Source organism: Camelina sativa, chromosome 12 (assembly GCF_030686135.1).
Source record: "Camelina sativa cultivar CO46 ecotype springtype chromosome 12, ASM3068613v1".
Classification (NCBI taxonomy): domain Eukaryota; kingdom Viridiplantae; phylum Streptophyta; class Magnoliopsida; order Brassicales; family Brassicaceae; genus Camelina; species Camelina sativa.
Window position 1 is genome coordinate 17,755,444 of NC_141891.1, and position 68,999 is coordinate 17,824,442.

General features: G+C 35.7%; 10 protein-coding genes, 1 long non-coding RNA gene, 1 other non-coding gene and 3 pseudogenes across 16 annotated transcripts in view; 6 read left to right on the forward strand and 9 right to left on the reverse strand.

Moving 5' to 3' along the window:
- LOC104732093 (CASP-like protein 1E2) overlaps window positions 1–1,238 on the reverse strand; it is a 1,858-nt gene extending 620 nt beyond the window's left edge. Inside the window, exon 1 of the mRNA XM_010451616.3 lies at window positions 461–1,238. Within this exon, the coding sequence (XP_010449918.2) occupies window positions 461–705 (245 nt within the window). The 5' untranslated portion in view covers window positions 706–1,238. The remainder of the gene's footprint in view (window positions 1–460) is intronic.
- A 7,028-nt stretch (window positions 1,239–8,266) lies between these two features.
- LOC104732094 (CASP-like protein 1D1) lies at window positions 8,267–10,245 on the reverse strand. Its single transcript, XM_010451617.3, has 3 exons — window positions 9,783–10,245; window positions 8,912–9,041; window positions 8,267–8,689 (listed from the first exon to the last, which is right to left on the reverse strand). Exons 1-3 carry the CDS (start codon window positions 10,016–10,018, stop codon window positions 8,468–8,470), a joined length of 588 nt encoding a protein of 195 aa, XP_010449919.1. The 5' UTR covers window positions 10,019–10,245; the 3' UTR covers window positions 8,267–8,467.
- A 1,617-nt stretch (window positions 10,246–11,862) lies between these two features.
- Window positions 11,863–13,738, reverse strand: LOC104732095 (putative splicing factor 3A subunit 1). The gene is made up of 3 exons (XM_010451618.3): window positions 13,630–13,738; window positions 12,411–13,458; window positions 11,863–12,309 (listed from the first exon to the last, which is right to left on the reverse strand). The coding sequence occupies exons 2-3, from the start codon at window positions 13,434–13,436 to the stop codon at window positions 12,067–12,069; spliced, it is 1,269 nt and encodes a 422-aa protein (XP_010449920.2). The 5' UTR covers window positions 13,437–13,458; window positions 13,630–13,738; the 3' UTR covers window positions 11,863–12,066.
- A 217-nt stretch (window positions 13,739–13,955) lies between these two features.
- LOC104732097 (uncharacterized) lies at window positions 13,956–16,254 on the reverse strand. 2 transcript variants are annotated; one of them, XM_010451621.3, is made up of 5 exons: window positions 15,661–16,254; window positions 15,084–15,195; window positions 14,818–14,968; window positions 14,606–14,704; window positions 13,956–14,470 (listed from the first exon to the last, which is right to left on the reverse strand). In XM_010451621.3, the coding sequence occupies exons 3-5, from the start codon at window positions 14,932–14,934 to the stop codon at window positions 14,159–14,161; spliced, it is 528 nt and encodes a 175-aa protein (XP_010449923.2). In that variant the 5' UTR covers window positions 14,935–14,968; window positions 15,084–15,195; window positions 15,661–16,254; the 3' UTR covers window positions 13,956–14,158. The 2 variants fall into 2 exon arrangements, with proteins under 2 accessions (XP_010449923.2, XP_087334401.1); XM_087478275.1 differs by having other exon boundaries at window positions 14,818–14,973; window positions 15,661–16,177.
- Window positions 16,235–17,082, forward strand: LOC104732098 (small ribosomal subunit protein uS9x). Its single transcript, XM_010451622.3, has one exon. The coding sequence runs from the start codon at window positions 16,480–16,482 to the stop codon at window positions 16,918–16,920; it is 441 nt and encodes a 146-aa protein (XP_010449924.1). The 5' UTR covers window positions 16,235–16,479; the 3' UTR covers window positions 16,921–17,082.
- Window positions 17,083–18,231: 1,149 nt separating this feature from the next.
- Window positions 18,232–21,350, forward strand: LOC104733625 (putative splicing factor 3A subunit 1; annotated as a pseudogene).
- Window positions 21,351–21,666: 316 nt separating this feature from the next.
- Window positions 21,667–28,000, reverse strand: LOC104732099 (putative helicase MAGATAMA 3). Of its 4 annotated transcripts, none has more exons than XM_010451624.3 (21): window positions 27,898–28,000; window positions 27,487–27,645; window positions 27,244–27,388; window positions 26,876–27,009; window positions 26,534–26,755; window positions 26,089–26,280; window positions 25,960–25,995; window positions 25,481–25,566; window positions 25,314–25,364; window positions 24,959–25,070; window positions 24,759–24,864; window positions 24,581–24,678; window positions 24,253–24,354; window positions 24,072–24,164; window positions 23,590–23,643; window positions 23,298–23,356; window positions 23,101–23,185; window positions 22,552–22,923; window positions 22,266–22,388; window positions 22,067–22,153; window positions 21,667–21,983 (listed from the first exon to the last, which is right to left on the reverse strand). In XM_010451624.3, exons 2-21 carry the CDS (start codon window positions 27,592–27,594, stop codon window positions 21,798–21,800), a joined length of 2,451 nt encoding a protein of 816 aa, XP_010449926.3. In that variant the 5' UTR covers window positions 27,595–27,645; window positions 27,898–28,000; the 3' UTR covers window positions 21,667–21,797. The 4 variants fall into 4 exon arrangements, with proteins under 4 accessions (XP_010449926.3, XP_087334402.1, XP_087334403.1 ...); XM_087478276.1 differs by having other exon boundaries at window positions 27,487–27,642; window positions 27,898–27,992; XM_087478277.1 differs by having other exon boundaries at window positions 25,481–25,556; window positions 27,898–27,992.
- Window positions 28,001–28,062: 62 nt separating this feature from the next.
- On the reverse strand, window positions 28,063–30,175 carry LOC104732100 (uncharacterized). Its single transcript, XM_010451625.3, has 4 exons — window positions 29,597–30,175; window positions 29,327–29,506; window positions 28,580–28,828; window positions 28,063–28,491 (listed from the first exon to the last, which is right to left on the reverse strand). The coding sequence occupies exons 1-4, from the start codon at window positions 29,666–29,668 to the stop codon at window positions 28,216–28,218; spliced, it is 777 nt and encodes a 258-aa protein (XP_010449927.2). The 5' UTR covers window positions 29,669–30,175; the 3' UTR covers window positions 28,063–28,215.
- On the reverse strand, window positions 30,153–30,224 carry TRNAP-AGG (transfer RNA proline (anticodon AGG)). Its single transcript has one exon. It is a non-coding gene; the product is annotated as a tRNA-Pro (tRNA).
- Window positions 30,225–31,347: 1,123 nt separating this feature from the next.
- LOC147930664 (uncharacterized) lies at window positions 31,348–32,130 on the reverse strand. Its single transcript, XR_015574080.1, has 3 exons — window positions 31,995–32,130; window positions 31,710–31,851; window positions 31,348–31,621 (listed from the first exon to the last, which is right to left on the reverse strand). It is a non-coding gene; the product is annotated as an uncharacterized LOC147930664 (long non-coding RNA).
- Window positions 32,131–39,056: 6,926 nt separating this feature from the next.
- LOC147930665 (uncharacterized) lies at window positions 39,057–39,970 on the forward strand (annotated as a pseudogene).
- Window positions 39,971–41,462: 1,492 nt separating this feature from the next.
- LOC147930666 (uncharacterized) lies at window positions 41,463–42,625 on the forward strand (annotated as a pseudogene).
- A 44-nt stretch (window positions 42,626–42,669) lies between these two features.
- Window positions 42,670–43,182, forward strand: LOC147930667 (uncharacterized). Its single transcript, XM_087478279.1, has one exon. The coding sequence runs from the start codon at window positions 42,670–42,672 to the stop codon at window positions 43,180–43,182; it is 513 nt and encodes a 170-aa protein (XP_087334405.1).
- A 9,071-nt stretch (window positions 43,183–52,253) lies between these two features.
- On the forward strand, window positions 52,254–53,240 carry LOC109126396 (heavy metal-associated isoprenylated plant protein 19-like). Its single transcript, XM_019229922.2, has 3 exons — window positions 52,254–52,495; window positions 52,576–52,652; window positions 52,740–53,240. The coding sequence occupies exons 1-3, from the start codon at window positions 52,449–52,451 to the stop codon at window positions 53,003–53,005; spliced, it is 390 nt and encodes a 129-aa protein (XP_019085467.1). The 5' UTR covers window positions 52,254–52,448; the 3' UTR covers window positions 53,006–53,240.
- Window positions 53,241–54,153: 913 nt separating this feature from the next.
- On the reverse strand, window positions 54,154–57,996 carry LOC104718467 (1-deoxy-D-xylulose-5-phosphate synthase, chloroplastic). Its single transcript, XM_010436226.3, has 9 exons — window positions 57,401–57,996; window positions 56,964–57,089; window positions 56,561–56,876; window positions 56,178–56,449; window positions 55,828–56,101; window positions 55,440–55,747; window positions 55,068–55,349; window positions 54,692–54,976; window positions 54,154–54,613 (listed from the first exon to the last, which is right to left on the reverse strand). The coding sequence occupies exons 1-9, from the start codon at window positions 57,554–57,556 to the stop codon at window positions 54,473–54,475; spliced, it is 2,160 nt and encodes a 719-aa protein (XP_010434528.1). The 5' UTR covers window positions 57,557–57,996; the 3' UTR covers window positions 54,154–54,472.
- Window positions 57,997–68,999: the final 11,003 nt, after the last annotated feature.

Below are 68,999 nucleotides of genomic sequence, written 5' to 3' on the forward strand. Positions count from 1 at the left end.
TTGGTCATGCCAGCTAGAACTGTTGGACACTAAATTTTAAAGTAAAATTAATTAACAGCTGGGGAAAGGCCAGGTAAAAATTGGCTATGGAGGGCCAACATTGACGTTGTATCACTGTTTTGGTAGTTGGACATTTATGATTAACTACAAAATTTACTATACACTAGTCAAATTTTCTATGATTAAGTATTATTAATATGCATTTAGGTGTAACATTTACTCTACGCACCCATAAATCTAAGAAGGTCAATTATGCAAAATATTAGTTCAGCAGTCCTACTACGCATGCAACCAACCGTAAGAGTCTAATCAAATTTATCATGTTTATCCGTGATTGACGTTTATTTCAACCATGTAGACGACGACATATAGAGCTAATGAGAACGTGCACTAAATAACCAAATTTGACATATTTATTTTTCTTTCTGAAAAATGGTAAAATAGTAAACAAGAGACTTACACAAAGGCAGACAAGTAAGTGGCTTTGGCGGTTGTAGTGATATCAAGAGGAGGTAAAGTGGGAATAAGCTTGAAAGACACAACCTTTGTTTGCTTTGCGACACCAAGTACTGTTGCAGCCGCCATTGTTAAGACCAATGCCAACACTCTCAAAGTCAACTCAACTCCTTTTCTCGATCCATTGATCTCCTTCCTTCCTTTCTCCATCTCCATCCCATTCATATTGTGCTTGCTCTCGTGTTCCATTTAGGGATCAGAAACAAGTGAAGATGATCAAAATGAGAAGAGAAAAAGTGAGAATAAATGATCTTCTAAGCTATTGATGCTCTCGATGTAAGAAGAGATGAGTATATATATTGAATACGTTTACTTGCATGATAAATAATAGAAATAAATTGTCACTTAATAATGTCTACGTGGCTTTATGTGGCTTTATGTGGCGCGACCGCGCGAGAGAGATTTGTAACTTAGAGAAAAAGGAAAAAAAAAAACAAACCTTATGGGATATACATGCATTTACGTAATTACATTACAACGTTGTGAAAACCGAAAAAATTGTTAAATTATTAGCTTTGAGGGGGTGTTCGTGTAGCTAGGTTAACAAAGAGGGTAATTAACAATGGTATCGTATGTCAGTCAATTACCAATGTTCGAATTACATCAGAATAAATTTAAGATATGGATATCAATACTTTTGGATTGGTAAAACACCAATACAAAGTATATTTGTTTCGTAATCCATATGTTTTAATGAATTTTGTTCTGTAAGGAAGAATGATATATGTGATATAGGGATCTAAAATATATATTTTCGGATTGCCCACATCCTCATTATCGGCTTTTGAGTGATTTGACTAGAATACAAAATTGATTCTAAGTTTGGCAAGTGTCTCTATTTTTAGCTATTGTGTGAAAATGATTGGTGGCAATAATATTGTTGTCGTTATATAAGATTCATAACGAAATGATGAGTACCAAAAACACATTATTAACCAAAAACAGTACATTATTTTATATTTATTTTTCTCAGTTCCATCAAACATCTTAATATTTTTATAGTTGTGAAAAATACTTTCAAACTCAAGTCTCTAAAAACTAATCTCATATAACTTAATCCAAATTTTGGAGAACCTATAATCAACCAGTTGAGAATCTCACATATGATCTAACCCATCATTGTAAACAATTCATTTAATAGAAAAAAATTCACAAATGTTAAATATTAGAAAAAATAATTAATTATAAAAAACTAAACATCAAATATTAGACTAATGCACAATAGTTCTACACATTTTCAAGATCATTTTCTTTTTGTTTACATACAAGGAAAATGAATTCCCAAAGCTTCAAATATATAATTATTCCTATATCGATCACGGAATGGAGAGCAACTCGACGAATTCTAAAGCAACTTGGTTTATAAAAAAGATTGGTAGTTTATGTGGGGACATCCATTGAAGGTCATGAAGAACTTAATGCAACAATGGCAGTTAGCAAGTGTGGTCACTGACAGCTCGCTTTGGAAATACTCAATTTAAGAGAGAAATCATTTACGGCGAGTCTTCTTCATACACCATACGATTATGTATAATACCAACTCGGATACGTGTCATTTCAAACAGTGACACGTACTAACTTATACAAGGATTATACGTAATAATAATTTATATCACATTACAAAAAAAAACTTAACTAGAAGTCTAGTACTATTACTCAAGACACATATTAACCTTTTTCACCATGCAAAAAGGCTCTTGCTCGCCACAACGAAATCGAATGACTCGAGCTGTATACTCTCTTCGCTAGTAAAATTCGACTAAACTAACCCTAGTAGAGATCTTAAAACTTGTATCTTTATATTGACCTGATGGAAGAACTCATATATTTTCCTAAAACACAAATAATTTGGAGTTATCTTTTATATATATATATATATATATATATATATATATATATATAGATTTTGTTTAAAATTTTACTTACCACGTTAGCTTAAGCTCCACAAACCTTTTTTTGTATTGTCCTCTTTAAATCCATGTGATGCACAAGCGCTTTGTTCCCACGGCAGCTATGCACCAGCTTATTATTCTTCTGCACCAACTCAGATTGCTTTAGTCTGAGTGATTAGTTTTTTTTTTTTAATCTAAACTTCAGTTTTAATAAATTAGTCTTACCAGATATACATTAAAAATGACTTTATATACACTTCTATTTTCCACTGGAATATATTTTTAGAATCAACCAATATACAGTATAACTAAAACTCAGGTTTGGACCATTTATTAAGAGAATTAAACTGACTTATCAAATTTTCCTCTCTTTTCCTTAAGAGAATTTTCAGACATTGTTTGTTCTAAGAATTCAATAATCATAAGAGATCATGTTACGAGAAAACGAAACAAAGATTTAAGAGGATAATATATTTTATAATACATGATCATTTTAGAATATGAATTTAATGTCCGTAGAGATGCGACCATATCACTCGGTGTTAGAATCATATATCTTTTTAATATCCACGAAGATCGTCTGAAAGAAAATTGGAAGTCAAAGGACCATCACTAGATTTGTGATTTTGTCAAGTTCCGCCGAAGAACAAATTTTGGATTTTAGTTAATGCGCAAATAAATTTACTCGAAGTTCCCAATGCCGTTGGTAGCGGCAAATAAGCGACACTACTTGATATTTTGGAACTCGGTGTTCACATTGTGAATTAATGAAACCCTATGTTTTATCCTAAACACTTTCTATTTTTTTGTGATTATGTCTTACCAAAATAAAGAGTTAAGGACTTCTTCCATATCAAGAAAGTTCACAATATCTCAGCCTTGAGTAAGCAAATTGCTTTCCACGAGATCGACCTTTGCCCAAAGAAAGTGATAAGCGTTTCTTTAATTGTGTTTTAGGTTATCTTTTGGTTGAGAAAAAAACGATAAGTCAGAAGTTGATTTAAAAGATTGATGGAGAGATATATAATACATATAAATTCATTTTATTTTTCCATGGTTTTTAAAAATTTCTCCATATACTCGCAAAATGAGTTTATAATGCACAACGTTCTTCTTTAAAAAATGATCAAACTGATAGTAGAAATTGGACTTTTTTATGTAAAAAATTATATAAAAAGGTTTGTATTTTAAATTTGTAAATGGTGATATAGACGATCAGTATCGTCGTAACATCTAAAACTTAGCAAAAACCCAAAATTGTTTGTCATCATTACACTTTCAGTGTATCCCAATAAAAATAGTAGAACTCATATATTTATTTTGAATTATTGTTTCTTCTATATTCATTATTTGAAACAGACGTATAACGGTATATATAGGCCGTATAAAGTCTTATAATGTCTCTGGGACAGGTAGTCATGGGACAATGAGCTCGTGTATCCGTTTTCTTCACATCTTTATTTATTTTCTGCGAGTATTAATCATTTGAATTACCAGATTCGTTCACAAGAAAATATTTCGTTTTCGTTATTTAATTTTTATGAGTTGTCAAAACAATTCCAAACTAATGGGATATTTAGGTGGTTGGATATTACATTCTATATTTATAAATATCTCACATTAGTTGGATAATGCGATTATAAATATCTCACATTCTATATTTGACAATTAGAGGTTTCTTACACGCAATCATAAGCTAAAATGTTATTACGATCTTGTTATTGGACATCTCGCATTCAGATTCAAAGATGCGTACATAAGTAGTTAAATTGTACTTAATAGATAATCTTAAATTATGTGTTCTCGTGGGGCTATACGCTGATAAACGAAAATTAAAATATCAAAACAATCGTGACAATACAAATACCAGCTGTTAACGGTCAGTGGCTACTATAACCAAATTATTAATCACAATCATTTTTGAACCGTTACCTTTTACTATATATATTACTAGATAAGGATCCGCCCGATGTGCGGGTTATAAAATTTTGTAAATAAAATTAAATTTAAAAAAATTATATTAAAATTTGTTGTATGTTATTTATAAATTTTTTTTGCTATAATACACTGATTTATATCTATTTACAAATTTTTTATGTATATTACCATTAAAAGTGTATTTTTTTATGCCTAAGTATATTTTATGTTACAAATATATTATTTGCCATCACCTAGGAAAATATCTATATAAACACATTAAGCCGAATATTATATGTCTATTTATTTTCACTTTTGCATAGTTTCTTTAATCACTAAAATTTTTAGTTCAAGAAACTTCTCGAATAAAAAATATATTACATAGTATACTAATCAATGATGTATCTTCACAATAGTATAAGACCAACCATGGAGAGAACCTCCGCTCTGCCCTCCTCCCTTACGTAGAGAACCTTACGTCCAACCTCTTCCACCATGAAGAGAACCTTTGCTCCGCCTTCCTCCCGTGGGGAGATAATATTGCATGCGTCCAACCTCTTCCACCGTGGAGAGAATCTTGGCTTTGCCCTCCTCATGTGTGATGAGAGAACATGTTCACGTCTTTTAACTATCTCAAAGTTGCATGCTTGGGCAACTAATGAAACTAAAAGTCATTTTCCAACGTCACAAAATCTTTTGATAATAACTAATGTTAAATTTCTCAATATATTCGTGGAAGTATCTTTAACACATCATGATGTAGCCTTTGTCTCCGAGCTTCCATGGATCTATCAAAAACGGTTTATGGTTTTCTAATTTATCTATCTATGTTTGTTGTAAGCTTGTTTTTGATTAGCCTATTTGATAAGGTTCTACTCTTTATCTCCCTATGGAATTGAATAAATGGTAACAATTATGTTTACATAAAAAAAAGGTTTATAACCAACCAATCAAGGTTAGAGAAATTAGAAGAAAATTAATTTGACCTAATTAAAGAAATAATATAAAATTATAAGCAAAACAATATATGAATCTTAAATCAAAGATTAGAATATAAATTAAATTAAACAATCTAAAAAATACTATAATAAATTTTAAAATATCATATTAGAAAAAAAGACGCATATATTAATTTACATTTTTTTTAGGTCAACATATTAATCTTAACTATTCCAAACTGAAAAAATGAGAAAGTAGGAGAAAGTTTTGGTTTAAAAAAATAAAGAAAATTTACTTTCCCATTAAAACTTTTTTACCAATAGAACAAAGTTTAAAGCAGTATTTTTGAATAAATTATTTTGTTAGATGAAAAATGTGAGACCATCTATGGTTATATAGAAGTGAGTATTTACATTTTTTAGAATTAATAATTAACTGTACATTTTACTTAATCCTTTTTATATTTTTTCATTGAATTAATAACTTAAAATTAAAAATAAGTAAATAATAGGGCAATTGTCATAAATACCACTAAAATAGGTTTTTGTTCCAAAAATACCACAATTTAGTTTTTTTCCAAAAATACCACTAAAATGTATTTTTTCCAAAAATACCACATAATTGAACTAAAGTTCTAATACTAAAAACTAATTCCTAAATTATAAATACTAAACCCTACCCCTAAAAACTAAATTTGTCAACCCAAACATAAAAAAAAATAATTCTACATCCTTAAAATTCAATTTTTTGTGTTTGTGGTAATTTTGGAAAAACAACTTTTGTGGTATTTTGAAAAAAAAAAAACTAAAATGTGGTATTTTTGGAAAAAAACTTTTTTAGTGGTATTTAAAGGAATTTCTCTAAATAATATTATAATTTCGAATCTTATGAAATATATAATATCCTTATAATTATTTTTTTTAACTCTTTAATTTTTGTAATTTTTATAATTATCTTTTTACATTATAAATATTGTTTAAACAATTTTTTTTGTTTTTTTTGTTATAATCTCAAATTCATCTTTTTAAATATTAACTTTTACACATGTCAAAATCTCAGATTAATAATTTGATACGTGTCAAAATCATGTTAATGGCTAACTTTGAAAACCCAACTTTATATAATAAGATTCCCTCTATATTCTTTTGTCAACCATTGGGCCACAACAGGCCGGCCCATTAGGCTAATCCCTACATTTGTAGGGAGGGGGACTCGATCCCGGGTGTGATGGTGTCTTGTGCAATAAGAACTTACATTTGGCCACTGCACTAAGTTCACTTCACATTCCCTCTATATTCTATAAATTCATTTTTAAAAATTTTCATACATATCAATCAAACATACAAGAATGTGATTATGATCAATGTATTTTTTTCTCTATTTCTTATAACTCTAAATCGATAGTACTGTTCAACAATTTTTTCTTAAAGTTTACATTCATCACCAATAACTAATAAATAACACATATATAAAAACTTTAAAATTTTATATCTTTGTGAAACAATTTTTTTTTCTAAAACATGGATTACTTAAGAATGGAATTAAGAAGTGCAATCTCTTACCCTTCAACCAGAAAACTTTTCTTTATGTCTGCCAAAGAATGTTTAGCCACAACTCCACCAATAAGATCGATAAAAAGACTGGTCATTAACGAATCATCAATTCAAACATAAAATAACATTCAAAAGATTCACTAGAAACCTCAGGTTACAAATAAACTAATCACACAATCATACAAAACCGAAGAAATACTACAACACTAATGAAATTAAACACACAAAAGTCAACTTCAACAGAGACCAAAGAAACAAGTACAAGATCGGGAAAACGAGCTATTTCCCCCCGAGAAGTATCATATCTAGCTAGATAGAGCCCGAACTTTGACCTCAATCTATATATCCACCAAATAAACGTTTTACATATATTTCTCCCCGAAACAAAAGTTTTATACTTAAATCTCCCCGAATTAATAGTTTGAGTTCTATTACCCCATAAATCTGGGTTTCATCGGTTTATTGTTCACTTAACCAATTACTAGACAAACAAAACCAATTAAAAAAAAAAAAAAAGCAGATTTATATTAGATTAGACCCGATTGACACCTAAAACCAAAACACATGATCGATGAAACAGTGAGCAAACCCATAATCGATGTTACTCTGTAACCTCACATAATAATTTGACCATATCTATTAAAATCTAGAGCAATTTTTTTGTTCTTAAAATAAAAACAATTTTTTTTTGTTCTTACAATAAAAACAAATTCCTGTTAATGGAAAAAATGAAGGAGAGCATATTCCATGACCACGACACTATAATCAAATTTGAATTTGAAGTCTTCTTAATTTTGTTGACGCCACCGTCGTTGGTGTGGGATGAAGACGCTGTCGGGGATCCTTAGGTTGTCGAAGAAGAAGACGAGTGAAGAGGAGGAGGAGGGGAGAGAGATGGACACAGCTTCATCATCGTCGCTCCATGGATTTGAGATCTGGTAAGTGAAGAGCTGTTCCAACCGAGTGGACTCAGCGAGGTGGAGAGTGGAGACGGTTGAGGAGAGAAAGAGGAGTCGAGGAAAAGCGAGTCTTCACAGGAGAGAGACATGTCGAGATGGTGGTGGTGGTCGGAGAAGGTGAAGGCGATCTGGGTAGTCCACCAAACAGCGCCATCGCAATAATCCATGGCTCTGTTCCTTCCTCCACCATCTCCGTCAGCTCTTGCGACGCGACTCTTGGCCATCACTTCCGCTCAGCTGTATCATAATCTTCCTATTCTAACAATTATGGTTAATGACAATCGAATTTAATTGCAATGAATTTATCCAATCAGTTTTTGTAATTGAAAATCAAATTTATCAATATCATTTGTTGCTGGAAGAATCGGGCCAAGAAGAGATATAAGATCAATTAATGGTTGGTCGGATTTTAATTCAGTTTACAATAAACTTTTAGTGGTTTAATATTTGGTTTAATTTGGGTTTGCAGTGTAAACCGATGTAACCGAAATTTGGGGAGATTTAAATATAAAATTTTTATTTCGGAGAGAAATACATGTAGAACGTTTCTTTGATGGATATATGAATTGAGATCAAAGTTCGGGCTCCATCTGACTAGATATGATAGTTCTCGTGGGGAAATAGCTTGTTTTCCCGTACAAGATCAATATTAATTGACTAAAACATAAACAAAGAACACAAAGAGAGTGACTCAACGGATTCTCTTGTAGAGGGAGATCACAGAGATGATGGAGAGGAGGAGGAGGAGGATCGAAGCTACCAATGAGACGCCTAGTGCGCCTGCGACATGACGGCAAAACTTATCGTAGGCATGACATATTTTGACCCATCTCACTTGTTTGTTTCCCTTCAGACCAAGGTAAGCTACTCCACCTCCCGCTCCCGTCGCTGAGGCCACTATCCCCACCATCACCTGCCCAAAAAATGATGTCGTACGTTGTATATTCAATAATAGAACAAAACATTTAGTTGTTTTACCATATCGTGATTTATGTCTTAATACAAAACCTCTAACACTAAAATTAATTGAAATGCTTTTAGTTGTTTTTTGTTTAATATATATTAAATAATTACCCCAAAAATACTTTTAGTCCAAGTTAATTTATAGTTTCATTTTTTACGGTTAGCTAATTACCGCATCCATAATGGCAAGGTTGAGCAAGAGAATCGCAGAGCAAGAGGAAGGCTTCTTGAAAGCAGATACGGTAGCAAGTGTAGATAGAATACTGTAAACGCAAGCCACCGATAGTGCGACCACAAAGTATCTACACATAAAACAAAAAAAAAAAAAAAAAAGATTCACTTATCAGATAGTCGTACTCCATGAATCAAACAAAAGAAGTATATAATTTTAAAATCTTATTTGAAGATGCTTTTATGATCATTATTGATCATTTAATATAATTTTGATTCTTTTTCGTTAAATAGCTTTCTCCAACTTACTTTTGACTTTCCAAAAACTTTGTTTCGAAATCTCAACTACTCCCACACGCAAAAGTATAGTAAAAAAATAAGCCATATACTATTGGGCAGTTGCACTTGCATGCAGTCATGCAGAGTATTTGTTATATGCTTAAACTTTTAAGCTAATGGCTTATGCTACAGTTATTTATGCATATATGTATGAGTATGACCAATCCCTACTGGTTTCTCAAAATTATATATTTTTCTGTGTTATAGAAAGGGAAAAAAAATACCATATGCTCTGACCAAATTTTTAATGGTCATTGTAATTTGTACATGACCGATCATCGTATTACACTATCCGTATTTGACATGACTTATTTCTACTTGAAATTAAGATATGGTCTACTAATTAAGAGCCGTGCTAGAAAAAAACAAGGTGTATTCCGAATGATGTACTTGACTTGACCATTACTTGACTTGACTGTGATATATACAAATCACATATGAGCTCTGAACCTTAGTCACATTTACTATGAGATAGTCTATCAACTTCGACGAACATACTAAGTTATATATAGTAGATTAGTTAATGAACTTACATAAGAGCCGGTGAGTTGGTGAACTTGGCAGTAGGAATACGTTTGAGAGTTCCAGGGATTAATATATTCGTGGTCTGTTTACTTGTAACCATTACCACAATCGATGTCAAAGTGGCTGCAAACAGAACTATTCTTAGCAAAACTTGAGTCATCCAACAACTCTTCGTCGTGGTGCCGCATCCTGGCACGGTCGACTTCTCGGTGTCCAACGTTGATTTGGTTTCATCAGAACCCATAACTCAATCTTGGAATTAACTTTAAGAAAGGTGATGTGAATTCTGTGTTATGGGGAGGTGGTGATATGTTTAGTACGTTGAGAGGGGGTTATATATTATTGTGGACTGATTGTGGGTTAAGTGTGTTTGAAAGAAGAAACATAATGTATTGCTATAATAATGTTTATTAATATTATAGTATAAAGTCGTGGGACTAATATGGGTGGGTGTTTCGAACACGCTAGAGCAATTTGAAAATTGTAATTACGAGTCACTATCTTCATATATATCCGTTAAGATCTCATCTTCTGGCAGTCTCATCTGTATAGGTCTTATGGTAGATTGGTAGTTGTTAATGTGGAACTACGCTAAAATATCGTGTGTGTGTGCAACTGCATGTTGCGTACATACCGATATTATACTAAGAAAAAGGGACGGTCGTAACCTTATACGTATACGATAGAGCGGAGTTGACATTTTAAAAAACAAAAGGTGCTGATTTTTGAAAAGAAATTAACTTTGAAAATTCCACGGTAACATGTATATGCTATTTTGAAAGAGTTTTTATGAAAAAAATTATTAGACGATGTGAACTCAATATATAAACCAATAAAACTAAATTTTAGTATAATCAGAAAGTTTGTTCAATACTACATTTTATTTGAATATCACATGATTAAATCTCTAAAATCTTTAACTCAATATCTCATGACTTGTACTGATTGTAAACAAGACTTTAAAAGTACCGAAATCAATGGACACACTTTAATAGAGTTTTGGAAATTCAAGATTGAATAACAATGAAGTCTTTGGACCAATAATTCTTTAATTTTTATCAAGAATCCACAAGTTGATATATTTTCCTATAATTTGGGTTTTTCGTTATTGCGTGTGGATATTAATTTGATATAATAACCTTGTAGTCTTAGCAAATTTATTAAGCTTAAGGTAAATGATAAAGTCATTTTTAACAGATACGTCGGCTAACTCGGTATAAAGAAACTAATTTGACCTAAGAATATATTACCAAGTAGTGCGTTTAGTCGTTGTTATAACTGATAAAGAAACTTATGATGCCATCTAATTTAAGAAATAAACAAGATTCAGTCATAGCTTATGGATATCCATAGTTATGACCGCTACTTTTTATTAGTATTTTACGTTGAATTGCAGAGCAATTTAATGAAACTAGTACTATAACTAAAGATGCAATCTCTTCTTCTTAAACAAAGATAAGCGAGCTAGCAATAATTGAGTAACACTTTTATATATGCATGAAAAAATATGGCAACTAAAAAGATACGTAAACAGTTTGGCTAAACAAATTGTGTCTCTATGACTATGTCAAAAGAAAAAATACAGATATGTATGGCAATTGCTATCTTATTTCAAAATTATGGGAAAAAGATTCACAAAAATAAAATAAAAAATATTAAAATAAATTAGGCAGCTGTCGTGAATAAACGAAGATCGTTGCCTTGGAAACTAAAAGTGTATATGATAAGGCAATGATCACGACAGCGACGATGATGATTGATTTATCATCTTGAACTAAATTTTGTCAAAAGTCTTTTGTCCTCCAAAAAAATCTATTGGAGTTGGAGATATGTGTTCTTTTCTCTTTACATACACGTATTTCTCTATTAACAATTGTCATTTTGTCAATATGTATATTAATGCGTATTTATACTTTTATACCGGTGAATCTTTAAATAAAATAACTAATTTTGATATTGAAAGGTGCAACATCTACTATCTAAAATGATACTACTCATTTATGAACAAGTATTCCAAGGTAAATCATGTTGGTTTTTACAGTTCAATGTGTTTAACTACGTAAAAACCTTGGAAGAGAAACCAGACTGTGCACCAATTAAAAAGAGATATATAAACCATGACCACGTACGAGTATGCCATCCCATATTATAGTCTATATAAAAGATCTCTTAAGATAAGAATCCAACACAAACGTAAGTCACTAGAGAGCTAGTTTTAAACATGAACTACTAAAGACAGTAGTCATTAAAAGAGCTAGTAGATTGAGAAGCATTTATTTCCCTACGATCCACTCATAAAGACAGAGTTAGGATATCTCCTGCTCCAACATTGTAATGCGCAAGAGACTTGTCGTTGTCCTCTAAAACCCTGGCTTTTCCACTAGTTAACTTGTGTGTGCTTGCTGGAATTTGGATCTCCCCAGCTATTTTCTCCTTCAAACTTGCCACGCTTTCCGATAACGACTGCACTGTGATCTCAATGACGACTTGCCCACCATCAGCATTGGGAACAGAAACCTTGATTGTAGACGAGCCCTGTAAAGGTGATGTAAAAAGTAATGGTTAGAATACACAACTCACATATATACGTAAAGAAGAAGAAAAGGACTGTATGTAATTAAGAAGGAGAACATCACCGGATGTTGAGCAAGAAACTGGTCTTCTGGAACAAGGGGCGCTGACTCGTCAAGCCTTTGCCTCTTTGGATTTGGTTCCTCAAGTAGTGGAGGAGGAGGCTGCTTTGGTAGCGGTGGTAAGTACTGGTCCTTGTTAGCAAAATCTTTGGCCACAGAAGCATGCCAATCCAACATAGCCTGCTCTCCTCTTTCAAGCCATTTATAATGCTGGACAGGATCCCACTGAACACGTTTGAGAAAAGCATCAACAATGGCTTTCAGATAAGCGGGACTATCACTCAGCTCTTGTCCCACATCAGTGGGCAGGGGAGTTAACACTTTGGTATACGCAACAACAAGATCAGTAAACTGACGAAAATTTCTATCAGTAGAGTTCATAAACCCAAGCTCAGGATGATCTCTCTCAGCCAAACCCAACCAAAACTCACTCCCATACCAAGCCGCAAAGTGAGCTGTGAGCTTCATCGTATCAAACTCCCTGAGACTCATCTCTGGAGGAAGACGCAACTGTAAACAATTAGGCAGAATTATGAACTGTTGCTTGGGTAAGGGCTGTTGTGGTGCAGCAGCAGCCTCATCATCAACAACAACAACAACAACTTCATCACCATCATCCTTTTGAGAACGGTACTCAGCAAGCTTCTTCTGGTAAAACGCGTGAAAAGGATCTGATCTTTTCATAAACTGGTATCTTTCAGTGTTAAAATTACGGTCCCTGATCATCTTCTCAGCCTTGTCACCTTCTTTGGAAACGTAATTCGCAGTGTGCTCGATAAGGGTTTTGATATTACCTGGAGGTGGCTCAACGATTTCGCCAGTAATGATGACAGGAGCAGCATCGTGAGTTCCGTTCCTGTATTCCATAAGCTTCCGCTGGTACAGTCCGTGATTAGGATCTGAGCTATCCACAAAGCTGTAACTTGGAAACGTTGCAATGAGCTCCTCCTCATACTCAACTCCGTTTTTGAAGATGAACACCGCCGCTATGTCGATCATCGTTTCCAGATCTGGATCGTTCTGCCACATTTTTTTCTTTCTTTCTTTCTTTCTACGAACAAACCACAAAAACAATAAAACGATCAGAGATTCTTCTTATCGACATTTTTGGTTTCTCTAATACTATCAATCAAATTTTACCGATTAGGTTGATTAAAGCTACGGACTAGTTAGGGTTTTTCTGGTTGAGAGAGAGAGAGAGAGAGAGAGAGAGACACCGTACCGTAACCTCAGCTGAGAGAGATCCGCCGTGACGTCGAGAGAAACAACGAACGACTTGGGAGGAGAGAAATCAGTAGAAGTTGAACGGTCACTACTACGACGAACAACAAGTTCCCAAATGTGTTCGTTTTCTAATGGGCCTTTTACTTCTGGGCCTTGATTGGTAGTCTAATTAAAACTTGAATTGATTAATCACTTTGTTTTTTTTTTTTTTTTGATTTAATTCAAACTTTTTTTGTTTTTGTTTTTTTTTGGTGAAAATGATTAAAATCAACCTGAATTAGTGTATGAACCGCATTATTCAAGTCACTAAACTAAATTAACAAGTATGGTAATTCGTAATCATGTAAAATAGGAGTGGTACTTCTTAATAAGAAGAAGAGCCACAATTATAATATTGACAACAAAAAGAAGTTTAGTGATATTAGAAGATTCTACCAAATAACAACATTGTGTAGTGTTTCAAACCAAGTGTCACGCACAAAAAGAAGAAATTTCGAATCAAGAACCTTTGTGAACAAGGAAGGATTTCACGATACCATCTTTGATGTCCAGTAATGTACGGCCTTGCGTGATTCTTGCACATCCGCGATATTATGTGCCTTTGGAATTCCAAAGATCAGTTTGGAAATCGACACACCAAGATCGATACTAATCATGTCGACTTGTTGTAGTCTTGCAGTCCACGCATCTGGCGCCGTATCGGTTGGAGGAACACTGACTACGAAAGCAGTCATTCGCGTGGCGAGAAGATTATGCTCATTTGCTAGAACAGACTCTACGATGGGGTTGAAGGCAGCATGGAGAAGGAACCAACGGTTGAAATCAACAACTTCCCGCATCTGCAAAAACATTTCATAAACAGTTTAAGCAATAGATGCTGATGCATATTAAACAGGTACAGGTTCAATATAAGATCAGTGTAATAAAAGAGGTCCATCACATACAAAGTTCATATATATATATATATATCAAACCTGATCAAAAGGAAGAATGAGGCGCTTGTGGAAACGCTGATAAAACTCTGGAGAAAACTGTTCATGAGCAGTTTGAACCTCGTCCAACAAACGAAATAGCTAAACATAAGATGTAGAAAACTTATTTTGAGAAACTGGATTCTTCCCAAGTTTAAACAATTACAAAAACCAAATAAGAAATGTTTAAGTAGTAACTGAACAATTAAGTTTACCATATATATTATGATAACCCGAGTGATTAGTATTATAATCACGAAGAAGATTGTATAGAATAGTGGTTCCTTGGAAAGGTCGTGTAGACCGGAATAATAACCACTTCTCAACCTCATGACACGATGCCGGGTAATGAGAACGTCTGAGGCACTGCACTTGGAGAAAACAAACAAAAATAAACAGACATTGAGCTCACATACCACACCACACCACAGAAGAACTTAACTAAAAAAAAAAACTGTTGCAATACTATTAATTATTGTACCTTTCCACAGGTTTTAAATTTGCAATTTCGACAGTTTAACTCCAACTCAAAGTCATTTTTTCCAAAGGGGATCATTTGACGACAGTGTGCGCATTGATAGATCATCTTCATTCTTCAAAACAAACAAACAAAACAAAAAAACCATTGAAAGATCTACAGATATACTAACACTACTAGCGTGGAAACAGAGAGATAAGTTTTTTTTTTTTAACCAGAGAAGACCATCATCTCATAACTAAGCAATTGCTAAGAACAATTTTGTCCTTAAATTTGCTAAACCAAGAAAATTCTTTAAAAATCTGGAAATAAAGAGATAAAGATTCTTAAGCAGAGTAGACCAATTCTAAGTATAAAGCAACCTAAGAACAATTTTAACAAATCTCCTTCCTTACGAAGATGATCGAATTAAAGAAGAAATTTAACAAATCTCCTCCGTAGTGGAGACGATCGAGTTATAAGAACAGTTGATGAAACTTTGGAGGAAGGAGATCTATATCTACCAAAATCAGCAAGATGTTATACAAAATTGGAGCTAGATTTAGCAAAATTGGAGGAAGATTTAGCAAAAATCGGAAACCTTATCACCGGAGATACTTGGGATGAAGAAGCTTAGCAGCGACGAGACGATCGACGGAAACGTAACTACCTCTCCAATACCTTTTTTTTTTTTGTAAGCACAGAATCGCCAAATGGTTTGATGATGGATGAACTACATATATATATATATATAGTCAAATGGGCTTAATAAGCTGAAAACATCAGCTTACTCGGATGGGCTTGTGATTAAATTTTGAAGAAACGTTCTTATAACCAGTACGAACTTGGAACAAATTTACAAGAATCGCCATCGGGTAAACTGATTTATATAAAAAAAAAAAGTTCAGGAACTGATAAAAGAGAGATTGAAATTGACGATTCTTGATATTAAAAATAAAAAGTCTAGTTGTGTGTTGATCGATACACACCAAATTGTTTTTTTGAAAAACCACAAAAATGATGAAGATGAGTAACAGAGCAAAGAGGAAGAAGATAGATTGTTCAGGTTTTTTGTTTTTTTTTTTTTTTATATATGTCAACATCTCTAATAAAATATCTAAATATTCTCCTAATTTCACGTAACGTCTCAATTTTCATTTATTGAGATATAAAATTGAATATAAAACTTTATATTAAATTTTGATATGAAGGTCCAAAGCAGACCCTTTATATAAAAAAAAAATGGGTTCTAACTATTTTATGGATCGGAGAAATAGAAGCCCAAATAAAAAACAGGCCCATTAGTAAAAAAACCTAAAAAACCACGAATTCGTTAACTTAGTATAAAAGCGTCTCCAGCATTATTAGGTTTACATTTCGTCGCGGCGGCAAGGAGAAAAAAAACCCTAAGTAACAAAAAATGGCGACTCAACCAGCTGTTGAATCTGTGCAATGCTTCGGAAGGAAGAAGACCGCGGTGGCAGTCACCCACTGCAAACGTGGATCTGGTTTGATCAAGCTCAATGGTTGCCCAATCGAGCTTTTCCAGCCTGAGATCCTCAGATTCAAGATCTTCGAGCCAGTGCTTCTCCTCGGAAAGCACCGTTTCGCTGGTGTTGACATGAGGATCCGTGTCAACGGTGGTGGTCACACTTCTCAGGTGTACGCCATACGTCAGAGCATCGCGAAGGCGCTTGTTGCGTTTTACCAGAAGTATGTGGATGAGCAGTCGAAGAAGGAGATTAAGGATATCTTGGTGAGGTATGATAGGACTCTTCTTGTTGCTGATCCGAGGAGGTGTGAGCCTAAGAAGTTTGGTGGTCGTGGTGCTCGTGCTCGTTTCCAGAAGAGTTACCGTTAAAAACAAAGCTGGTTTGTTCTTTTTTTTTTTGTATTTCTTATTGAGTATGGACTTGTGAGTGAGTGAGAGACTCTTTAGATTTATATTTTCATTCTCCTAAGAAAACTTATGTTTTGTTGTGATGTTTACTCGATTTTGGTATCTTAAAAGTTGTTATTTTTATTTGCCCATTTTGCATAGTTGGATCAGATGTTTAGGTTGATCAATTCTTATAATTTGGTTGCTTGATGTGGTTAGCAATATAGATAGACTAGACTAGAGTGGTGAAATGTTAGTGTAGTCAAGTCTTTACTCTTGAGTAGACTCTTAATAGAGAAGTTGTGTTCTCGATTGATGCTTAGGTTGATGCACATAGCATTTGATATTAAATAGTTGTTAGATTTCACAAAAATTGACAAAAGAAGCTAGAGTATTTTGGTTAACGAGGCTAAAATTGTAATCCTGTTTTGGCTTGGAGGTCCTCGATCGATTAACAATCAAAGAATATTTCATCAAATACGTGACTGATCCTAAAGTGGATAAACATGTTTTTGTTATTTAGACGACCTATAAACTGAAATCATAACTCTTGGATCGGTACAAATTGTCAACCTTGTAAACACGCCAATCAAAAAGTCAAGATATGTATTACAAGATCTGTGGCAACTTACATTTCATCATTGTCTTTGCGGTCTTGCCATTAGAAAACACCATGTGTTCCCAAGTTTTAGTGGCAAAGACGTCCGTTAAAGCTTTGGTCTATGTTGGCTAATATAGCTGGCGAGTCTTCTCAAAATTAGATAGTTGTCTTCGTAATCTGTTGCATTAGGAATCTCAAACATCCTCTCCCTCTCACTTTCATTGCCTCCAGATTCTCTCTAGTTCAATGGCTTTGTTACGCACAACAAGGATAGGTTCCAAAGTTTAAGAACAACAACCAGGACTGAACACAACAGTAATTTCTTAGACAACTTTCTCTTGCCTTCTCATCTTGACAGAAGCAAATTAAATCGACCGTACATAAATCCTACAAACGAGGAACCGGTAGTGTGTTCTTCTTTTGTCCTTAACCAAATCCCTCCGGCTCAATCTTGGTATTTGGGATATGGTTTCTTTCATTAAACCGGTTAATACCACTATTGATCCCAATATGTTTGCTCGAAAAAATTGTACTTTACTTTTTTTTTTTTATCTTCAGTTTTAATAAGGGAAAGGTAAGCGAACACAAAAAGTGCTTGTAAACCTAAAACCGTAGTCAATTTCTCCAAATCGCTCATTCGCGGCTTCTTCTCATACGTCACGACGACCCTCACGGCTGAGGTACGTACGCACGGTGTCTCTTATCTCTCTCCACAAGCCTAAGTAGCCTTTAATGTTTAAGAATCTGATGGTTTTGTAAACCAATCATTTAGGTCAAAAGTGAAACTCGAAGAATCTTGTTATGACTTTGATGTTTCTTATTGTAGAAGAAATGTCCAGTTCAACACAGAATGAATCGCAATCGGAACAAAACAATCAAGGTTCGAGGAGTATCGAAATCATCGAGCAACCTGAATATACCATAATTAGAACTATTATTGAAAACACAGCACGTGCGGTTTCCAAGAATGGGTCTGAGTTGGAGAGGAAGCTCATTGACACTAATCCGAATGATGCAAGATTGAACTTTTTGAGAAGCTCGTTAGATCCTTGTCACGCATATTACAAGCACAAGCTTGCTGATCACGTTACTCGGATTCAAAACGGAGCTACTGAAGAACCAGATATCAAAATCTTTCACGCACCTCCAGATGTCTCAGCTACAACTATCGTCGAGACAACGGCACGTTTGGTTTCCAAATTCGGGTCCGAGTTTGAGTCGATGGTCAGGGACCCTAATAAGGATGATGCAAGATTCAACTTCTTAAAGAGCTCTTCTGAAAAAGATCCTTGTCACGCATTGTACCAGCAGAAGCTTGCTGAATACCGTGAGAGATGAGAGGTAAACATTCTCTCCATAAAAATTGATCCATGATTCTGACACGAACTAGCGCTATCTATGCAATTATGTAGCTGGAGAAGGAAAAAAAAAGCAGGAAAATAAGAGAGACACACAGTATAGGGGCAGGGAGATCCAGGAAAAGAAGGAATATTACCAATACCGTGCCATCCACGAAACCAAACTTTGAATCTGTTTTTTTTTATAGGGTTTCTAGACCTGCCAAGCAAGCGCACCTGTCATGGCAAAGGTCGTATGCATTCCCTTCTTTTTCAGTTTGGAAGCCCAACCAAGAAAGTCAATCTATGGAGATAGATTCAAGTTCCTTCTTTCTAAAAACTCAACGAGGGACGTTGATTAGAATCAACAGAGTTGATGGTGAGAGGGTCAACGAGAGTTGATCAGATACTCCACTTATTACCCGTAGGCTCACATATTATTTAGGGTCTTAGACTTGCCAAGCAAGCGCACCTGTCATGGCAAAAGTCAAATACAACCCCAACCTTGCTTCTTTTATCAACAAGGGTTGATGGTGAGATCAACGAGAGTTGATTAGGATCAACGAATGTTGATGATGAGATCAAGAAGAGTACTTGATCGTGAGAGCATCAACGAGTATTGATTAAGATCAACGAGTGTTGATGATGAGATCAAGAAGAGTACTTGATCGTGAGAGGATCAACGAGTGTTGATGATGAGATCAACGAGATCAGTTGATCGTTAAAGCATCAATGATAGTTGATTAGGCTCAACGAGTGTTGATGATGAGATCAACGAGATCAGTTGATCGTTAAAGCATCAACGAGTATTGATGATGAGATCAAGAGTTGATCTCGTTAAAGCATCAACGAGAGTCGTTAATATCAGATGTTGTGTTTGTCCCAGCACAGTCATATATATTGATCCCTACAAGAATAGGAAACAGATTGAGTCAATTTTACAAGATATATATATATATATATGTATAAGCACAAGACCCGAGATATTTAGAAACATAGTAAGAATGAAACAGAGAAACCCTAGGCTACGCATGTAAGGAAAAATATAGACATAGAAGATAACGTATATACCTTGATGACAAGCCGAACCCTAACAAGAAGAACATCGACTTCTGGTTGTTAATCAACGAGGGTTGATCATGGAGATCAACGAGAGTTGACAACGAAGATCAACAACGAGAGTTGATTAGATATAGATCAACGAGGGTTGATAATGGAGATCAACGAGAGTTGACAACGAAGATCAACAACAAGAGTTAATTAGATATAGATCAACGAGGGTTGACACAGAGGATCAACGAGAGTTGATGATGAATTAGATGATGTTATTTGTCAAAATATATATAGAGAGAGCAAACCCCATATAATCCTAGTTGATTTAGGAAAGATCTTACGGTTGTTATTTATTATGAAACACAATGAGGAAAAGTCGGTAAGAAAGACATAACAAAAGTCGGTTAATATAATACAAATCTGTGCCCTGATATTGGTTCGGTTAACTTTGGTTAGACAGCATATTTCTTATCAATCCAGTTTGACCTCGATCACGAAAGAGGAAACACTAGCAATATTTCTCTTGCAGGTGAAGAAGATGATTACATTCACAAAGATCACAAGGTTTTCATTTTTTGGTACGACTTGAGAGAGTAACCAACACACATTAACTAAATATTGAGTTATATAGACATGAGAGATCGCCCAAAAAACCCCACACCACATGAAGAAATGATAGCAGATCACTCTTCAAAGATTGGTCCAAGATAGTCACCTTCCAAAACTAGCCAACGCCTGAAACTCTCTCTCTGCCTCCATCCACTTCGTCCCAAGCACCACGACCCTCACTGTAGCCTCAACCTGGATCCTAGACATCTTATCATTCATGAAGATCGGGTTCTCTCCTGAGATGTACTTGTAATCCGGCATCTTCGTGTATGAGAGGTAAACATTGTAGACTTCTTGAAGGGATGACGCTCAGGGAGCTTGATATAGTTAAGGTCACAACGCAGTTTGTAGCATGGTATGGGGATGATTTTTGTGGGCATCTGATGGAAAGAGTGATGGTGAAGCCAAAGGTTCAAATTCATGAAGCCAACTGATTACAGGTTCGCTGCTTTTTTTAACGAGTTTGTTGCTGCGTATTCGCAAGTATTACATCCTCCCAAAGATTTGAAAGGCAAGCTGAAAAAGAATGCCGCTTATATGGCCGCCATTCTCAAGGGTTTTTTCGAACGTATTCAGTGGGATCTCATCCAGGAGCGTGAATGGCTTGAGGGTGGGGAGAAGGCTATGATTAATTGGCATGCTTCTGTGTCCAGAGATTTTCAGGGACAAGAACAGGTCAGGTCACTTGCTTATTACAATGTGAGAGCAGGAGATATCCTAATACTGAACGTCGTGTGATATACTACAACTGACCACCACCGGAGGGATCAGATCTGAAACCGGGTTTTTAAAGAATGGGAGCAGAAGATATCTTTATGACAAACGCTCAGGGAAATTTGCTTTACAGTCTCTTAATTCTTATCTTCAATAAATGTTTAAAACTATCTCTAATGCTACTAGAATGATTATTACTTACTTAAGTTTGTTTTATCTTGGCAGCTACACGGCTTATGGTTCATGGTGAACAGTTTGGTTTTTCTTCTAATGTTTTCAAACTGTAGTGCTTTGACGTGTAAAATCGCACAATTCTATTCCAAATTTGATAACTGTTCTAGCAATACTCTTTTAATAAATTTTATCCTAAAGTTTTTGCGTGTGTTCTGAACCTAATGAGATCACTGTAGCACAAGTAAAACGACATTCTTATCTTATTATATGTAAACAAAAAAGAATCATACAAATAATCAAAACCAATATATCGTTAGATGTTCAAAGAAGTGTCATCTAACTTATAGTAATAACAAAAAGATTTTTGGTGTTTAGTCTTCTTCGGCCATGGGAGCATCGTCTTGATCACCATCTCCAAAGTCATCATCTCCACCATATGGTGCCACCGGAAGAGCTTCGTCTTCATACAACGGTGCATCAGGAATCTCCATGTCCTCTGTCACTTTCATTGTCTCCAGATTCTCCTCGCTAAAGAAATAGTTCAATGGCTTTGATACCTACAAAACAGCGAAAAATAGCATTTCTTTCTTGATCACAATACGTTGATACTTTTACCACAGATGAAAAGAAAGGTTTTTACCTTGAATAATCGGTTTCTTTGCTCAGCACTTTCGATAAGGTTTTTCCAGAGCGGATCGCTCTTCAATGTTGCAGCTGAACCAACGACCTGATAAGCAAGTTTTAGTGGAGAATGGATCAGTGAGATAGAACCAGAGAGAGGGTATATAAATAAAAGCCAGAGAATAGCTTTGTGTGCAAGGATTGGTTTTATGTCTTACCAATACTGAAGACTTAGCTCGTGTAATCCCAACATTCATCCGCCGAGAATTAGAGAGAAAACCAATTTGTCCTTTATCGTTAGCTCTGACGCATGAGAATATAGCAACATCCTTCTCCCTTCCCTTTTCATCAAGATGAGGAAAAAAAACAGAAAGAGAAATGGATGAAAACTTGGACTGTGGTTTGAGTTCTGAGATTAGCATAAAAGCAGAATCTACTGCATTTTAGTTTGTTTAAGCGCACAGTTGATGTTGAACAGTGAGAAAAAGAGAGTAGAGTATTGACCTGGAACCCATCAACAGTGTTGATATCAACCACCTTTTCTGCCTCCGCACCAAACATCTCCTTAAACCGATCTTTGAAAGTTTTTACTTGGTAGTTATACGGCGATATAATAGCTAGCTGAGAACTTGACTTCAGCTCTGGGTACATGGTCACAAGTCTGTGGTAGATGAGAAGAACAAATTCCACCTCATCTAGATTTACCCGAGAACCAGTTGCTCCTGGATGTTGAGACTCTTTCCCTTCATGTATATCGAAAAAGCAAAATGGACCAAAGCAACGGTATTTATGCCAGTCCCGGGTAGTCTGAGCTTCAATGTTAGATCCATCTTCCAGTGCTTCTTCATAGAATTGCTTTGATGGAAAGCTTCTTATCTGATTTTCAGTCAAAAATTGTTTCAGGGTAAAATGAGATGCAACCATTTGAAGTAAGAATTAAGCTAACTACAATCTTTTGAAGAATCTTGTGAAGTAGCTATCAACTGATGTTAATTCTTTAGAAATCTGATAGTATCTATCTTAAGTGGATACTAAATGAGAATTGCTGCATACCTCTGGATGCATCCGGTATTGGGTCTTCAACATTTTCACTGGATAGCCAGCCTTTTGAAGTCTCTCGAACATGCTTGTACCATACCTTCATTAAAGAGAGAATAAAAAAAATAGCAATCAGATAGTGTCAATACAATATTCATGAAAGACATAAACAGATAAAAGGTTGGACGAATTGAGTGGTTTAAAGCACTTACCCAGAATCCTGAGCAACAGTTGAGATTACAGTAGCTGGGAGTTGTTTTGGATCCCCTACCTGATAAAGATAGAAACATAATATTGATTAGTTGCCTTTAACTGATCATACTAATCATTAACTCATAAACTTATGGTCTTGTGCTTGCTGGTCAAACCTACAAGACACAGCTATATTGTTCAATTCCAAGAGGGGATGCTTCTAATGGTGTGTGTCGAATTATCTATCTATTGTTATGCATTTGGGAAATTACTGAAATTTTGATACTTAAATAAATGCTATGGGATTGTTACCAGAAACACTTGTTTGCACCTAGTGGCCAAAGGGATTAGAGTTGCTGGCTCAACCTGAGCAAGGAACACAAGTGTAAATATCATTAGCAACAAACTCTGAGAAGCAGATAAGCTTCTGACACTCGGGGAATATAAGCATGAACATTTTCTCTATATGCATAAACTTTTAATCAGTAAAAAGCTACTTTCATGTAAACAGCAAACAACAAATTTTGACATATATAAACATATTTTGGCCAAGAAACAAAACCAGGATTAAAATTATTCAGAAACTATAGGTTAGGGAGAAGGTATTAATCAACCCCATGTACCAACATGCCATGAACAGTACTACTATGACAAAAGTCTCATGCAACTTGAGTTTCAAAAATAAAGCATCCTATTTTTCTATCCACTTTCAAATAAGCCATCAGACATTTATAGGTTCATGTAAACCTTATCAACACATCCAAACATAAGTTCACATATTAGAAGGGGCTTACAGCTTGTGCAGCTTCATCTATAATAACGACATCGAAGCCACGGGTAGATTTAGCAAGAAGTGCTGAGCCACTGAAGCTAAGGGTAGCGAACACCTGAAAGTGCAAAGAAACAGAAGTGGATAATCAGGGAAGGATATAAAAAAAGCTTTGAGTAACATTAATACGAAAGTAATCCCCGTACAATTGCAGCCTCTTCCAAAATTGCAGTGCGGATACTATCTATATCAGTTCCTGTCGTTCCTTGTTTTGGTTTATCGATGGCAGAGCCACGCTTTTGTGTTACCTGCAAAACAGTGTTCTCAGAACGCAGTATCCAAACAAAAGATATGTCAACAAATTTTGTAATTTCGTTGTTTGTTCTCTACAAGTGTGATTCCTCCTTGATGAATATTCTTTATCTGATGACACTTAGACTCCCAGTAGAATATCCTTTAAGAAAGTTAAATCAAGCAACCAAAACTAAGCCAGGACAAACGACAATCAAAGTGTAAAAGCTACTAGATACATACAAGGTGATCCAGGGATACTGATGCAACGGAGTGATGTGCCTTGAGACCAATTCGAACTATTTTGGGTGTGTATGTCTGGGCGTTTTCGTCACGAAGACCTCAAAGTGCAAAAGTCATAATTTATAAGACCGTTACCAACTTTTCAACAATGAAACGATGTAGTGAATAAACCACATACCTGTAGTCAGAAGCCGCAACACAATCTCATCAAGTGCCGAGTTTGATGGAGCACAGACAAGTACTCGTAATCTGTACTTCCGACTAGCATTAACCACCTCTGGTTTCTGAAAACAAAAGAAAGATAAGTGGCGTTACTATATGATAAAATAAATAAATGCGGTGTTACCACTTGTCTCAGAATAAAATCTTACGACTTACCAATTCATTTCCTGAGGTTGGAAAAAAACCATCATCACCATCTTCAGGCATAATAGCATCTCGAGGGTTGACACCCAAAATCCAAGGAGAAGCTCGTCCCCAGTGATTGTATCTGCAGACAAAAGAAATGATGAGATAATAGGGAGGTATGACATGTTATATTTCAGACCAAACTATTGATGCAATGTAATATTATTCTAAATCCTCTTATTCGCAAGATTTCAAATGAAACACCATATGATTTAGATAATATCATAATACTAACAATTTCCAATCATTATGAACATATATCTGGGTATGCGAGAACTAAGTATCGGAATATGTAAAAGATCTTAAAATGGGAGCAAAACCATACTTCTCCTCCATGGTCATCTGAATTCCACGTTTCACTTCTTGCATTGTACCCCTATTATGGAAAAAAAAGAAGGAATATTAACGAGAATGCAAAGCATAGTTGTCATCCTAACTCGGAGCTGCACAATTTTAAGTGAGCATCAAGAGGATGGAATGTAAAAATCATACTTAGACTGGACTCTTGCTGGAGTGGCATGCATAATAGCTCCAAGAATGCTAAGAATTGTCTGTGTTTTCCCCGTACCTGGAGGACCCTAATGAAGGATAGATTCATTAGTATTAGAATCAAATTGTAGATGCAATTTGTTATAGCCATGTTGACTGTCAATGCAATTTTACAAAGAAGAATTTCATGTCCACATAGTTTACAAGATCGAAATATTGCCAACTTCGAAATATTTTGGTTTTCTGTTGTACGTATCATCCACATACTTTTTAAAGGCAATCTTGAGAGTCAAACAGAAATACATTGAGTGCTAGCTCAGTAAGCATGTTGGAGAATTTTAATTTCATGTCAATGGAGGGCATTCGTATCGTAAAAGATTGTGTGTTTTACATTCAGTGTATAAAGAAGTATGATATTTTAACATGAAAAAGCTTAGAATATGTCCTAAAAACAATGAAACGAGTTGAATAAAGAAGTCAACCTGTATTAACACGAAGGATTTCCTTGACAGACCAACCTGCAAAATAATATTTTGAGACAAAGAGCCCAAATCTATGTTAAGGGAAAGTTTAAAAGTCTGTAAGGAAAGAAGTGACAAGGCCAGACTTACATCAATTGCCTCCTTTTGGGATTTGTTAAGATTTTCGTTAAAATAATCATGCAGAGGTCCAGATATTTTCCACGCTTCATCTCCAGAACCACAAGATTTTTCTTCTGCAGTAAAGATTAAATCCTTGAAAGGGAGCGAACTGACCGATCGTAGTGCTATATATTCCCGAATAATGGTCGATAAACCACATAACTACAAAACAAACAAACCATACCATGAAAGAGTGAATGCAAGAGAGAACTATATTCTATCAAGAAAGGATATGCAACAGCCGCCAGATTTAAATTCAAAAATCAAATTCTAATTAGACGAATGAAGGGAAGAAAAAAACAGAAACCAAGCTAGTACAGCATAACAGGAATCTAGACATAGTTGAGGCCTATTATCGAATTCATGAAAAAGACACGATATAACTTGACATAGTTGGTGTGTCATAACAACTGACCTTTAAACTGAATACCCTTTTGTCTATAGCGCTGGCAGACGATGTAATAAGAGAACGCATATTTGAGAGAGATTGGATAAATGACTTTGTTCTAGAGGATTTAGTATTTCTGGTTATCTTGACTATATCTTCAGCTAAATACATCCGAAGACGAAGAAGATTGCTTTGACGATTTTCCACTACAGCAAACCCATAAGATGAAGGAAATGAATTCCCTTTAACCTGAAAAGGTTAATCTGTAAGTGAATCCAATATTTGAGAATGACTTTTATTAATCAGAAATACTACAAGTCATACAACACCTTGAAAAATCAAACAAAAACAAAGGATTATTATAAGTACCTCTTCTTTTGACAACAACAAAAGATCGTTTTGAGCAAGATATTCATCCTCTTCATGTTCGTATGTGACAAGCAGAAAGTGAAACCCTTCACCCTCGCTGCATTCCATTACCAATCTCATTTTACACACCGTTTCTAAGAGGAAAAAAAATGACAGAAAAGTCACTTCCACAATTTTCAGAGCCAAAATGTAAAGAAACTCGTTTTATAAACAACAAATCTTACTACAAGTATACAAATTTAATTCCCAATAACAGAACATCAAATCCGAAACATTTGACAATCTCTTCCATGATCAATGGATGGACAGAAGTAATAAGACAAACACGAAAAGACATCATTAGATGAAAATATATAGTATAAGCTAACCTTCTTCACTGTCTTTATTCTGCAAAATTTGAGCTTTAACTTCTTCGAAGAGCAGTGGTTCAAAAGTCTCAAAGTAATCATCAACATCTTTATAAGTATTCTTTACAACACTCAACTTCTCTTTAGAATCCTTTCTATTATTCCTCTGTAAAGATAAATGAAACTTTGAAATTAAATCTCACATTCGCCTAAGTAAGAAAACGCATATAGTGTTTTACGCAGATGATGATCAATGAAGTTTACCTCATTTTCTTTTGTAAGCTGTTTGTAATCCCAACCTAATATAATGTTATAGAAACGGGTAACAGCTGAGGATTCTTCTTCTTGTAGCTTAATATTATCGATCGCCATTACACACACTAATCTCTCTCTCTCAGCTCCAAAATCACCGCTCAGAGTCTTCTACACGAACATGTATCAAAACAAACCAAAACGAAATTGGGGAAGAAAGTTATATAAACGCAGTACAGATAGACATACGACTCTCGAACCCAATCATCAACAGATAGAAACCCAATTTGAGATAGGGAATTGAATTTGAAGAGAACAACATATAAGCTAAAATAAAAATCTCAGCAAAAGGTATCGTAATATGAGCTAAACATTCGAGAAGCAACTTGAGTACGTAGACGAGCTTCGGAGAGAGGATTTTACCAGTCGGAGAAGACGAGAGAAGACGGCGGAGAGAGGAGTTTGCGGCGAAGCTGTAACCGGAATAAAAGGGTTTAGCTACAAAAACTTCTAATTACACTTTTTCATTATTATAAAAAAAAAATATAGATAGATGATGGGCCGAAATAACTAAAGGCCCAGTATACGTTTAGTGAAAAAATTGTAATTCACTTTATTATTTTGTTATTTACATAAGTAGTTTCAATCATATACACAAATTTACTTTACATATATGTTTGTTTATCACACTGGCTAAACACAATTAATTAGACTTGTAACAAATGTGTAATTTGAAAAGGTTTAGTAGTTTCTGATGGTGCTACTGGTGCAAGGGGTGCAAGCAAGATCCATGGTTGAGATACAAACACGAAGAACTTCGTGAACAACTCCACGCTGAAGCACTTTTAGAACGGTTTCTTCTTTCCCTGTTACAACATTGACTAGAGAGACCTGACGTGATACGATTTCGTCTCTCATTCGTCTCCCACCTGACCATCGACCTAACGTCAACCATTTCACCCAAACCAGCTGCTCGGAGATTCCATATCGCGTAAGCGCTTCCAAGATTTGCTCCCGCTGTAGATTAGCAATGTTTAAAGTAAGTTGGAAAAGGAGTAAAGGTAGTGATGTTTGGTTTCTTTTGGAAATTAACAAACAAACTAACCAGCGGTTTCAGGTGTTGTATGCAGTAGATGAGTCCAATGAGGTTTAGCAGCACGCTCAAGTTTGGTTTGAAGATAAAAAACTCCACATCTTGAAATCCTAACCTCATCGAGCTCATTGTTTCAACCGCGTGCAGGTATTGGCCGCCCTCTAGAGACAACGTAGATGGCCATTTGGTCACATACGTAATCACCTCGGAAGCTCTTGATGCCATTTCCGTATGCTGCGCCACGTAAAATCTTCTCCATTCCTACAAAAATGTTTTAGAGTATAGAGTAATTATGAACCCATTATAGACCTCATCGTAATCAACGTTAGAGAGAGTTTTCAGTCTCTCGCCACAACAACAGAGGCAACAAAAACAAACCCCAAATGGCCAAATTAGAAAACTAGCAAACTCTACCTATAAGTTTCCATTTTCCTGAGCTATGTAGACGATCATCACTGTGTCCAAATCAATCATAGCACATACAGTATAAATTATAAATTCTATATCTAATCACCTTCCCCCAAGACTAAGCAATTGTTAAAGATCTCAACCAAACAATCCACACTAGCAGCATATACCAATCCATGAGGTTATAAGAAGCTCCAATTTAACCTAGTCACAACTCAAAACAGAATTCAATTCTACAACAAACAAACAAACTCACACCATCAGACTACAAACTGACCAAAATCTAAAACAACTCGAGACTTGAATTTGTAAGAATCAAGAATCAATGGGAAGATGTCTCAGTTTTTGTACCTGAGAACTTTCATCATTGGTGGTTCCAGCGTTTTGGGGTTGAAGAAACTGAGTACTGTCTGCATCAAATGTGAACAACAAAGGCCATCTTTTTCGAAACAGAGGTTCCCATAAGACATCAGAACCACAAAGCTCTCTCCAAAAACTAGAACAGCTACTGAGTGCACAAAGATCATTCACCTAATCATCAAACAAGACACAGTTTTTATCAAGAACTAGCCTCGGAATCAAGTTCACAAAGAGAAATTAAGCAAAAATACAAACAAAAACCTGAAGAGAAGAGCCGATCTTCAGGATTATGTCATGGGGAAGAGAGCTACAAGATAATTGAATCGAATTCATACTTTTCTTAAAAAACAAATTTTGCAACTTGTCTTCAATATCTGTAGAGATATTGCGTTTCTAAGGAGTACACGTTTCCATATGACTAGTAACGGATGTGAAGGAGATGATGATGATGATGATTGTGACTCACCACATAAAAAATTACTTCTTGAAGTTGACTTAAAAGTCTTAACCAACAACAACAAAAAAGAGACAAAATTAACTGAACAGACAAAAATGTCAACTTCTCGGTGATTTCTTCTTTTTGTAGCCCATGAATTTCGAAGACGGCTTGTGCCCAGATCAGATTTCGCATGTCTAGTCTCATACGAACTCATATTTTTCATAGGATCATCAAGAAAAAGCTCTACTGTGTATACTGTACGCCCATAAGTTGTTCGATGATATGCCTGAGATAAAATAATCGAGATTCGAGAGTTGTTGTTGTTGATCAGCGGAAGTTTGGTTCGTAAAAGTCAAAAAAAAAAAAAAAAAAAAGAATGGGGCATTCCGAGAATTGAACTCGGGACCTCTCGCACCCTAAGCGAGAATCATACCACTAGACCAAATGCCCGCTGTTGATGACCTTTAACTTTTAACCTTCCAAATATCCTACCTCTAAGAATTATTAATGTTTTCTTAACAAGACCAGTTCACTCATTTGAAGTAGCCTGTCCAAACATGTGTGTGAAATGACAAGTTTTGATCCAATCCCAGCGAAAGTTCTCAACACAATTGTCTAGGTACAACTTTAGGATGTTGACTTATCACTTGCCCTGACAATGTCTATCCCTTGGATTCTTGTAGCTAGTCCAAGACATTTCATCCTGAACTCAACCATCAAGCTGAGCTTTATATAATTAACAACATCAGCAAGTAAAGCTTCTCAAACGTTTAATTTGTATAATCTTACGTACGTACACACAAGTATCATAATTTCATCTTTTTAATTAAGTCATTGACTCTTCGTAGGACCTGTAAAACTGTCAAACTTTATTATATTATCTTCAAGAGTTCTTTAATCATAGAAATATTTCTTTTCTTTTTTTTGTTGTTGTTAAAATGTTAGACTTATTAATCAACAAAAATAAAAATATTTACAAAAGGTTGGTAAAAGCTTTTAGCGCGTGGTAGGTCTACGATCATATCTGTTAGGGTTGTGGTGGGTCGTATTGTGGATATGTCCATACCGCTCCCTCCATACTAAATATATGACTGTTTGGAAGAGCAAACAGAGGAGAGCAGCTTCAATAGCAGGGGAGGTTTGGCGAGTGAGAGCCCGCAAAGTTATTGCCCAATCTGGGTTTGGGCGACGTCAGAGGAGGGGTGCACTCAAAGATGACCAAAGAGAAAATGTATACGGGCAAGCAAAGAAGAGATGATCCCTAGTCTCATTTCGCTCACCACACAGCGGACATGATTGAGTTTGTCCCCAGCTCTGTAGACGTTGGCCAGTGGATAGTCGATCAAGGATCACCAACAAAGTATATGATTTCAATATTACTGCGGTAACTTTTCCTTACTGCTTAATCCATAAATGGTAACGCTTAATTACATTTATTGTCATGTATATTAATTTTTGCAAAACAATGGATATTTATATTTTTGACTGCAAATCAAATTTAATGCGACTCAGATTTATTATTTTGTCTACTGTTTGATTGATTTTAGAATTGAATTGTCATGTATGTCTCTGATTTTGGAATTCAAAATGTCATGTATTCTCTATGCTTGATTTTGGAATTTGAAATTGTCATGTATGTTTTCTCTGATTTATTTTATCATTTTTTATTTGACAAATAGGACATCAGACAACATTCAGCTAAAAACAGACTATTTAGAAGCCAAGTGTTGTACTTGTTAATGACTCAAGATGCATTATCTGTGCATGAGATTGTTCAAGCCAACCAGGCTGCTAGACTATTTATGTATCCCATCCTACTTCTAAGGCATAGTGATGGACATACATACCTACACAGAAGAAGAGATCACAAATTCGAGGTATTTAAGTTTGTTTTTTGTTTATTATTTAAATTTCATAAAAGGCATGCACTCATACTTTTGTTATTTGTTGTGGTAGTCTGGTGGTATCGCAGCAATTGTCCTTTACCGCACATCATGTAGGCAACTTGTTTCAGGTCTTAGTGGCACACCGCTATTTCTTTCAAGGTATCCAAGGCGATCACTTCCTAGTACATTACCTGGCAGAAAAACGAAGATGATGTAATGCTAATTGAGCAGTATCCGATTCCAATCGTTCCGGTGGTCAATCTAGCTCATCTACACCAAAATTAAATTTAATTGAAGTTTGGCTTCTAAGCGCTTTTAGTCAGGAAAATTTTACTTTTAGATGTCGCGTATACAAAGACCCCCGAATTTAAACCAGCGGCTATAGTCAAGTGTCAGTTATAGAACTAATTGTTGGCATGTTCTTTTCATGATATATGTGAAAAAACCTTAAAGAGAACTTATAACAAAATGGTGAATATATACTTAACAACATCAAATAATTTTTTTAAAACACATATTCATTAATTTCAATCATTTAATAAACTAGTAAATATATAATTATTTTCTTACAATTAATTCTGAAATGATAGGCTTTTATTAGACAAGACAAATAATAGTCATTACATTACACTTGTCCAATATTTTTAATGGGTTTTACACGTGTCTACATTGTTCATATATGATAAGGAAATTCAGAAACAAATAATATATTGTTAAAAGATGTTTTGCCTTAAAAACTACTTTAGAACTTAACAAAGTTAAATACAATAGTATATATTTAGGTTCTTGAGATTTTTTTTTCTAAAAAAATGGAAATTTATTTATTTTAAAGTCAAACTTAAGGAAAAAACCAAAAAAAAAACAAATTATTAATTTATAATGCAAGAGTTGGATACATCATACATTAAATATAAAGATATGAAATTAATTAATTTCCTTCACTTTTAATTTTTAACATCTGTACTAAGAAATATCTTTATATGCAGTGCTGTCTACATAAGACTATGTACAATGGTTCCAAAATTACAACACCCACTTTTTTCTTTTTAACACTCCACATCACTTTCTCTTTCTTCCACGTCATGATTCAACACCTACATTATTTTTATCTTCTACAATAGTTTTGTTTAATAAACTTACATCACCTTACCCCACCAATTTTATTTCATATTTTCCACCTTATTTGTGTTTATTTTTTGTGATCACATATTCTTAATCATAGTTAATATCAAATAAAATTAAAACAAGCAAAAATTAAATAATTTATAAAATAAATTGAGATTTTGTTTTTATTTTATAAAATATATAAATTATGAGGATCTATTAAAAAACCGGTAAAACAATAAACAAGAGTTTATGAAGGTTGATAGCAAAAATATAGTAGAAAGGATAAGTTTTTTTTTTGTGTCCAAATTAAATGAAACAAGTTTCTATTTATACAGAATGAAAAATGATAAATTTTGGTATAAAAATAATAAAATAAAATTTTGGTATTCTATAAGATCATTGATCTCAAATAATTGGATTGGGTAAAAAATAATTGAAATCTCATCATCCAATAAAAACAAAACACATTTCTATATATAAATATTATTCTATAATTCAAAAAGTAAACCATTCAGAATGTGCCACGTGGCGAGCAAATCCACTTCTTTTGGGTTTCAACGGAGTTGAAAACATTCAACTGTGTTGTCTCCACATCATCCATTTTCTTTTTTTCAACACCTCATTGCATTGCTTCAACTGTTGAATTTTTTATTCAACAGATCAAAACTATACCATTGTAAGTAGTCTAAGTCATATATTTAATAAATTGAGTGATCATTTTCATTATGTGTGTAAATTCTCTTCTCTTCAATATTATATATGAAATGTGTTAGGCTTCATAAGATATATCTTACGGGGAGAAGACTGTAAACTAGTCTTTGTTATTTAGAACTTGATTGTGATGGGTTGTGGGTGGTGGAAGTGGTTATGAAGAAGCATCCCTTATGAGTAAGAATAACATATATATATTTCTCATTTATTTATGTTGTTATATTTTTCTTACGATGCCACATTTTTTCCTCTTGAGAATTATTTAGTTATACTATGGATGCTGAACTGAAGATTGGGTTGCATTGTGAAAATTGCGCGAAAAAACTCAGAAAAGTTGTTAGCAAACAAAAAGGCAAGAATTTTATTTATTTATTTATTCTATATATATATATATATATCATAGGAAAAAAGATGGCTAGCTACATGAAGTATTAGAGAATGCATGGTCACACATGCCAAGTATAATATTGTATCATCAAATACACGAAGTATATGTATTGCATGGCCACATGCATGAACTATATGACGTTATGTGGTCAACACCATAGACATACAATCCGGTACACCGGTCGAATAATTCCAGCAAAGACCAACATTGACTCCGGCATTGACCAACATTGACCAAAAAATTGTATTTTTGAAGCTAATATATTCATTCTTATAATTAGTTACTTTTATTTTTGAAGCTAAACTAATAGTTAAATAAATTTATTAATAATTATTTTCAAGAAATATATATATATATATATAAAACATATGTAATTATTAATGATTTTATATATATAAATCTCTGATCATCATATTATTTAAATTTTTAAATACTACAAGAATCAATAAAATCAAATTCAACTATTTTCATTAGAAAATAATATGCAAAAGATTTGAGTATATGACTCTTTACTTTAAAATTTGCATGGTAAAAAATTTTAGATACTCTTTGGTTATTAAAAATTTTACATACTCCTAATAACATGTAAACAATAACAAAAAATTAACACTATTTACTTTTAATAGATAAAATATAATGATATATAATTATTTTCAATATATAATATAAGGGCATTTGCAAAAATCCTCTTATTCTATATCCTTTTGCAAACATATCCTAAAATCAAGATAAAATCTATAAATATCTTGAAAATAATTATTAATTATTTTTATTTAACTATTATTTTAGCTTTAAAAATAAAAATTAATTAATTATAAGAATAAAAAAATTAGAGATACCTAAGATATTTAGATATTGAATAGAATGTTTTCTAATCATGAAAATTCATAAATAATTTATATAGTAATTTATTATTTTGTTTTTTCATAGAAAAAAATTAAAATACAATTTGTTTTGGTCAATGTTGGTCAACGCCGGAGTCAACGTCGGTCTTAGCCGGAATCATTCGACCGGTGTACCGGATTGTATGTCTATGGTGTTGACTACATAACATCATATAGTTCATGCATGTGGTCATGCAATACATATACTTCGTGTAGTTGAGGATACAATATTATACTTGGCATGTGTGACCATGCATTCTCTAATACTTCATGTAGTTAGCCATCTTTTTTCCTATATCATATCATATTTTGATGACGATACAGTACATATATAGGCATCAATAATATTTTATAATTAATGTATTATTAGGAGTTGAAGAATGTCTAACGGATATGCGTAACCAAAAGGTTATGATTGCTGGTGCTTTTGATTTGGAGAGGATGTTGAAGACTATCAAGAAAAAAACTGGTAAAAATGCAGAAATCTTGGTGATGACTAAGAAATCCGATGCAGTTCAGACGGACGATCTGATAAAGTCCAGATAGATGATGAACATGAACTAGTTCTAGAGAAGAATGAAATATCTTCTTTAGTTCCAAAACAACAAGAAAATCTTGAAAACGAGAAAAATGATGATAAACCTGAGACAAGGTAGATTACTCTCTAATCGTTCTCACTTCTTCTTTTTTTTGTTAATTTTTAAGATACTAGATGTATCTTAACTCTTTACAATTATTTTGTAGTAAAGTAATGGAAGTCGAGTTCAAGATACCATTCCTAAATGACAAAAATGAGGTCGAAAAAGTTATTTCCAAATTCGAAGGTATTTACTTTATCCACCATTTTAGATATATAAATTTGATTAAAAATAATATTTTATATTATCAATTATATTAAACGAGAAATGAAAACGTCCCACATTCAATCTCAGCAAAATTGTACCATTATACCATTAATGAAATTGCCCTTCACGTTGTAATATTTTGTCCCTGAACGTAAAATTACCTATTTTTCGCATTAAAAATAAATCAAAAATCGGATTAGAAATAATCTAATTGCATAAAAAGTTAATAGCACAAATAGAATTTGCTAAATTAATCCCTAAATTTTATGAATAAGATCTCTTTCACGCTTAATCAAAGGATACATGACCATAATATAACACGTTTAAATTGGGTAATTAATGGGCTTCGGTTAGTTTTTTTAAAGATCCACGTAAATAAAAATTATGGGTTTATGCATGAAAAAAGCCCGATGAGAAAACACCGTCTTTCTGTAAACCCTAAAAACCTAGAAACCCTAAAAAATATAGATGCTTTACAACTATAAATACAAATGATTTCGTATGCTTTCACCATAACCCGAAAAAAGCATTCTTCTCTTGAATTTTAATAATTCTTTTATTATGTTCTCAAATTTTTTTTTGTATTCCGATCTTGATGTTTTTAATGATACATCGACTGATCCCTTTTATTTTCCTGTTCGTATAGTGGTTTCTTGGAAAGCAAGATCCACAAATCATAAAGCTTTGGTTGTTGTTGGTTCATCTTCTAATCAAGGTATAAAATCGTTTTTTTTTGTTGAGTTTTATAGATTCGTTCATATTCTCAATTTCTAATTTGTATTCTGATTTTGCTGTTTCTTATGATTCACGTTTATTTTCGTGTTCGTGTAGCTGTTTCTTGGAAAGCAAAATTTCAAATCTTACTGTTTTGTATTATTCACCTAATTTAATGTGTTTTCCTGATTGTGTAGTGGTTTCTTGAGAACCAAGATTCGAAACTCACCAAGCTTCGATTATTGTTGGTTCACCTTTAAAAAAGGGTATAATATTTTACTATTTTGAATGATGATTTACATTAGTTTCTTTTGTCATGATCTCAAATTTATATTGGTGTTCCTATAATGTGTTTATGAATAATCCACAGATCTACAGATTAATTGTATTTACCTGATTCTATGGTTGTTTCATATATAATAATTGTATTCAGATTTTGCTGTTTCTTATGATTCACTTTTATTTTCATGTTCGTGTAGCTGTTACTTGGAAAGTAAAATTTCAAATCTTACTGTTTTGTATTATTCACCTAATTTAATGTGTTTTCCTGTTCGTGTAGTGTTTTCTTGGGAGCCAACATTCGAATCTCATCAAGCTTCGGTTATTGTTGATTCACCTTTAAAAAAGGGTATAACATTTTACTATTTTGAATGATGATTTACATTAGTTTCTTTTGTCATGATCTCAAAATTATATTGGTTACGAACCAGAGATTATATATTACTATATTTTACTATATATTAGTTTCACTACAGATCTACAGAGTAATTGTATTTACCTTTTTTTTTATGGTTGTTTCATATATAATAATATAATAATAATAATTTTTTGATTTAGGTATTGTGGAGGAGACTTTGATACTAAATAATATCAGGTATAATTTCTTATAATTATAATTCTTATCACGATTGTATTTTCCTTTTAACAATTATTTATAGTTTATAATAAATAATAGTTTTGTCTAAACTTGGATTGCCATGTTTCAGGACTATTATGATCGTAGATATCCATAGATTCGATTTACGGGTATTTCATTTTTTTTATAATCGTGTTATATAAACATGTTTTATTTGGTAATTTTGATTTACTTTTAACTAAAATATTGAACAGGTTTCACCCAGGGAATGCTATAATGAAGATGGTCCTGAGGTTAATGGTATGAATCGTCCGATGGCTACGACAGCTAAATTCTCGGAATGGATTATATTCAATACACAAGTTGCTCAAGCCAAAGGAATTACTTAATCTGAAATTCCAAAACCATTTGTTTGGTGTCCTAGAGATATGATATGGAAGAGAAAATCAAGGAGAAGACAATTTCAATCGCCATACAATATTCCTATAATATTTGTTTTGTTAAATTAATTTGAAATTTCTTTAAATGTAACAGTAGTCTTAAATTTATTATATTTATCTTTCATCTTTTTGAAATTATTTCACTTTAATGAGTTTTGTATAATATACAGTCTTCTCAATACATATAAAATACTTATCGTCATAAATCTATTATATGGAAGACAATATAAAGCTGTTATCGTCATATTTCTCATATTTTTATTTCAATAGAAATTGAGATCGTTGAAAAAATTATGGTATATGCGATTACTAACAACTTTAATTCAAGCAACAGCAAAATTCAAACCGAGAAAGACGGATCTGATTCATGTCGTGAATGCACAAGGTAAATAATATTCAGTTTCTGGTATATCAAAATAGGTTTTGATTTTAAATTAATGTTCAAACGTATGAACTTATTTTCAGAAGTGAACTCAAAACATGCAAGGGTGAAAAGAACGAAAATTCTTAAATAAAAAAAAGTTCGACGACGCAATGAAGGTCGTTTCTACCCATATGTTATAGTATATACTAAATATTTTTATTAAAACATATTTTTGTGTTCAAATATGTAGTTCCTACGATGTTGCCTCTGATGCATGAAGATTTTGCATGTTTTACTGTTTCTGACTCTGAGTCAAATAACGATAGTGATTCTGATAGCTCAAATGATGAATCTGATTCTGAGTATTGTACTACCCATAGTGTAACAAATGAATTCACACCCGTAACATCTGGGTTACAAATAAATGGTATTTTTAAAAGCTAATCTTAATTTTCGAAATAATTTAAAATATATATATCCAGGTTAATTAATTTTGTATTACTAATGTTATTAGGTTATTATGATGAAGGAGATCCTTCGTATTTATGTGAAAATTGTGGAGCATATTTATGGTTCGGATAACGGTTAAACAAGCAAGTAAAGAAGGCGAAACCAATTTTTTCAATGTGCTGTAAAAAAGGGAGAGTCCAACTTCCCAAGCTGAAAACTCCACCGAATAAATTATCGGCGTTGTTATATAATCGCGATGATAGAAGTGACAACTTCCGTGAAAATATAAGAGCATACAATATGATGTTTTCCTTCACGTCATTAGGTGGGAAAATAAACCATTCTATTAATAATGGTAGAGGGCCGTACGTGTTCCAGATGTGTGGAGAAAACTATCACCATATCGGAGATATTTTACCTGAACCTGGAGAAAAACTGACGTTCTTACAACTTTATATACATGACGTAGAGAATGAAGTACCTAACAGGATAAACGCATTCGGGTCAGTTTCATAGCTTATAAATATAAGATTATATTGATGTGTGTTGCTAATGTTTTGAAGTTTTATTTGCCCTTGCAAGAACATCTGGATCTACCGAGAAAATAAGACAAACAACTGTAGAACTTCTAAAAAGGATGCTTGATAATCATAATCCGCATGTACAGGCGTTTAGGTTGGCTCGAGAAAGATTTGATTTAACAAATACCGTGACAAATTTGAGGTTAAGAATTCCTGCAGAAAGGACTGCTGATGCAAAGACTCATAATCTACCTACATGCAATGAGGTAGCTGGATTAATACCAGGTGATTTCAGTACTGGAGTATTTAAGCGCGACATTGTTATAGAAAGTCGTTCCGGCGGCCTCCAGAGAATTAGTGAACTCTATCCAGCTTACTTGCCACTTCAATATCCATTATTGTTTCCATATGGAGAGGATGGTTACATGTTAGGTATTGACATTGGTTTTGTAGATACGGCTGGACGAAAAAGGAAAACAGTTTCGATGAGAGAATTTTATGCTTTCCGTATATTTGAGAGATATCAAGAATCTTCAGCGATTGTGATGTCGGGAAAATTATATCAGCAATTTTTGGTAGATGCGTTCACAACTATAGAATCCAACAGACTGAATATATTTCCATGAACCAGAGCAAACTACGGACGGAAAGAATCGATAAGATAGTTGAAGCTGTTAATCAAGGAAACGAAGATCTTGCAGAACACGGTAAAAGGATCTACATTCCTTCATCGTTTACAGGTGGAAAACGTTATATGATGCAACATTATTTAGACGCGATGGCTACTTGCAAGTTCTATGGTTTCCCCGATATTTTCATAACAATTACTTGCAATCCCAGATGGCCTGAAGTTGTTCGATATCTAACAAGGCATAATCTTAAGCAAGAAGATAGACCAGATATTTGCTGCCGGGTCTTTAAGATGAAGCTTGATAGACTAATGGAACAAGTGACTAAAGAAAAAACTTTTGGTGTTATAAACTCTGTTATGTTTCATATTATTAATCAATCGACTTTATATACGTTTTAGTATTAAAACCCAAAATTATTAACAATGGCTTTCTGGTGTGTGTGTGCAGCTATGTATACAAAAGAATTCCAGAAGAGAGGACTTCCTCATGCACACATTATTTTATTCTTGCATCGAGACTATAAAATGCGTACACCAGAAGACATTGATAAATTCATAAGCGCTGAGATTCCTGACAAAGAACTGGACAAGTACTTATATGAAGTTGTCTCTGATGTTATGATTCATGGACCTTGTGGTATTCATAACAGAGGAAGTGTTTGCATGAGAAATGGTACGTGCACTAAATTTTTTCCAAAACCATTCATAGAAAATACTATCGTCGACGATGCTGGTTATCCAATATACAAACGGAGGAAAAACGGGAGATTCGTGCATAAAAAAGGTTTTGATTGTGATAACAGCTTTGTTATTCCGTATAACTGGGAATTGTCTATACGTTATCGTGCTCATATTAATGTTGAGTGGTGTAATCAGTCACGTTCAGTGAAATATCTTTTCAAGTACATTACCAAAGGGCCAGATTATATTAGAGCTAACGTAGGAGACGAAGACGATCAGAATGAAATCAAGAAATACTATAACTGCAGGTATGCCTATTTATTTAACACATATGTTTAATTGAAAATATGTGTAAACCCTAATAATTTAATATTTATTAATACTATTATTCTTTATTAGATATGTCTCCGCATGTGAAGCAGCTTGGCGAATATTGGCTTTTCCGATTTGCTATCATACTACTCCCGTTGAGAAACTTCTGTTTCATGTTCCTGGACAGGAATTGGTAGTTTACAATGAAGATGATCCTATTGCAGATGTAATGAAGCGTTCAGCCAGAAGATCTAAACTGTTGGCCTGGATGGAATGCAATAAAAAACATCCGGAAGGTAGAAGTCTCACTTATGCTGAATTTCCAAATATGTTTGTGTGGATTAATAGTAAAAAAATCTGGCAACGAAGATCTGAAAGAAGAAAAAGTTTTGCAATAGGTAGAATTACATATGTACCACCTTCGATAGGCCCGGCGTACTACTTGAGAGTTTTACTTAATACAGTTCCAGGTGCCACAAGTTTTGATTTTTTAAAAACGGTAAAAGGTAAACTGTATAAAGAATTTAAAGATGCATGCTTTGCATTGGGATTATTGGATGACGACAAAGAATATATTCTAGCTATAAAAGAGGCAAGTGTGTGGTGTTTTGGGCCGTTTCTAAGGAAGTTGTTTGTCATACTATTGCTTTCGAAAAGTGTTTCGGTGCCTCTCGATCTCTGTCTCGCTACAAAAGACATATTGTGCGAAGATATTTTGTATTTGCAAAGGAACCGTACGAACAACCACAGTAAGTATTTAGTTTTTAAAATATAAATAAATATAATAGTATAGTATTTTTAAAATTTACTGATCTACACTAACGTATGCGATTATTATTCTGATCATAAATATGTCAACTAAAAAAAAATTATCCCTAATGCAGGTCTAATGTTAAGTCAGGAACAGATAACAAACTTATGCTTAGCTGAGATTGAAATAATTATGCGGTCCAACAGAAGCTCTCTGTCAACTATTGTGAATATGCCTAAACCAGACCAATCTGTGATGGATAATAATGAGAATAGGCTTCTAATAGATGAGAGAAACTACAGCCGTGATGAACAAAGAGAGAATTTAGACAAGTGGTTACGTATGTCGACCGATGAGTAACGAAGTGTCTACCTAGAAATTATTGAAGCTGTGAATTGTAACAAGGGAGGTATGTTTTTTGTTCATGGATTTGGTGGTACCGGAAAAACATTCTTGTGGAGTATTCTTGGCGCTGATATTCGATCTAGGGGTGATATTGTTCTTAATGTTGCATCGAGTGGTATAGCTGCTTTACTTATGGAAGGTGGTAGGACAGCTCATTCTAGATTTGGTATACCCATCCATGTGAACGAATTTACAATATGTTCGATAGATGGTAAATCACATGTTGCCGAGTTAATTAGAGAAGCAAAGCTCATTATATGGGATGAGGCTCCAATGATGAACAAATATTGTTTCGAAACCTTGGATAGGAGTATGCGAGATATTATGAAGTGTGATCGGATTTTTGGAGGTAAAGTTTTTGTTTTAGGGGGTGATTTTAGACAAATTTTACCGGTTGTGCCAGAGGCTGGGAGAGTTGGAATAGTTTTAGCCTCTATAAACTCATCATTGCTTTGGGATAGTTGTAAAGTACTTCGGCTTACACAAAACATGAGGCTTCGCAAGGCGAAAAATAGTCAGGATGCAGATGCTCTCTCCACATTTTCAAAATGGCTACTCAATATTGGGGATGGCAAGATCAACGAGCCTAACAATGGTGAGGTAGAAATAGAAATACCCGAGGATTTATTGATTGTTGCATGTGATAATCCTATAGAAGCAATTGTTAAACAGATATACGGTCCATCATTTGCAACAAGGACCGATGCAAAATTCTTTTGCGAAAGAGCTATTCTTAGTCCAAGAAATGATGACGTCGATAAAATAAATCAATATATGCTCTCTCAACTTCCAGGTAAATTAAGAGTGCAACTTTTTAAAAAATATTTTTTTTGCAAACAAAATTCAATATAAACAGTTACTTATTTGAATTTTATTATATCGAGGGGAAGAAAGACAGTATTTGAGTTCAGACAGCATCGAGACTTCCGATACAAGTGCATACGACGATATGATCTACACTCAGGAATTCTTAAACAGTATTCACGTTTCTGGATTACCTAACCATGTTCTGACGCTAAAAAAGGGAGCACCTATCATGTTGCTTAGGAATATTGATCCTAAGGGAGGTTTATGCAATGGTACGAGATTGATTGTCACACAAATGGCGAATCATGTTATTGAAGCAAGGATTATAACAGGTAAAAGAAACGTCAACGACAAAGTTCTTATCCCTAGGATGTTTGTGTCGCCACCGGATGCAAAGTTTCCCTTTCGTATGAGGCGTCGTCAGTTTCCCGTTGCTCTTGCATTTGCGATCACTATAAACAAAAGCCAAGGACATACGTTGGAACATGTTGGATTGTATCTACCCAAGCCCGTATTTACACATGGACAACTATACGTTGCATTTTCCAGAGTTACAAGCAGAAAAGGATTGAAGATTTTGATTACAGATGAAGAAGGGAAATGTCAGAACAAAACCCTTAATGTAGTTTTCAAAGAAGTCTTTGAAAATATATGATTTTCTTTTAAGCATCTAATATCTACTATAACGTTCCATTCCATAATATTGTCATCTGATTCTCAGTTTTTTTCACCTTAATGATATTACCTTTTAAAATATCAATATACAAGTGTTAAGTTTTTAAAAATGAGTACGTAAAAACATATTTAATATCCAAGTGTTAACTTTTGAAAATTGAGTACGTATAAACATCTTAAACACGTTAACATAAATTATATTTTCTACGTAAACAATGTGATGAACCTTATATTAAAACTGTGTTTATTTATATAATATTATAATTTAAAATAATCAGACTAAAGCGAGAAACTAAAAAGATTGAGACGCAAGGTTTAGTCGTGACTCTTTGTATTCTTACAAATCAAAAATCCCCTTTTTGTTTTCGTTAACATTGAAGAATCAAGCAAAACCTAATTTGAGAGAATCATGAAATTCGATTATATTGCTGATCTGGTTCGAGAAAGAACTAATTGGTGTATCAATGTCAAGGTCTTACACTCTTGGACAGTCAGAGAGTTCTTCAAAAAACGAGTTCTGCTTCTTGTGGATCAAAAGGTTAGAGTCATTATCTGAATGATATTTACTTAAATTTCGAGTTCTAACAGTTGTTGTATATAAGACTTCTTACAAATTTTTTGTTTAACTTTGAAGGGTGACACTATTGAAGCTCCTTATTTGAATGATACACTCGCTAACCTCCCGAAATATATATACGATGGTGAGTGGTACAATATTAGAAATTTCAAAGTGATCTTTCCAACCCTGGAGGATAGGAATACTCATCACCCCTATCAGATTAAATTTACGGGTCAAACCACAATGACGCTGCTCGAATCATTGAGTCCTAAGAATTACTTTAGGTTCGAGGATTTGGATGACATAAAACATGGAAGAATATATCAACCCATAACTTTCGGTAAGTATTTCTTAAATTGATTATATTAGTTTGAAACAATCCGTCTATATAGTTAATTGGTATCTTTGTGTTTGAAAAGTAGATTCTTAATTTTAGGATTTATGAAACTTTGTGTATTGGTTCTTCACATAAAAAAAGGAATAATAACACTTTACCAATAATAGATTAGCAACACTTTGAAAACCTATATTCTCTTTTTCCCAAATTAGATGTTTGTGCGTGTATAATGGATGTGGAAGATAGAAGAAGGCCTGGGAGTATCATTGATATTAATGAAGTTGTTCTCACATTGTTGAATGGCAGGTACAAGATATTTAATTTCCCTTTATGATTGTTACAATTCAAAGTAGTTTCTGTCAACATTTTAATTGAGTTGATAAACATGTAGGGGTGAGACTGTGAAGTGTCATCTCAAAGACAACCACGCTACTGAATTCAGGACCATATGGCAATCAAGCGGGTGCCATCTCATATACAAATCTGAACCTGTATTCTGTGTAATGCGGTTTATGAGGGTTGGAGAATATGAAGGTATGTAACATAAGTTTTAATTATCATAAGGTAATCAATAAAATTACCTAAAATTCTAAATGTCCATAGGTTCACCATGTCTTGAAAATACCTTAAACTCTTCGAAGATCTTCATAAAACCAGAGTACGAAGGACTGGAGCATCATCAGGCTATGTAAGATGTAATTATTTTTATGAAATCAAGTTCTGTATGATGTTAAAGTCAAATTTCTTAAAACAATTTATATATTTGCAGGACTGAATTTGCTGGGCGTTATTATATAAAACATGTGATGAACCAACAAGGTTAAAGCTCAGTAACTCAAATGTAAAGAATGGGATGTTGGCTGTCTCTTTTTCTTCTATTTAAAGGACTCTATATTTTAGTTTTTGTATTAACCGCTACTCAAATCCAACTTTCCGTTACTCTAAACTTTATTTTGTAATTTAGATAATACATTCTAATATCGAACTTTTGGAAATTGCTTACGCTCTTACAAAATTTGGTATTACTTATTGAATCTCAATATTTGTTTACTACAGTTTAGAAGTTTATTTAAAAGACTCAATTAGTAATTCACATTTAGAAAATTATTTTTCTTTAGTGAAATAAGTCTTTTACTATATATGCAAATACAAAAATGTATTTATAATCCAATAAAATATTATAAACTTTAAAAAAATTAGTTTAGAAATATAACATATCATAAAGTAACAAAACAATTATTATTAAAATTTTAATATCGCGCTTTAGGCGCGGGTACCTCCCTAGTAATAATTTATTTTTTGAATGGTTTTAATTAGGGGTTGAACACATGTGTGGTCGATGTTGAAAGTCAAAAGGTTGTGGTTACTGGTAGTTTTTGGTAGTTTTGATCAAGAGAAAATGTTGAAAAAACTCAAGAAAAAGATGGATAAAAAGAAGGATGAAGAATCCAAAATCGCCGCAGGGAAAAAAGAAGAAGCTGATATGAGTAGAGATATGCATGTCAAACTAAATATATGATGTATAGTGACGCATATTCTAACGGATGTTGTATTGCGTAAGGTATTCGCAACAAGTATCCACCATAAAGAACTTGGCATTGTAATACATTATATCCATCTTGAGATATATTTTAATATTTGATTCATCTTGCTATTATTTAAAAAGGTCGGTAAACTGAAATTATGTGTCATAATTATTGGTCCTTTAATTTATAAATTCAAATGTTATTTGAAATTTTTCATTTATTTTGAAATCAGAAATATGGGCTTTGAAATAACATGGTTAACTCATGTATAGACATTTCAATCTGTATAAATTTATTTTCGAGTCCATTTAAAAACTGATGTAAATTTTGAAGCAAAATAAAAATCATTAAATGATGTAAATGAATAACATAATATTTTAACTAGAATTTCAACATCAATAAATAAATAACATGTTCGACAAGAATTTCAAAACTAAGAATACAATAGCACGTATTTTATTTTTAGATTTTGAACTAAGTTAAAATTAATGAACTAATAAAAACTCTTTAAATTATCTTCATAATAAATCAAACGAAATTATCTAAGAGAACAAAAAAAAAAGTTAACAAAATATATTCTCTTAGCACGATGAGAGTGAATTTTATTCAATATGTGAAAGCTTATCACTACAAGAAAACATGGATTTTACGAATACAGTTGGCGACTATTTATGTAGTCGTCATTTTAGGCGACTAAGTAGCAACTATATAGCAACTATGTTACGACTACATATATTTGGTCGTATATCAGTCGTTTTTTGACGACTACATAATGTTGTCGCTAATTTAGTCGTAATTTAGCGACTAATTTATGAATATATTGCATACCAAAATATGTAGTCGCTAAATAGTCACCAATTTTGTGGTATTCTTCACATATTAACTATAAATACAAGAATCATGTGTTTGCATTCTCATATCTATACTTATGTTTAGGTGCAGCATGTCTTATTAATTGTTTTCTATTACTGCAGATGTGAATTGGTTTATATGTAACTAATGTTTATATGTCACTAATGTTTTTAAGTTTATATATATATCTATTACTGCAGATGTGAATTGGTTTATATGTAACTAATGTTTATATGCCACTAATGTTTTTAAGTTTATATATATATATATATATATATATATATATATCCATGTTTACATTCTTCATATACTATTAGATATTCACATTCTTTAAGTTTATATGTAACTAATGTTTTGTAATTTTTAAGTGATCAATATATTATTTAGTGTATATATAAGTAGCAGATTTCAAATAATATGGAAACTAAACTAAATTATATGTTTCTCTAAAATTAAATATGGCTACAGATTCGCGACTAATAAGTGACTAACTACAGAATATTGGGTTTAAACATTTTTATTACGTGTTGGACTAGGTTTTGGACTACAAGAGAAGCCCAATTTGTTAAAATAAAATCACATACCAACTCATCAGCGACTAATTTTAAAACATTTTGGGACTAAACAAGCCCGGGAATCCATTTACGTGGTCCAGCCCATAAACAAACGACCTAACCCTAATGCTCAAACCCTAATCTCTCATTTCTGATTTCTCACCGTTCTTCGCCGTTTCTCTCAATCTCTCATCTCTCAATCTCTCATCGACGCAATCGCCGATTCTCTCAGTCTTCTACGATGCCGGTTAAGAAGTCTGGACGAAAAAGGAATGTCCCCAACGCTTCTCTCAGACCCGGTGGCTCAAACCCTACGTTGAAGGTTCAAAAAGTCAATCCTCTACCGCCGCAGTACAACTTCACGCCGGCGGCTCAAAATCCAACACCTCAGACGCCTTAAGAACAAGTCCGCATTTCCCCCCAACTATCGATGTCAGCCGCACCGCAGGTCAGAAACTATCCACCGCCACAAATCCTGTTTGAGAATTCCGTGAATTGAAGCCGAGAAGACCAACCAGCTAGGTCATTACCAGAAGTCCAGAACAATCCACCGGTTCAATCGAATCCTTTGCATGATTCTGGGATATCTCCAGTTCAGAGGTTTGACTTGATTCTTATGTTATGAGGTTTACTCGTGATATCAAATCACAACTGGTGCGGAAGATAACAAAGATTTTTACAAACAAATTTGATGGTGAATTCTATAATTGGTCATGTGTACCTCCGGATAGACGAGAAAGATACTTCCTTGAGTTTGCGGTATAGTTTTCTGTTATATATCATTCATAGATAGGTTTTAATTGTTGCTTATCACTAACTTAATCATATTTTCTTTTTGCTAGAAAACTCACACTTGGGATCCATTGATAACAGGGACAGTGCAACATTTTTTCTATGAGATATGTCAACGCCGGATGAAGAACATGGTAAGCGACGTTAGGATTAGTCGAGTGCAACCTAAATGGATCGAGGGTGAACTCTGTAAAACAATGGTTGCACTGTGGGATACTGAAGAAGCACAAGAAAGGAGTCAAATCTATTCCAATGCTCGTATGTCAGACCGTAATGGTCTCGGTCCACACTCGCATTTATCTGGGCCAACATCGTATCAACAAGTCAAACAAGGCTTGGTGAGTAACTTTAACTTATGTCTTAACCTTTTTTGTAACTTTAACTTATGTCTTAACTTTTTTTTTGTTTTTGTAACATTCCAGGAAGAGAAACTTGGGAGACTGGTGAGTCTTGGTGAGGTTTTTAGAGAGACACATACAAGGCTAGATGGTACGTATGTCGATCGAAAAGCCGAGAAGATCTTCTCAACTTATGAGAAAAACTTACTGTGACAACCCGTCCCGTTGACCCCACTAGCCCACTGCTAGCTTGCCCCCATAGGCCCGAAGCTGGCCCTGCAGGGCATCGATCCTAACCCCTCACTGGGCAAATGGAACTATTCATCCAAATCCACAGTAGGTTATTGGTGCGCCAGGCGTTCCTCGAACCCTGGTCCCGTCAATTGGTGACAGCTTGTCCTGTGGGAAGGTTGTTAAAGGGTGGGGACCAGGGTTCGAGGAACGCCTGGCGCACCAATAACCTACTGTGGATTTGGATGAATAGTTCCATTTGCCCAGTGAGGGGTTAGGATCGATGCCCTGCAGGGCCAGCTTCGGGCCTATGGGGGCAAGCTAGCAGTGGGCTAGTGGGGTCAACGGGACGGGTTGTCACACTTACAAGCTAAGATATCTGAGATCGAGTCAGATCCTTCACGAGCTCAGGAGCTCACAGCAGAAGATTATACGGCCATCTTTCTTCAGGTAAAGTACCATTTTCACAATTTCACAATCTATATTTAAAGAGTCTTCATAACTTTCATTTTCAGAACTAACAGTTTCATTTTTTCTTTTCTAAGTCCACTGAGAAGTATTCACGAGGTAATATTTTTAGACTTGGAAGCCACAAGGATCATCTTCAGGATCTTCTCAATGGCAAGAGCTATCAACGAAGAGAGTCATCGTTTGTAGCATTGCAAGATCAAGTGAAGAAAGCTCATCGTATAATTGAAGAACAAGTTGCCTATACTACAAAATGTGATGCTGAGATTGCTGCTCGTGAAGCAGAACACTCCAAAGTTGTGGCTGAGCAACAGAAGAAGATAGAGCACTTGGAAAAGTTCATGCGTACGATGTGTCCGACTCAATAGTTCACCCACACTACACTATTGAGTCGTAACATGTGACTTTATCCATCAAGTTATCTAAATTAGGATCGTGTTTCACATATTTTCACATATAAGTATTAATGACGGATCTCCAAATCTAAAGGACGATATTTAACCCAGACAAGTATTAAATGCAAATGCAAACTATCCAAAACCAAACTGCATGGCATGCGCGCAGACCTTACCCAATCAAAACACTATTCAATGCAAAGTTACGTAAGAGACATGCATGTGACAACATCGCATTGGGGAGGCACGTCTAGTACCATTCAAATAAAGAGCATGCAGTGTGATAATTAGGAAATTCCTGACCTCGTCAAGAGAACTCCGATTCCTTATCAAAGCTCACTTACCAGTGTTACAATGACATGGTTGAACGGTTCAATCTAGATGTAATTAAGCTAGATAACATGGGTTCGGTGATCCTATCAAGAAATCCAAATTACTTCACATTAATAAAAGGATCAGAGAATAACAAATATAAGCTTAAGAACACTTGTTCATCTAGAGCATCTTTATCAGTTAAGACATCCTTATCGGTTAAGACATCTTCATGTGCATATATATTGATATTTTAATACTAATAAGATATAACTATGAAACAAGGTAAACTCCGTACCTTTCATATTGATCATTATAGAAGTATATATGGTGTAAAAAGAGATAAGGCTAACTCTATATTTGATATACATAAATCTAAGCCTAAATATGAGATACTCCTATATTCATGAGATATCCTGCAGTCCGAGCTGGAGGTTCCCGAACACTCAGAGTGGCCCGAAAGTCGAGAAATAGTGATGTGGGCAGGCCTTTAGTAAAGATATCGGCAAAATGGAGTGACGAGGGAACATGAAGAACCTTGATATGTCCAAGAGCCACGTGTTCGCGAACAAAGTGATTGTCGATTTCAACGTGCTTCGTTCGTTGATGTTGCACTGGATTGGACGAGAGATAGACTGCGCTTACGTTATCATAAAAAGACCAATGATGTTTTCTGGAGCGGACAGCGCATCTCTAGAAAAAGGTTCCACAACCACGAGATCTCGGCCACCGCATTGGTTACCACCCGATATTCAGCCTCCGCGCTAGAGCGAGAAACTGTGTGCTGACGCTTAGCTGACCATGAAATGAGATTATCACCGAAGAAAATACATAAAACTGAAGTGGACCGACGAGTCGTAGGACATCCAGCACAATCGGCATCGTAGTAGGCGACAAGATTCATGGCAGACAACTTGTAAAGCTGAAGGTCGTGGGAAATGGTGCCTTTAACATATCGAAGGATTCGTTTTAAGGCAGTGAAATGGCTTTCATGTGGGTCATGCATGAAGAGACAGACCTGTTGAACAGCATAAGAGATATCAGACCGTGTAAAAAGTAAGGTATTGAAGAGCACCGGCGAAACTTCGATACATTGTCGGGTCAGCGAAAGGAGGGCTGTTAGTCGCAGCGAGTTGGGTTTAGTGTCGACAGGCGTGAGATAGGGATTGCAAGCGGTCATGTTGGCTCGTTGAATGAAGCAAGGTAAAACTCCGTACCTTTCATATTGATCATTATAAAAGTATATATAGTGTAGAAAGAGATAAGGATAACTCTCTATTAGATAAAAATACGTATTTCACACTCTCTATTTCTTTTTTTTTTCTTTTTTTTTTTCATTCTTAAATACCCTATCTAAAATGCATGCACAAATTGAAGTGTCCTAAGCATCGGCACAAAATTCTCTAACGCTACTAGTTTCTCTCGGATCGATCGTGTGTTCTATTATCTAACTTGAGTATGTGAGAATCTTCGAGAGATTATCGAACAATGAGAATTATGTCATCCTCAAATTTTACATCCAGTAAATTTGATGATAATTTTTTTTTGGGGGGGGGGGGGGGGGGGCAGAGGTGGGTTTCTTCACAGAAAATCTTATTTTTAAAATCCACATTGACAAAATAGTTTGAACAATTTTAAGGAAAAAAACTAAGAAACTTTTGTATCATTAGCTGGTTTAGAAGGACTGGACAAAAAAACCGTACCCGAATATCTAACCCGGAACCCGATCCAAAAAAACCAGTTTGGATTGGGTCCGGGTATACATAAATAACTCTATTGGGTTCTATATTATTAAATATGTGGATTCGTATTGGGGTTAGAGTAATACCCGTTATCCAAACGGGTACCCATAAAATCCAAAAATATAGAAATATATCTACAATATTAATAATTATTTAGCATTGATATAATTTAATTATCTAAAATTATAATCATAATTTTGAATATATCAATTAGTTTTGTTACATATGTCAAAATTTAGCTAAAATTTTACATTTAATTAATTTTTAAGAATTTTTTCGGCTATCCGGTAGTTCAGATGATAATCGGGTTCTAAAATTTGTAATTCAACCAACCCGAACCCAATAGTACCCAAACTGAACTAAACCAACACTCTAAAATTACCCAATAGATTCTATTTTCTTAAACCCATTTATCCGAATACGAACGGATAATATCCAAACCCAAACGGGTTACCCATACGCCCACGCCTATTTGGATAATATCATTTAACTACCTTTGCTGATTTTTTTTGTTTATCTTGCTTTTATAGATAAATATATAGGTTAAAACCAATATAACTTTTGTTAGACAAAAACATTACAGAAAATGACATGGCATAGTTTTCTTTGACAACTGTAGCACAATTATTTAGTATATATAGAAATATTAAAGCCAAAAAGTGAATTAAATAATATTCACAAGTAGTAGAAAAAAAAACAAAAAAGAAAGCCTAAGAATTAAGAAAGTTAGAATATAAGAATATTTTATAACTAAAATACGAAATTAAATTGAGAAATAATGTTTGAGGTCTAATTTCAAAGATATCTGAAAATTTAATATATTGATAAAATGCTTGTTTAACACTTATAAAATAATATGCAATTAAATTTTATAAAATATTTTTCCCTATGCAAAAAAAAAAAAAATGTGTATATAAATTAGCTTATAATATTTATTACACCTAGAAAAGCATATATGGTATTGATCAATGATTGGGTAATCTATTATGTATTTCTTTTTTTTTTGCACTTCAAAAAAATAGTGTCTGTCGTGTCTATGTGTTCTGCATTTGTGTGTATATAATAAAGTGTTTTAGGCTGTCGATAAATAGATCCATCTTAATTTTTTTTGTTTGGTGGCTAACAAAGTTAAAAAAAAAGATGGGTTTGTCTTGCTTACCGCTTTCACCCGCAAATGGTCCTAACAGGTCAGCGTAGTTTATATTCTTAAAACCATGTTTATGAAAAGTTCTCTTAGTCACTCTTCTTCGATATATTCTACTGTTAGGGATGTCGCATTCAAGATACCGGATAACTGTGACGGATGTGCGAAAATTATGACTGAAACCATACCCAAATTCAAAGGTAGAATAATTAATATTTAATTTTAAGTATATATAATTGCATGCATGTTGTGATAATTGTTTTGTGTAATGTATGATTGATTATTAGGAGTTGCATCATGTGTGACGGATACTAAGAACCAAAAGATTGTGGTCACTGGAAGTTTTAACGAGGAGAAGTTGTTGAAAAAACTCAAGAAAGTAACATGTGAAGACGTGGAGATTGTGGTCAAAAGTGAGAAGAAGGGTGATGACATTGTTCCAGAAGAGGCTGCAAAGGCTATTGAACCAAATAGTGATGAGCGTAAAGAATTGGAGAAGTTTCTGATGATGTATAGTGATGAAAATCCCAACGCCAAATGTACTATTTCGTAATGTGGAGTTACGTCAAAATAGACCTTTTTACAAGTTTTGTGGGGAAAAATGGCTTTTGCATACCTGGACAATTACAATATGTTCGATTTATACATCGGACTATTGGGTATGCGGAAACATACATTGACTCTTAAACTATTTGAATTAGATACCTAGACTTACGATTTTGTGTTTAAATATACAAAAATGTGATTTTTATTAACTCTGTTAATTTAATTAAAATTTACATTATATTTTTGTGGTAAAGATAAACTAATATAGAAAATTGATTACATTCATCTTTATGAAGCAAAAATAATAATAATCCTAAAATAAACCGGTTTTAATGAAAGAGGGATAAGAGCATAATTAAGGTACTATGTGTTGTCCTTTTTTAATAATTCAATTCAATTAAGATTTACACTACATTAAGTTTGTTTGATATAGACTATAGACACATTACAAAGTAAAAATTGCATAAATTGATCTTTATTAAAAAAAACAAATCTTAATCACTCCATTTCAAAATAGTTGTCATTCTAGATTTATTTTGTTGTTTCAATTTAGTTATCGTTTTTGTTTTCCTATGTCATTTTTAATAGAAAAAATATTTCATTCGTCATTTACTATATAAATAAAATATCAAATACTTTAGAATTTTAATAGTCAAACAATAATATAATATAATATTTATCCATTTTTTAATTTGTGTGAAACAAACAATCTATAACGAAAATTAATTCGAATCGGAAAGAGTATTAGACAAGAACATAATTTCTATAGTATCTTTTCTTTTCTTCCCTCCAGTTTTTTTTTTACTTGTCATTCTAGAGTTAAATTTTTGTTTCATATTACTTGTCATTTTGTATTTACGATGCAATTTTATCAATGAAATTTCCAATTTTTATCTTTTATTTTTAGCTTTTTAATTACTTAAAAGTTAAAACAAATGAAATGATGTGTTAATGAAAGGTAAAACAGAAAATTAAATTGTTTTCAGGGAGTAATTAACAAGATAGATAACTCTTTTAATTTCTCATATAGCGCCTTTTCATGCCTTAGACTTAGAGTCTTCGTCTTGGGGAGTTGGAGCTTTTGTTAAAGAAAGTAAACCGGAAAAATTTCCAGGTCAGCGGATTGGTGCGTTCGAATCACTCGTACCGGACATCTCACACAAAGGTTAAATGAAGATACACAAAGAAATGTAACTGATTTTTACAAGATGCATGTTAGATGATTGTACAACTCGATCTTCATCACACCCCTAAACAAAATTACAAAAATAAAAAATACAAATTTTACCATAACACTAATTTTTTACACAACCATACAACCTTGCCTTTGCTTTTTTTCTTAATCATCTCAGTTGCTAAAAGGACTTTTTCTGCTACTTCTTTTCGGCGGGAACCTTGATCAGTAGCACTTACAATAAACCTTCGGTTGCATTTAGAATGTTCGTATATATGTTTTAGCCACAGACTCTTACTCTCAGAACAGAGCTTCCCTTGGTGCACCGATTAAGTTTAGTGCGGTTGCTGCGATGTGAGATGGCATGAGTCCAGCTTCAGCTAGTTGATCAGCTGGTGCACCGTGGTCGATGTACCGATCCGGCAGTACCATTGGTCTCCACTGTATACAAAGTTTGCAAATTAGAAACAATAGATTTTGAAAAGACAGAACATATATATATGTAAGTAAGTAAGTAACCTTGAGTTTCCCATCAAGAAGACCATCGAGCGCAAGGAACTGAACAACATGCGATCCAAACCCTCCAATGGAACCTTCTTCAACTGTAATCAGCACCTCGTGCGATTTAGCTAAGCTGCGAATGAGAGCACGGTCCAATGGCTTGCAAAACCTTGCATCTGCTACAGTTACGTTTAATCCACGTTCTTCGAGCATTATGGCTGCTCCTAAACAGCTCTGAACTGCTGAGCCATAACCTAACAGCGCAACCCTCTCTCCTTCCTTTAAAATTCTACCTCTCCCAATCTGAAATACCCCCAAAGAGTTTGTTTTTATGATCAAGATAGTTTAAGGAAGAGAGGAAAAACAATATGAGAAGATCAGATTTAAGTTATACCTCAATGGGAACACCTTTGTTTCCTGGAGGTAATGCAACACCAATACCGTTACCTCTAGGGTAACGGAAACAAGAAGGACGATCATCAATCGCAGCAGCAGTTGCAACCATGTTAAAAAGATCAGCTTCATCTGATGGAGCCATCACTATCATGTTAGGAAGGCAAGCCATAAATGTAACATCAAAAGCTCCACAATGTGTCGGACCATCAGCTCCAACAAGTCCAGCTCTATCCATCGCAAATCTCACCGGTAACTTTTGCAAATCGACATCATGTACAACCTATACAGAGAAGGCCATCATCCATATACTCTATTACTTATCTAAAACGTTTCATTAGAAAGTAAAGTAATTTAAGATGTTTGAACTTACCTGGTCATAAGCACGCTGCATGAAAGACGAATATATAGCACAGAAGGGCTTAAGGCCTTCACAAGCTAAACCCGCAGCAAAAGTAACTGCATGTTGTTCTGCTATCCCAACATCAAAACATCTTGTTGGGAAGCGACGTTGGAAGAGGTTTAAACCAGTACCACCTCCCATGGCTGCATGAATCGCAACAACATCTTTGTCTACCTCTGCTTCCGCAACTAATGCCTCCGCAAAGTAAGTTGTGTAAGATTGGGTCTTGTTCGTAGTTTTGAACTGTTTACCCGTCGCTGGATCAAATTTCACAACACCTGAAAGAAAAAAGAATCAATATAAACTGCATTTCTTAAGAACTATAGAAGAATGTTATCCATATTTTAAGTCCACTTACCATGGTATTTGTCATCAGCTCTCTCTGCGTAAGGATAACCACGACCTTTCTCTGTCACGACATGAATAAGTACTGGTCCTGTAGTTCTTGCACTCTTAACTTCTTTGAGAATAGCTACCATGTCGTCTATGTTGTGTCCATCAACTGGACCAATATAGTACAGACCTAGTTCTTCAAACAGTGATGATCCAGTCCCGCTTATCATTCCTCGAGCATACTCATCTACCTTAGCAGCCAATTGATGCATCGGCCCACCTATTTGCTTCGTCACACCCTATACACAACAAACGCTACTCCATAAGGAACATGATTCTTTGCCATCCAAGAAAAGAAATGGAAAAAAAACTTGCCTTTGCGACTTCTCTCAACTCTCTGAGAGCAGGGTTAGACTGTAAACGACTAAGAGCACTGCTCAATGCTCCAACAGGTGGACTTGGTCCATCCAAAGTAGCAGTAGGTAATGAGACTTGCTTGTTGTCATTGAGAATCACAATCATATCAGAGTCTAGATATCCTGCATTGTTCATGGCTTCATAAGCCTGCCCTGCCGTCATCGCACCATCACCAATCACAGCAACCACATTGTTGTTGTTCCCCTTCAAATCCCTTCCTACCGCCATTCCTGTAAACCCAAAATTTCTAGTTCAGTCTTGTTTTCTTGTTACTACTGTTTACTGTCTAGACAAAACAAGACAAGGCAAAGACACTAAAGGGAATGATTAGATTAGATTACCTAAGCCAGCAGAAATTGTGGTTGAACTGTGTCCTGTACCAAAGCAATCATGTTCACTCTCTCCTCGTTTGGTGAAACCGGAGAGACCATTGGTTTGCCTCATTGTCGGCATCTTTCCTCTTCTCCCTGTAAGAATCTTGTGAGGATAAGACTGATGACCAACATCCCAAAGAATCTTGTCCTGTGGAGTATTGAAAATGTAATGAAGAGCCACTGTAAGCTCCACGACACCAAGACTTGACCCCAAATGTCCACCGGTTTTCGACACATTGAAGATCACATCTGATCTCAGCTCATCAGACAGTTGTTTCAGTTCCTGCAATAAAGTACCAACCACAAATCCTATCAAATTGAGACAAAAGAAAGCTAAAACCAAATGGACCAAAGCTTTTAAGTTTTTTACCTTGACAGAAAGATTTTTCATGTGGATTGGGTAGTTGATTGTGTCAAGTAATGGAGTGGGTGGTCTGTTTGAATAATACTCACCCTTCTCTGCAAGTGAAGCATACACTTTTGCCTTTCTGTTTGACTGTAAAGTGTACACAACACAAACCCCCCAAGTCACAACAATAATATAAAGACCAAAAGCTGTCGTTTTCTCTAATCAGTTCCCAGAATTCAGAACTAAAAAAGAGTCTAATTTCACAATACTTTTCTTGAAATCTCAATAAACTAACATATAAAAAAGGAGTCCAATTTGTTTGACTTTAGACAAAAACAAAGTAAACCCATTTTTTAATTCAAGATTTAACCAAATGGGTAGCTACAAAAATCTCATAGTTCCTAAAGTATACTTTCACCGATGAAGCAGATAAGAAGAGAAGAGAGAAGTCAACTTACATGGGAATTGTTGTTGTTGTTGTTGGGTCTCAGACATGGCGATGAAAGATCTGTAACCAAAGATCGAGAAGAAGACAAAGGAGTTGATTTGCAAGAATCAGTTGAAACACCTTTGGTTATTATGTAAGAAGGAAAAGCAAATGCAGATGAAGCCATTAGAAAAGGTGACTTTTTTTTTTTCTTTTTCTTCTGAGAATGTAAGTAAGATTTTTTATAGAGAATATAATTTTAGGAAAACTTATGTTATCAAGAACAGTGAAAACAAAACGCGCTTTAGAAGAATCCACTAAAAACGAAAGTGTGTGTTAAATGGTGGTGTTGGTGACAATGGTGGTGGTGGTGGAGGAGAGTTGAAGAACTGTTAAAAGATGGAGACTTATTTTAAATAAGAAAAGAAAAAAAAATGAGGTGAAATAAAACGACAAGAAAGCCAAACTTCATGAATCATGAATTTTATGTAACCGTGGTTTGATTAAAAAAGAGAGATATTGAGATGGTTCGTCATCCGCAGAGAACTTGAGATTTTGGTTGGGCCACGTCAACCAAGAAATCCAAGTTTTGGATAGATTTTGATATGCTTTGGTACATTAGCACATACTGTATGTATGTATGTATTAATTCATTTATTAAAATCTTCTTTTAAAAAAGAAATGAAATTTATTTATTTTTAAATTTATTTTATCTAATGTTTATACAACAAATGTAGCAAAGGTGGGAAAGGCAAAATGTAACAACTGTGATTTGGTAAAAAGTTTTTTTTTTAACAACATTAGCATTTGTTATTAGAAAAAGAAAAAAATCTTAAGGAAAGAAGAGTCATCAACAAGATGGAAAAATATATATAGTTTTTATAAAGAAACAAATCTTGCTTGTTGATATTTATTTTCTTAATTTTTGTGTAACACTACAGGAACAAAAGTAATTTATGTTTGTGTCATCGCTCTTATTTTTTGTTCAATAAAATTTAATATTAATTTTAAAAAAAAAAACACATACATATTGATCAAATATTAAGAGCTGACATACAATTAACAAAAACATCCTCTAACATGAGTGTGAACGTGAAGTGACCTTACTGCAGTGGTTAAATGTAAGTTTTTAATGCACAAGGCACCATCACACCCGGGATCGAGTCCCGCTCTTTATGAATGTAGGGATTAAGCTAATGGGCCGACCTGTTGTGGTCCAATGGTTGATAAAAAAAAAAAAAAAAAAAAACATGAGTGTGAACTAAAATGACATCCTTAATTGTTGCTTCAGTTGATGTCTGGTAAAATGTTATTTTTTAAATTGATATGTTCGATTACGGCTAGTGTTTTGATTACAAAATACGAAAGTTGGATAAAACTTTATCCGCATATTTTAAGGGCAAAACAACAAAATTCACAATTTTTTAAAAATGTGAATATGCAGTTGATCTTACGTAATGATATCTTTTGGAGACTTTTACAATGTTATATTTTCAAACAGATATTTTTAATTACATGTTGAGGCTAGTTTTCGAATTACGAAATTTAGATACGAAATTTGGATAATCTTATCAAAATTGCTTCGAGGGAAAAACAACAAAATTCTCAATTTTTCAAGAATGTGAATAGACGATTGATCTTACAGACTAACATCTTTTGGATATTCTTCAATTTATATTCATTTATCGAAATTTCAGACAAACGGACTACAATTTGCTCACAAATAAAACCGACAAAACGATTTAATGCATTTGTCTAAAGGGATATTTGCATCATAAATATGTAGTGCAAGTTCTTTTAAGTAAGACTTTACCATTCAAAAGTTGAGCAAATCATATGTTGCATATGGTACTCCAAATCACTTTTTGGTCGAGCCTAAAACATTACCACCACTTCTCCTCTTGTTAAATCGGCTCTCCATGTAGCCATGTTGAGTAGAGTTTGTAACATGGAAAGAGACTCTTGTGTATAAATTTCAAAGTTTTTATATGAGACTTTTGTATCGAGGGATCTGTTAATGCATGAATTTCAACAAAGTATTTGTAAGTTCTTTGACAGGGGAAAAACACTCTCATAACTTCGAAGCTCCAGAATAGGTCGTTCGTACAAGAGAGAGAGTTGAGTTGTTTTATAGTTGTGCCTTGGGAAAGGCTGCCTATGTATCCTTAGAAAGGGATCAAGCCATTCGTAGTTCATATTTCATTCGGTAGGCACTAGGCCATTATCAAGAATAAGTGATATGGGTGAGATGCTAGGTAGTCAGGCGATAATATGGACGACCTGTGGAGGTAGGCGACAAGCTGGACGACCTTTGGAGGTAGGCGACAAGATGGACGACCTGTGGAGGTAGGTGACAAAATGGACGACCTGTTGGGGTAGGCGATAAGATGGACGACCTGTGAAGGTAGGCGACACGATGGACGACCCGTATTGTGAATGACTAGATGACGAGTCTAGAGAGTTGGGTCTATTTTTAATATCCTCTCCTTTCTTGAATGTTATACCCCGTATTTATAGGGGAATGTCATGTTGCCAAAAGACCAAAATATCCTTCCTTTGTAATGGGCTTAGAAGCTGATTGTGGACAAGCCTTTTAAGGGGTGTAAGCCCACCCCTAACAGTATTCCCCCCCCCCTTCTTTAGTCCGGAGACTCAGCGACGGGCTGTGACTAGTTGTCGGGCTCAATGGTTTGGGCTACAATTTGCTTCTTGGGACATCCTTGTCATTCGTCTTATTTTGAATTTAACTCACGCGCATGGGATATCTGGGATCCGAAAACTGAGCCGAAGACGAGCTGACACTGAAGCCGTCTAAAGACGAGCTAAAGCCGGGTTATCCGAAGACATGCTGAAACTGAAGCAGACTAGAGACTTGTCAAAACTGAAGCAATCAGAAGACTTTCCAAGATTGAAGATATGTGAAGACGAGCTGAAGCTAATGCTGTCAGAAGACAAGCTAAAACCAAAGCTGTCTGAAGATGAGCTATAACCGATGCTGTCTGAAGACAAGCTAAAATTGAAACTGTCTGAAAACTAGCTAAAACTGAAGCTGTCTGAAGACGAGCTGAAACTGAAGCTATCTGATGACGAGCTAAAACATATGCTATCTGAAGATGAGCTGAAACCGAAGCTGTCTGAGGACAAGCTAAAACTAAGTTGTTGGAAGACACTCTGAAACTGAAGCTGTCTGAAGACGAGCTGAAACTGAAGCTGTCTGAAGACGAGCTGAAACTGAAGCTGTCCGAAGACAAGCTGAAATTGAAGCTGTCTGAAAACAATGCTGTCTGAAAATGAGCTGAAAATAAAGCTGTCTGAAGACAAGCTGAAACTGAAGTTGTCTGAAGACGAGCTGAAACTGAAGCTGTCTGAAGACGAGCTGAAACTGAAGCTGTCTGAAGACGAGCTGAAACTGAAGCTGTCTGAAGATGAGCTGAAACTGAAGCTGTCTGAAGATAAGCTGAAACTGAAGCTTTCTGAGTATGAGCTAAAACTGATGTTGTCTGAAGATGAGCTGAGCTAAAGATGTCTGAGGACGAGCTAAAACTGATGCTGTCTGAAGACGAGCTGAGCTAAAGCTGTCCAGAGACGAGATAAAGCTAGGTTGTCCGGGGACGAGCTAAAGCTGAAGATGTCTGAAGACGAGCTGAAACTAGGTTGTCCGAAGACATGCTGAAACTGAAGCTTTCTAAAGACGAGCTGAAACCAAAGCTGTCTAAAGATAAGCTAAAACTAGTTTGTCCGAAGACATGTTGAAACTGAGGCTGTCTGAAGACAAGCTGAAACTGAAGCTGTCTGAAGACAAGCTGAAACTAGGTTGTCCGAAGACTCTCTAAAATTGAAGCTGTCTGAAGACGAGCTGAAACTGAAACTATCTAAAGATAAGCTGAAACTGAAGCTGTCTGAAGACAAGCTGAAACTGAAATTGTCTGAAGATGAGCTGAGCTAAAGCTGTCTGAGGACGAGTTAAAACTAATGCTGTCTGAAGACGAGCTAAGCTAAAGCTTTCCAGAGACGAGCTAAAGCTAGGTTGTCCGGGGACGAGCTGAAACCAAAGCTGTCTGAAGACGAGCTGAAACTAGGTTGTCGGAAGACATGCTGAAACTGAAGCTTTCTAAAGACGAGCTGAAACCAAAGTTGTCTGAAGATGAGCTAAAACTAGTTTGTCCGAAGACATGTTGAAACTAAAGCTGTCTGAAGACGAGCTGAAACTGAAGCTGTCTGAAGACGAGCTGAGCTAAAGCTGTCCGGAGACGAGCTAAAGCTAGGTTGTCCAAACACATGCTCTCTAGTGTGCCGAGTTATTTGAAACGGATTTCAAATACAAACTTAGGTGCGACACACGATGATCGGCTTACCCTGTATAGACGAGCTGAGCTAAGGTTGTCCGGAGACGAGCTAAAGCTAGGTTGTCCGAACACATGCTTTCTAGTGTGCCGAGTTATCTGAAACAGATTCCAGATACAAACTTGGGTGCGATGCACGATGATCGGCTTACCCTGTATAGACTTTGGATGTTTTGAATATGCGAGTATGGACTCGGCTTTCTATCCAATCCCCAAGAGTCTTGCGAGCATGGGCTCGGTTTTCTAAAGGAATATCTCTATAATGTAGATAGAGCGGAAGATCGGCGCCTGGCCAGGTTGTCGATGTGATTAGCTCGGATGTTGTACTTACATTGAATAATCTTTGTTGTGTGCATGTGCATGTACACATACACCTTTTTTTTTCTTTTTGGCTGAGCCTGTCTAACTGATGAACTGATAGATGGCAAGCATGACCATGTGAATGAGAAAATGATTGAAGAGCATAAATTGTTATTGGTTAACGGGCTAGCAGTTGACGAGCTGACACTATTAAATGAATGAGCTGGCAGTTGGCTAGATAGTACAAAGCTGAAGTATTTGTTGAAGATGAGCTGAAACTGGACTCTTTAAAATGGATTGTCCAAAGACGAGCTGAAACTGAGCTTTCTGAAAACAGGCGAAAGTTGAAGGTGTAGGAAGACGAGCTCAAAACTGAACTCGCCAAAAACGGGCGTAAGTTAAAGTCGTGAGAAGACGAGCTGAAGTTAAAGCTTTCGGAAGTCGAGCTGAAGTTGAAGCTGTCGGAAGACGAGCTGAAGTTGAAGCTGTCGGAAGACAAGCTGAAACCGCAACTATATAATGACGAGCTATAACTAAAGCTGTCTGAAGACGAGCCTGAACCCAATCTCCACGACGAGCTGAAAGCTTCCTAATCTTAAGCTTCTTTGCTTGCGAAAATGTTTATTCCCCCTACCTGGCGCGCCAATTGTTGATGCATGAATTTCAACAAAGTATTTGTAAGTTCTTTGACAAGGGAAAAACACTCTCATAACTTTGAAGCTCTAGAGTAGGTCGTTCACACAAGAGAGAGAGTTGAGTTGTTTTATAGTTGTGCCTTGGTAAAGGCTGCCTACTTACCCTTAGAAAGGGATCAAGCCATTCGTAGTTCATATTTTATTCGGTGGGCGCTAGGCCATTATCAAGAATAAGTGATATGGGTGAGATGTTAGGTAGTCAGGCGACAATCTGGACGACCTGTGGAGGTAGGCGACAAGCTGGACGACCTGTGGAGGTAGGCAACAAGATGGACGACCTGTGGAGGTAGGTGACAAGATGGACGATCTGTTGAGGTAGGCGATAAGATGGACGACTTGTGAAGGTAGGCGACACGATGGACGACTCGTATTGTGAATGACTAGATGACGAGTCGAGAGAGTTGGGTCTATTTTTAATATCCTCTCCTTTCTTGAATGTTGTACCTCGTATTTATAGGGTAATGTCATATTGCCAAAAGACCAAAATATCCTTCCTTTGTAATGGGCTTAGAAGCTGATTGTGGACAAGCCTTTTAAGGGGTGTAAGCCCACACCTAATAGGATCTTTTACATACAAGTCTCTCCACGATTTCACTATTGAGCTTGGCATGCACGATGAAGTTAACAATGATGGTAATCCTACCATCCTCCGAACTCGAATCCAAATTAATCATGCCACTGCTGTCGGATCATAACTCTAACAACCCGTCCCGCGGATCCCACTAGCCCCCCGCTAGCTGCCCCAACGGATCGTCCGTGGACCCCACTAGCCTCCCGCTAGCCGTCCCAACGGAGTCCAAGCTGGCCCTGCAGATCAATTGGTGACAGCTTGTCCCGTGGGAAGGTTGTTAAAAGGTGAGGACCAGGGTTCGAGGAACGTCTGGCGCACCAATAACCTACTGTGGATTTGGATGAATAGTTTCATTTGCCTAGTGAGGGGTTAGGATCGATGTCCTGCAGGGCCAGCTTGGAGTCCGTTGGGGCGGCTAGCAGTGAGGCTAGTGGGGTCCGCAGACGACAAAGACCGGATTAACGACGATCACACCGAAGACCACACAACACAAGTTTAATTAACTATGTAAATTTTATTTTATTGGTTTCGGTTTTAGTTAAAAAATATAAAATAATATTTAATATAAATATAGAAATTATTATATATAAATATATATGTCTGAAAAGGTATGTTTCTTTTTTCTAATTAATATCAGATCATGTGAATTATTTTTTTTTTGTGCAACTGTGAATTATTAATTTAAAATCGTTTTATCTAATAAAATAGAGATATATATTCTTCTTAACCACATTCACATATCTTCAATAATTACTTAAACCCCATCATTCCTTTTTACTTTGCAAAAAATAGTTTGACTATTTAGTGCAATCCCTATAATTCAGCATATTTTTTTAAGACTTCGGAATTGGATGATGAACTTATTCTAAAGAGTAAAGACTATCTCTGATGTGATCACGGGTTCGACCCCCTGACCAAGACGCCCGAGACGTCCCGGACGGCTCCGAGACGCATGACCGAGAAGTTTCGGACATGGACAGAACGCCTATCTCGAACGCGGCCAAGGCACCGGCGACCCTCCCAGGAGCCTCAACGCGACCAAGGGAGCTCTAACAAGGCGACCAAAGAAGAATCAACTTGGAGGAACAAGAAAAAGTCACCTCTTGAGTATTTCAAGGCCGAGCTTCAACCTACGCACAAAGGACCCAAGTTTAGCATCACCACTTAGGCACATTGAGCCGCGACCAGCTTTGGGAAGCTTGAATTGAGTGTCTTCACCATCACGCTAGTGTGAAGACATCCCTAAGCCATTAGAAGGAGCTGTACTCTTTTTCCTACTTTGGGTTTGTCCCAATGGGTTTACCAAAGAGGTTTTAACGAGGCAGCAAACTCTAGTGCATCTCCACTTCGATCCCACTTGGCTCATGACTTGGAAACACTTATTGACATGCTTGGGAGCCAAGGAAGTGAAGATCCTATCCACGTTCAGCCAATGACGTGGCCACCCTATCCCCTTCCCTTCCTTTCTTTTGAATTTCTTCTAGATCCCTCTATGACCGTTAGATTGGTCTTTGCTTTGCTTTATCTTTGCTTTTGCTTTTTGGCCATGTGTATGGTTTAGATCATGGCCACGTCTCTAGGGTTTTAGAGTCTCCTTATGTAAGCCTCACTGTATAAAGGCATCAACCCTCATTGTAAAAATCAGACTTGAAAGAAATAGAAATTTTCACAAAGAGAGATTCTTTGTTCTTGTCTCACCTCTCTCCTTAGCCTAAGTCCAGGACTTGGCTCTTGAGAAACCCTAAGAGATTCACAAACCGGGTTTGTAATCTCTTAGTTGACCGTATCAAGAGGAGAGCCAACCCTCTTGTGTCGTCGCATCAAACCACCTCTATTCCATCGCCCATCTCTTTCGTCCCACCGTCCCAACCTCGAGTTCTCTTCCGCCAGCTCTCGAGTCTATCATCGATTCCACTTCGCCAGCCTCGAGTTCTTTACCATCAGTCCTCGAGACTTCCCAGTACCATCTCGCGTCGTTTCCACCTCCGTTTCCCACCGAGCCCTGCCATTAGCCGTATCCGCTCAGCCGCGTCCGTACGTTCCGAGAAGGCTTCACGACCGTTTTCACAAACCGTTCGTTGGAACCTCCTCAACTCTCGTTTCTGTCGTTTGAATCCTCTCTGGATTCGAACCCTTGATGCCTGGCCGAGGAAAGTCCCACCGATTCTGACTTGACCGAAGACACACTCCTCCATCGATCCATAGCCGCGTCCGCGGGTCACATCAGTTGGTATCAGAGCTTCAAACACTCCTACAAGGTTGTGTCGATCTAAAACTCTTCTCTTTTGTATAAAGCTTGAATCTTTAGGTTGTTAGTTTCGTTTTGTGTTTTAGGTTGTTAGATTCCATCTCGTTTCTAGCTTTGTTCTTAGTTGTTCGCTCTAGTTTGTTCTTGCTGTTCTTGTTTTATTCTTGAGTGTTCTTAGTTTGTTTGTCTAGATCTTTTAAAGGCTGTATTGCTTTTTGTTTTGTTGTTATAGGCTGTTAGATTCGTGTGCTTTGTTTCTTTTGTTGCCTTTTGTGTTTTCCTTTCGCGTTTGGTAAATTTAAAAGGTGAAGGACATTTGGTTACTACCACTTGCTCTTTCCTCTTTAATTTTTGGCCAAGCCTTTTGAAATTCAAACTGGTCAAAACCGTGTTGAACTTCTTGTGTGGTTTAGGATTAGTTTCTTTTTGTATGGTGAGAGCTTAGCCACCTCTAAAGTGTTTTTGGTCAAGACCACAAAAATGTGGACGTGGATAGCTCCCTATGCACCTTGTGGTCCATGGGTGAGTTGTCACCTTGGCTTTTAGTAACTTGCTTTTACTTTTGCTTTTGGCTTTAGTAGATAACTTTGTTTGTCTTGCATAATATTCCTTTCGTTTGCATCATCTTGTTAGTTTGTTCCATTTCGTCATTTGGTTTAATTTGTTGCATTTGTGGCATTGTTCTTCAATTATCTAGGTTGATAGCTTGTATTTGCATCATTGTTCATCCTTGTTTGCATCTAGATCGAATTTTGCTAGAGTTTTGTTTAGGATTTGTGTTTTTTTTTTTTCCTTTAGTCTTAAAGCATTTCTTGTCTTTTTGTGCTTTTTCTTTTTCTTTTTGCTTTCTCTTTTGCTTTTTGTTTGGTCTTAGGTTTGAAATTTTTGTGAGCTGTCCTCAATCTTTGCTTTGGTGAGATAAATATCTCCTTGTGGTCCATTTGAATTTAAAGATACTCACGAATATTCTTTTGTTTTGACGAGGTACACAACTTGCTCGGCCAGCACATCACGTACGGACCAAGACGCGTCAACAACCGAGGATCAACCTTCGGTCGTGTAGCCGCGTCAGCAAATCTTCAACCAACCACCATTGGTCGTTCGTCCTACTGCCATGCCACCGTACCACCGACGACTCTCGACAGCTGTACGTACCATCGTCCGCACCTCGTTCCAAACCCATTCCCAAGACGCGAACAACTTGCAATGCTTGATCCTACACTAATCTAGCATGAAGTTTGTTGAAAGCGAATCCGGAGCGGAATCGTGGTGTGATGAAGAACTTGGCCTGGAACCGGATCAAGAGGCCACCGGCGACGAATATAGGTCCGAAGAGGACTATGGCGAGGAGTTAGATCAAGGAGAGCTCGAACGTGGATCGTTAGCCTGTTATTGGCCGTCCTTATCACGAGCTACCCGCGTTGAAGAACCAAGGGCGAGCCTATATGAAGACTCCGATAGTGATGACTGGGTCGCGTACACCAAGAAGCCGAGGCACCGATCCATAAGAAGAAAGGAGCCTATTCCCAAGCCACCCAGCACAACAGACGCGCTGATCTCGCTCCAACACACGCTTCGAGATCTCAATGACAGGCTCGACCGGATTGAGTCAACAACAGTTCGTCAACGGGCCGAGAGAAGCTCGTGTGGTCACCAAGGTCGCAATCAAGGCATCCCTACCTGGTCACCAAGTGCTCCTACGCAAAGACAGACTCCACGGCACCGGTACTATGAGCCACTGCCTACACCGGTTCCACGATTACGGCACCATTCGGCCTATGTTGAGCAGCCAAGCAGGACGTATGCGCGCTCAACTCAACTCCGAGCACCAGTTCCTATGCCGTCCCCGCGAATAAGCCGTAACTCGGCCCCTGCCGAGAGGTCAAGTACTTATGCGCCCCTAGTACAGCCGCGAGCCGCTAGCACGATACAAGGAACCATTCCAGGAAGTGGTCAGCGCCGCGACCTTACCAAGTCCAAGGAGTTTTGTGCCGCCAGTTCAGCACCGTGACCTGCCCACACTGCACAAGGAACTGGTCCAAAGAAGAGTTAGCGCCGAGGATAGAACAAGCCCGGAAATGTCAAGAACGGGTCTTAGGCCGTGCACCAAGCTAGCTGAGGACGTCTCCTCGACGAAGCAATCTGAGCATGAGACGGATAATAAGGAGCACGCCTATGGGGCAGGCGGGTTCGTAAAGGCGCCAGCCGAACCTCCTGACCGTGAACCTTACACATTCGGAGGAGCTAGTATTAATCATCACGCAGGCCAATGCCAAGTCGTCACCGTCACCGACCAAGACCGACTTAACGTTCGGCCACCACCCTCAGAGCAGAACGTGTCGTAAGAGTCTCCTTTTAGAATGCGTGACGAAGCTTTAGGCGAGGTCAAAGAGGAGTCAGGCCGTGTGTGTAACGCCATAACCGACGAATGCTTGATAATAGGAAGTTTCAAGCAGGATAAGCCACCGGAGATGGCCATTGATGGATCTTTTCACTCGATAATATTCATGACTACTCCAAGTAGTAAGCTCCAGCTGGGAGTCGCCTATACCGAGCCATCTTTCTCCACCCTTAGCGCCAAGACCTTTACCGCACAAGGTCACATGGCGACGCATTTGATCAGCTATGGAGAGCGTTTACAACCTACCGCGGCCTATGAAGGGATCCGAACAACGAATGCCACTAGCCTTACCAGGGGAGTTCCATCCTTTTCTCTTAAGGCTTTACTATTCCCTTTTGATCCCGGTAAAGATTAAACCGCGAATGAACTTGTGATGCTACTGATTTGGGCCTTCTTATGTTGAATCAGGTGAAAAACAAAGTTTTGAGGTCAAAACTTCTAGAAGAGGGAGGGAATGATGTGATCACGGGTTCGACCCCCTGACCAAGACGCCCGAGACGTCCCGGACGGCTCCGAGACGCATGACCGAGAAGTTTTGGACATGGACAGAACGCCTATCTCGAATGCGGCCAAGGCACCGGCGACCCTCCCAGGAGCCTCAACGCGACCAAAGGAGCTCCAACAAGGCGACCAAAGAAGAATCAACTTGGAGGAACAAGACAAAGTCACCTCTTGAGTATTTCAAGGCCGAGCTTCAACCTACGCACAAAGGACCCAAGTTTAGCATCACCACTTAGGCACATTGAGCCGCGACCAGCTTTGGGAAGCTTGAATTGAGTGTCTTCACCATCACGCTAGTGTGAAGACATCCCTAAGCCATTAGAAGGAGCTGTACTCTTTTTCCTACTTTGGGTTTGTCCCAATGGGTTTACCAAAGAGGTTTTAACGAGGCAGCAAACTCTAGTGCATCTCCACTTCGATCCCACTTGGCTCATGACTTGGAAACACTTATTGACATGCTTGGGAGCCAAGGAAGTGAAGATCCTATCCACGTTCAGCCAATGACGTGGCCACCCTATCCCCTTCCCTTCCTTTCTTTTGAATTTCTTCTAGATCCCTCTATGACCGTTAG

Excerpts from the sequence above, each read along its gene's own strand:
- LOC104732094 (XM_010451617.3), bottom strand. The coding sequence starts at position 10,018 with ATGGGTTCTGATGAAACCAAATCAACGTTGGACACCGAGAAGTCGACC. Across the intron at positions 9,042-9,782 it reads ACCAACTCACCGGCTCTTAT|ATACTTTGTGGTCGCACTAT; the intron begins GTAAGTTCATTA and ends TTTTATGTGTAG. Across the intron at positions 8,690-8,911 it reads ACCTTGCCATTATGGATGCG|GTGATGGTGGGGATAGTGGC; the intron begins GTAATTAGCTAA and ends TTTTTTGGGCAG.
- LOC104732095 (XM_010451618.3), bottom strand. The coding sequence starts at position 13,436 with ATGTGGCAGAACGATCCAGATCTGGAAACGATGATCGACATAGCGGCG. Across the intron at positions 12,310-12,410 it reads AGTTTCTTGCTCAACATCCG|GGCTCGTCTACAATCAAGGT; the intron begins GTGATGTTCTCC and ends TCACCTTTACAG.
- LOC104732097 (XM_087478275.1), bottom strand. The coding sequence starts at position 15,194 with ATGAAGATGATCTATCAATGCGCACACTGTCGTCAAATGATCCCCTTT. Across the intron at positions 14,974-15,083 it reads AATTTAAAACCTGTGGAAAG|TGCAGTGCCTCAGACGTTCT; the intron begins GTACAATAATTA and ends GTTTTCTCCAAG. Across the intron at positions 14,471-14,605 it reads TCATTCTTCCTTTTGATCAG|ATGCGGGAAGTTGTTGATTT; the intron begins GTTTGATATATA and ends ATGTTTTTGCAG.
- LOC104732098 (XM_010451622.3), top strand. The coding sequence starts at position 16,480 with ATGGCGACTCAACCAGCTGTTGAATCTGTGCAATGCTTCGGAAGGAAG.
- LOC104732099 (XM_010451624.3), bottom strand. The coding sequence starts at position 27,594 with ATGGCGATCGATAATATTAAGCTACAAGAAGAAGAATCCTCAGCTGTT. Across the intron at positions 27,389-27,486 it reads AGCTTACAAAAGAAAATGAG|AGGAATAATAGAAAGGATTC; the intron begins GTAAACTTCATT and ends TTATCTTTACAG. Across the intron at positions 26,281-26,533 it reads AAAGGGTATTCAGTTTAAAG|TTATGTGGTTTATCGACCAT; the intron begins GTCAGTTGTTAT and ends TTTGTTTTGTAG.
- LOC104732100 (XM_010451625.3), bottom strand. The coding sequence starts at position 29,668 with ATGAATTCGATTCAATTATCTTGTAGCTCTCTTCCCCATGACATAATC. Across the intron at positions 28,829-29,326 it reads CCAATGATGAAAGTTCTCAG|GAATGGAGAAGATTTTACGT; the intron begins GTACAAAAACTG and ends ACATTTTTGTAG. Across the intron at positions 28,492-28,579 it reads TACAACACCTGAAACCGCTG|CGGGAGCAAATCTTGGAAGC; the intron begins GTTAGTTTGTTT and ends GCTAATCTACAG.
- LOC147930667 (XM_087478279.1), top strand. The coding sequence starts at position 42,670 with ATGATCTACACTCAGGAATTCTTAAACAGTATTCACGTTTCTGGATTA.
- LOC109126396 (XM_019229922.2), top strand. The coding sequence starts at position 52,449 with ATGGGTTTGTCTTGCTTACCGCTTTCACCCGCAAATGGTCCTAACAG. Across the intron at positions 52,496-52,575 it reads CCCGCAAATGGTCCTAACAG|GGATGTCGCATTCAAGATAC; the intron begins GTCAGCGTAGTT and ends TTCTACTGTTAG. Across the intron at positions 52,653-52,739 it reads AACCATACCCAAATTCAAAG|GAGTTGCATCATGTGTGACG; the intron begins GTAGAATAATTA and ends ATTGATTATTAG.
- LOC104718467 (XM_010436226.3), bottom strand. The coding sequence starts at position 57,556 with ATGGCTTCATCTGCATTTGCTTTTCCTTCTTACATAATAACCAAAGGT. Across the intron at positions 55,350-55,439 it reads TGCAGCGTGCTTATGACCAG|GTTGTACATGATGTCGATTT; the intron begins GTAAGTTCAAAC and ends TTCTCTGTATAG. Across the intron at positions 54,614-54,691 it reads TTCTTGATGGGAAACTCAAG|TGGAGACCAATGGTACTGCC; the intron begins GTTACTTACTTA and ends CTTTGTATACAG.